Raw genomic sequence first — 72,089 nt, 5'->3', positions numbered from 1 at the left:
TTGTCGCCAAATCCGGTACTTGCCAGCCTCTCTGTTGACTGTCTTTGTCATATTCGTGCTCAGCCTGATAGGTTACAACAGAATATGTCCAAAGGCTCCAAGAAATCTCGGTGAAAGGCTCCAATTTGACGAAATAATCACAGAATTGACATTACAAGCAAATTCTAAGCATTTCTGTGCATTTGTCGCAAAATTCGGTACTTACCACTGAATTGCTTGATGCCCTTGGGCATTTTTTTGCTCAGCCTGACAGGATACAACAAAATAGGGCCAAGGGATCCAAGAGGAGTCGGTGAAAGACTCGAATTTGGCCACATTTGGCCCAAATTTCGACGTTTTGTATGGAAATTGAGCCAAAAACGGGGTTTTGTCGCCAAATCCGGTACTTGCCAGCCTCTCTGTTGACTGTCTTTGTCATATTCGTGCTCAGCCTGACAGGATACAACAAAATAGGGCCAAGGGATCCAAGAGGAGTCGGTGAAAGCCTCGAATTTGGCCACATTTGGCCCAAATTTCGACGTTTTGTATGGAAATTGAGCCAAAAACGGGGTTTTGTCGCCAAATCCGGTACTTGCCAGCCTCTCTGTTGACTGTCTTTGTCATATTCGTGCTCAGCCTGATAGGTTACAACAGAATATGTCCAAAGGCTCCAAGAAATCTCGGTGAAAGGCTCCAATTTGACGAAATAATCACAGAATTGACATTACAAGCAAATTCTAAGCATTTCTGTGCATTTGTCGCAAAATTCGGTACTTACCACTGAATTGCTTGATGCCCTTGGGCATTTTTTTGCTCAGCCTGACAGGATACAACAAAATATGGCCAAGGGATCCAAGAGGAGTCGGTGAAAGACTCGAATTTGGCCACATTTGGCCCAAATTTCGACGTTTTGTATGGAAATTGAGCCAAAAACGGGGTTTTGTCGCCAAATCCGGTACTTGCCAGCCTCTCTGTTGACTGTCTTTGTCATATTCGTGCTCAGCCTGACAGGATACAACAAAATAGGGCCAAGGGATCCAAGAGGAGTCGGTGAAAGCCTCGAATTTGGCCACATTTGGCCCAAATTTCGACGTTTTGTATGGAAATTGAGCCAAAAACGGGGTTTTGTCGCCAAATCCGGTACTTGCCAGCCTCTCTGTTGACTGTCTTTGTCATATTCGTGCTCAGCCTGATAGGTTACAACAGAATATGTCCAAAGGCTCCAAGAAATCTCGGTGAAAGGCTCCAATTTGACGAAATAATCACAGAATTGACATTACAAGCAAATTCTAAGCATTTCTGTGCATTTGTCGCAAAATTCGGTACTTACCACTGAATTGCTTGATGCCCTTGGGCATTTTTTTGCTCAGCCTGACAGGATACAACAAAATATGGCCAAGGGATCCAAGAGGAGTCGGTGAAAGACTCGAATTTGGCCACATTTGGCCCAAATTTCGACGTTTTGTATGGAAATTGAGCCAAAAACGGGGTTTTGTCGCCAAATCCGGTACTTGCCAGCCTCTCTGTTGACTGTCTTTGTCATATTCGTGCTCAGCCTGACAGGATACAACAAAATAGGGCCAAGGGATCCAAGAGGAGTCGGTGAAAGCCTCGAATTTGGCCACATTTGGCCCAAATTTCGACGTTTTGTATGGAAATTGAGCCAAAAACGGGGTTTTGTCGCCAAATCCGGTACTTGCCAGCCTCTCTGTTGACTGTCTTTGTCATATTCGTGCTCAGCCTGATAGGTTACAACAGAATATGTCCAAAGGCTCCAAGAAATCTCGGTGAAAGGCTCCAATTTGACGAAATAATCACAGAATTGACATTACAAGCAAATTCTAAGCATTTCTGTGCATTTGTCGCAAAATTCGGTACTTACCACTGAATTGCTTGATGCCCTTGGGCATTTTTTTGCTCAGCCTGACAGGATACAACAAAATATGGCCAAGGGATCCAAGAGGAGTCGGTGAAAGACTCGAATTTGGCCACATTTGGCCCAAATTTCGACGTTTTGTATGGAAATTGAGCCAAAAACGGGGTTTTGTCGCCAAATCCGGTACTTGCCAGCCTCTCTGTTGACTGTCTTTGTCATATTCGTGCTCAGCCTGACAGGATACAACAAAATAGGGCCAAGGGATCCAAGAGGAGTCGGTGAAAGCCTCGAATTTGGCCACATTTGGCCCAAATTTCGACGTTTTGTATGGAAATTGAGCCAAAAACGGGGTTTTGTCGCCAAATCCGGTACTTGCCAGCCTCTCTGTTGACTGTCTTTGTCATATTCGTGCTCAGCCTGATAGGTTACAACAGAATATGTCCAAAGGCTCCAAGAAATCTCGGTGAAAGGCTCCAATTTGACGAAATAATCACAGAATTGACATTACAAGCAAATTCTAAGCATTTCTGTGCATTTGTCGCAAAATTCGGTACTTACCACTGAATTGCTTGATGCCCTTGGGCATTTTTTTGCTCAGCCTGACAGGATACAACAAAATATGGCCAAGGGATCCAAGAGGAGTCGGTGAAAGACTCGAATTTGGCCACATTTGGCCCAAATTTCGACGTTTTGTATGGAAATTGAGCCAAAAACGGGGTTTTGTCGCCAAATCCGGTACTTGCCAGCCTCTCTGTTGACTGTCTTTGTCATATTCGTGCTCAGCCTGACAGGATACAACAAAATAGGGCCAAGGGATCCAAGAGGAGTCGGTGAAAGCCTCGAATTTGGCCACATTTGGCCCAAATTTCGACGTTTTGTATGGAAATTGAGCCAAAAACGGGGTTTTGTCGCCAAATCCGGTACTTGCCAGCCTCTCTGTTGACTGTCTTTGTCATATTCGTGCTCAGCCTGATAGGTTACAACAGAATATGTCCAAAGGCTCCAAGAAATCTCGGTGAAAGGCTCCAATTTGACGAAATAATCACAGAATTGACATTACAAGCAAATTCTAAGCATTTCTGTGCATTTGTCGCAAAATTCGGTACTTACCACTGAATTGCTTGATGCCCTTGGGCATTTTTTTGCTCAGCCTGACAGGATACAACAAAATATGGCCAAGGGATCCAAGAGGAGTCGGTGAAAGACTCGAATTTGGCCACATTTGGCCCAAATTTCGACGTTTTGTATGGAAATTGAGCCAAAAACGGGGTTTTGTCGCCAAATCCGGTACTTGCCAGCCTCTCTGTTGACTGTCTTTGTCATATTCGTGCTCAGCCTGACAGGATACAACAAAATAGGGCCAAGGGATCCAAGAGGAGTCGGTGAAAGCCTCGAATTTGGCCACATTTGGCCCAAATTTCGACGTTTTGTATGGAAATTGAGCCAAAAACGGGGTTTTGTCGCCAAATCCGGTACTTGCCAGCCTCTCTGTTGACTGTCTTTGTCATATTCGTGCTCAGCCTGATAGGTTACAACAGAATATGTCCAAAGGCTCCAAGAAATCTCGGTGAAAGGCTCCAATTTGACGAAATAATCACAGAATTGACATTACAAGCAAATTCTAAGCATTTCTGTGCATTTGTCGCAAAATTCGGTACTTACCACTGAATTGCTTGATGCCCTTGGGCATTTTTTTGCTCAGCCTGACAGGATACAACAAAATATGGCCAAGGGATCCAAGAGGAGTCGGTGAAAGACTCGAATTTGGCCACATTTGGCCCAAATTTCGACGTTTTGTATGGAAATTGAGCCAAAAACGGGGTTTTGTCGCCAAATCCGGTACTTGCCAGCCTCTCTGTTGACTGTCTTTGTCATATTCGTGCTCAGCCTGACAGGATACAACAAAATAGGGCCAAGGGATCCAAGAGGAGTCGGTGAAAGCCTCGAATTTGGCCACATTTGGCCCAAATTTCGACGTTTTGTATGGAAATTGAGCCAAAAACGGGGTTTTGTCGCCAAATCCGGTACTTGCCAGCCTCTCTGTTGACTGTCTTTGTCATATTCGTGCTCAGCCTGATAGGTTACAACAGAATATGTCCAAAGGCTCCAAGAAATCTCGGTGAAAGGCTCCAATTTGACGAAATAATCACAGAATTGACATTACAAGCAAATTCTAAGCATTTCTGTGCATTTGTCGCAAAATTCGGTACTTACCACTGAATTGCTTGATGCCCTTGGGCATTTTTTTGCTCAGCCTGACAGGATACAACAAAATATGGCCAAGGGATCCAAGAGGAGTCGGTGAAAGACTCGAATTTGGCCACATTTGGCCCAAATTTCGACGTTTTGTATGGAAATTGAGCCAAAAACGGGGTTTTGTCGCCAAATCCGGTACTTGCCAGCCTCTCTGTTGACTGTCTTTGTCATATTCGTGCTCAGCCTGACAGGATACAACAAAATAGGGCCAAGGGATCCAAGAGGAGTCGGTGAAAGCCTCGAATTTGGCCACATTTGGCCCAAATTTCGACGTTTTGTATGGAAATTGAGCCAAAAACGGGGTTTTGTCGCCAAATCCGGTACTTGCCAGCCTCTCTGTTGACTGTCTTTGTCATATTCGTGCTCAGCCTGATAGGTTACAACAGAATATGTCCAAAGGCTCCAAGAAATCTCGGTGAAAGGCTCCAATTTGACGAAATAATCACAGAATTGACATTACAAGCAAATTCTAAGCATTTCTGTGCATTTGTCGCAAAATTCGGTACTTACCACTGAATTGCTTGATGCCCTTGGGCATTTTTTTGCTCAGCCTGACAGGATACAACAAAATATGGCCAAGGGATCCAAGAGGAGTCGGTGAAAGACTCGAATTTGGCCACATTTGGCCCAAATTTCGACGTTTTGTATGGAAATTGAGCCAAAAACGGGGTTTTGTCGCCAAATCCGGTACTTGCCAGCCTCTCTGTTGACTGTCTTTGTCATATTCGTGCTCAGCCTGACAGGATACAACAAAATAGGGCCAAGGGATCCAAGAGGAGTCGGTGAAAGCCTCGAATTTGGCCACATTTGGCCCAAATTTCGACGTTTTGTATGGAAATTGAGCCAAAAACGGGGTTTTGTCGCCAAATCCGGTACTTGCCAGCCTCTCTGTTGACTGTCTTTGTCATATTCGTGCTCAGCCTGATAGGTTACAACAGAATATGTCCAAAGGCTCCAAGAAATCTCGGTGAAAGGCTCCAATTTGACGAAATAATCACAGAATTGACATTACAAGCAAATTCTAAGCATTTCTGTGCATTTGTCGCAAAATTCGGTACTTACCACTGAATTGCTTGATGCCCTTGGGCATTTTTTTGCTCAGCCTGACAGGATACAACAAAATATGGCCAAGGGATCCAAGAGGAGTCGGTGAAAGACTCGAATTTGGCCACATTTGGCCCAAATTTCGACGTTTTGTATGGAAATTGAGCCAAAAACGGGGTTTTGTCGCCAAATCCGGTACTTGCCAGCCTCTCTGTTGACTGTCTTTGTCATATTCGTGCTCAGCCTGACAGGATACAACAAAATAGGGCCAAGGGATCCAAGAGGAGTCGGTGAAAGCCTCGAACTTGGCCACATTTGGCCCAAATTTCGACGTTTTGTATGGAAATTGAGCCAAAAACGGGGTTTTGTCGCCAAATCCGGTACTTGCCAGCCTCTCTGTTGACTGTCTTTGTCATATTCGTGCTCAGCCTGATAGGTTACAACAGAATATGTCCAAAGGCTCCAAGAAATCTCGGTGAAAGGCTCCAATTTGACGAAATAATCACAGAATTGACATTACAAGCAAATTCTAAGCATTTCTGTGCATTTGTCGCAAAATTCGGTACTTACCACTGAATTGCTTGATGCCCTTGGGCATTTTTTTGCTCAGCCTGACAGGATACAACAAAATATGGCCAAGGGATCCAAGAGGAGTCGGTGAAAGACTCGAATTTGGCCACATTTGGCCCAAATTTCGACGTTTTGTATGGAAATTGAGCCAAAAACGGGGTTTTGTCGCCAAATCCGGTACTTGCCAGCCTCTCTGTTGACTGTCTTTGTCATATTCGTGCTCAGCCTGACAGGATACAACAAAATAGGGCCAAGGGATCCAAGAGGAGTCGGTGAAAGCCTCGAATTTGGCCACATTTGGCCCAAATTTCGACGTTTTGTATGGAAATTGAGCCAAAAACGGGGTTTTGTCGCCAAATCCGGTACTTGCCAGCCTCTCTGTTGACTGTCTTTGTCATATTCGTGCTCAGCCTGATAGGTTACAACAGAATATGTCCAAAGGCTCCAAGAAATCTCGGTGAAAGGCTCCAATTTGACGAAATAATCACAGAATTGACATTACAAGCAAATTCTAAGCATTTCTGTGCATTTGTCGCAAAATTCGGTACTTACCACTGAATTGCTTGATGCCCTTGGGCATTTTTTTGCTCAGCCTGACAGGATACAACAAAATATGGCCAAGGGATCCAAGAGGAGTCGGTGAAAGACTCGAATTTGGCCACATTTGGCCCAAATTTCGACGTTTTGTATGGAAATTGAGCCAAAAACGGGGTTTTGTCGCCAAATCCGGTACTTGCCAGCCTCTCTGTTGACTGTCTTTGTCATATTCGTGCTCAGCCTGACAGGATACAACAAAATAGGGCCAAGGGATCCAAGAGGAGTCGGTGAAAGCCTCGAATTTGGCCACATTTGGCCCAAATTTCGACGTTTTGTATGGAAATTGAGCCAAAAACGGGGTTTTGTCGCCAAATCCGGTACTTGCCAGCCTCTCTGTTGACTGTCTTTGTCATATTCGTGCTCAGCCTGATAGGTTACAACAGAATATGTCCAAAGGCTCCAAGAAATCTCGGTGAAAGGCTCCAATTTGACGAAATAATCACAGAATTGACATTACAAGCAAATTCTAAGCATTTCTGTGCATTTGTCGCAAAATTCGGTACTTACCACTGAATTGCTTGATGCCCTTGGGCATTTTTTTGCTCAGCCTGACAGGATACAACAAAATATGGCCAAGGGATCCAAGAGGAGTCGGTGAAAGACTCGAATTTGGCCACATTTGGCCCAAATTTCGACGTTTTGTATGGAAATTGAGCCAAAAACGGGGTTTTGTCGCCAAATCCGGTACTTGCCAGCCTCTCTGTTGACTGTCTTTGTCATATTCGTGCTCAGCCTGACAGGATACAACAAAATAGGGCCAAGGGATCCAAGAGGAGTCGGTGAAAGCCTCGAATTTGGCCACATTTGGCCCAAATTTCGACGTTTTGTATGGAAATTGAGCCAAAAACGGGGTTTTGTCGCCAAATCCGGTACTTGCCAGCCTCTCTGTTGACTGTCTTTGTCATATTCGTGCTCAGCCTGACAGGATACAACAAAATAGGGCCAAGGGATCCAAGAGGAGTCGGTGAAAGCCTCGAATTTGGCCACATTTGGCCCAAATTTCGACGTTTTGTATGGAAATTGAGCCAAAAACGGGGTTATGTCGCCAAATCCGGTACTTGCCAGCCTCTCTGTTGACTGTCTTTGTCATATTCGTGCTCAGCCTGATAGGTTACAACAGAATATGTCCAAAGGCTCCAAGAAATCTCGGTGAAAGGCTCCAATTTGACGAAATAATCACAGAATTGACATTACAAGCAAATTCTAAGCATTTCTGTGCATTTGTCGCAAAATTCGGTACTTACCACTGAATTGCTTGATGCCCTTGGGCATTTTTTTGCTCAGCCTGACAGGATACAACAAAATATGGCCAAGGGATCCAAGAGGAGTCGGTGAAAGACTCGAATTTGGCCACATTTGGCCCAAATTTCGACGTTTTGTATGGAAATTGAGCCAAAAACGGGGTTTTGTCGCCAAATCCGGTACTTGCCAGCCTCTCTGTTGACTGTCTTTGTCATATTCGTGCTCAGCCTGACAGGATACAACAAAATAGGGCCAAGGGATCCAAGAGGAGTCGGTGAAAGCCTCGAATTTGGCCACATTTGGCCCAAATTTCGACGTTTTGTATGGAAATTGAGCCAAAAACGGGGTTTTGTCGCCAAATCCGGTACTTGCCAGCCTCTCTGTTGACTGTCTTTGTCATATTCGTGCTCAGCCTGATAGGTTACAACAGAATATGTCCAAAGGCTCCAAGAAATCTCGGTGAAAGGCTCCAATTTGACGAAATAATCACAGAATTGACATTACAAGCAAATTCTAAGCATTTCTGTGCATTTGTCGCAAAATTCGGTACTTACCACTGAATTGCTTGATGCCCTTGGGCATTTTTTTGCTCAGCCTGACAGGATACAACAAAATAGGGCCAAGGGATCCAAGAGGAGTCGGTGAAAGACTCGAATTTGGCCACATTTGGCCCAAATTTCGACGTTTTGTATGGAAATTGAGCCAAAAACGGGGTTTTGTCGCCAAATCCGGTACTTGCCAGCCTCTCTGTTGACTGTCTTTGTCATATTCGTGCTCAGCCTGATAGGTTACAACAGAATATGTCCAAAGGCTCCAAGAAATCTCGGTGAAAGGCTCCAATTTGACGAAATAATCACAGAATTGACATTACAAGCAAATTCTAAGCATTTCTGTGCATTTGTCGCAAAATTCGGTACTTACCACTGAATTGCTTGATGCCCTTGGGCATTTTTTTGCTCAGCCTGACAGGATACAACAAAATATGGCCAAGGGATCCAAGAGGAGTCGGTGAAAGACTCGAATTTGGCCACATTTGGCCCAAATTTCGACGTTTTGTATGGAAATTGAGCCAAAAACGGGGTTTTGTCGCCAAATCCGGTACTTGCCAGCCTCTCTGTTGACTGTCTTTGTCATATTCGTGCTCAGCCTGACAGGATACAACAAAATAGGGCCAAGGGATCCAAGAGGAGTCGGTGAAAGCCTCGAATTTGGCCACATTTGGCCCAAATTTCGACGTTTTGTATGGAAATTGAGCCAAAAACGGGGTTTTGTCGCCAAATCCGGTACTTGCCAGCCTCTCTGTTGACTGTCTTTGTCATATTCGTGCTCAGCCTGATAGGTTACAACAGAATATGTCCAAAGGCTCCAAGAAATCTCGGTGAAAGGCTCCAATTTGACGAAATAATCACAGAATTGACATTACAAGCAAATTCTAAGCATTTCTGTGCATTTGTCGCAAAATTCGGTACTTACCACTGAATTGCTTGATGCCCTTGGGCATTTTTTTGCTCAGCCTGACAGGATACAACAAAATATGGCCAAGGGATCCAAGAGGAGTCGGTGAAAGACTCGAATTTGGCCACATTTGGCCCAAATTTCGACGTTTTGTATGGAAATTGAGCCAAAAACGGGGTTTTGTCGCCAAATCCGGTACTTGCCAGCCTCTCTGTTGACTGTCTTTGTCATATTCGTGCTCAGCCTGACAGGATACAACAAAATAGGGCCAAGGGATCCAAGAGGAGTCGGTGAAAGCCTCGAATTTGGCCACATTTGGCCCAAATTTCGACGTTTTGTATGGAAATTGAGCCAAAAACGGGGTTTTGTCGCCAAATCCGGTACTTGCCAGCCTCTCTGTTGACTGTCTTTGTCATATTCGTGCTCAGCCTGATAGGTTACAACAGAATATGTCCAAAGGCTCCAAGAAATCTCGGTGAAAGGCTCCAATTTGACGAAATAATCACAGAATTGACATTACAAGCAAATTCTAAGCATTTCTGTGCATTTGTCGCAAAATTCGGTACTTACCACTGAATTGCTTGATGCCCTTGGGCATTTTTTTGCTCAGCCTGACAGGATACAACAAAATATGGCCAAGGGATCCAAGAGGAGTCGGTGAAAGACTCGAATTTGGCCACATTTGGCCCAAATTTCGACGTTTTGTATGGAAATTGAGCCAAAAACGGGGTTTTGTCGCCAAATCCGGTACTTGCCAGCCTCTCTGTTGACTGTCTTTGTCATATTCGTGCTCAGCCTGACAGGATACAACAAAATAGGGCCAAGGGATCCAAGAGGAGTTGGTGAAAGCCTCGAATTTGGCCACATTTGGCCCAAATTTCGACGTTTTGTATGGAAATTGAGCCAAAAACGGGGTTTTGTCGCCAAATCCGGTACTTGCCAGCCTCTCTGTTGACTGTCTTTGTCATATTCGTGCTCAGCCTGACAAGATACAACAAAATATGGCCAAGGGATCCAAGAGGAGTCGGTGAAAGCCTCGAATTTGGCCACATTTGGCCCAAATTTCGACGTTTTGTATGGAAATTGAGCCAAAAACGGGGTTTTGTCGCCAAATCCGGTACTTGCCAGCCTCTCTGTTGACTGTCTTTGTCATATTCGTGCTCAGCCTGACAGGATACAACAAAATAGGGCCAAGGGATCCAAGAGGAGTCGGTGAAAGCCTCGAATTTGGCCACATTTGGCCCAAATTTCGACGTTTTGTATGGAAATTGAGCCAAAAACGGGGTTTTGTCGCCAAATCCGGTACTTGCCAGCCTCTCTGTTGACTGTCTTTGTCATATTCGTGCTCAGCCTGATAGGTTACAACAGAATATGTCCAAAGGCTCCAAGAAATCTCGGTGAAAGGCTCCAATTTGACGAAATAATCACAGAATTGACATTACAAGCAAATTCTAAGCATTTCTGTGCATTTGTCGCAAAATTCGGTACTTACCACTGAATTGCTTGATGCCCTTGGGCATTTTTTTGCTCAGCCTGACAGGATACAACAAAATATGGCCAAGGGATCCAAGAGGAGTCGGTGAAAGACTCGAATTTGGCCACATTTGGCCCAAATTTCGACGTTTTGTATGGAAATTGAGCCAAAAACGGGGTTTTGTCGCCAAATCCGGTACTTGCCAGCCTCTCTGTTGACTGTCTTTGTCATATTCGTGCTCAGCCTGACAGGATACAACAAAATAGGGCCAAGGGATCCAAGAGGAGTCGGTGAAAGCCTCGAATTTGGCCACATTTGGCCCAAATTTCGACGTTTTGTATGGAAATTGAGCCAAAAACGGGGTTTTGTCGCCAAATCCGGTACTTGCCAGCCTCTCTGTTGACTGTCTTTGTCATATTCGTGCTCAGCCTGATAGGTTACAACAGAATATGTCCAAAGGCTCCAAGAAATCTCGGTGAAAGGCTCCAATTTGACGAAATAATCACAGAATTGACATTACAAGCAAATTCTAAGCATTTCTGTGCATTTGTCGCAAAATTCGGTACTTACCACTGAATTGCTTGATGCCCTTGGGCATTTTTTTGCTCAGCCTGACAGGATACAACAAAATATGGCCAAGGGATCCAAGAGGAGTCGGTGAAAGACTCGAATTTGGCCACATTTGGCCCAAATTTCGACGTTTTGTATGGAAATTGAGCCAAAAACGGGGTTTTGTCGCCAAATCCGGTACTTGCCAGCCTCTCTGTTGACTGTCTTTGTCATATTCGTGCTCAGCCTGACAGGATACAACAAAATAGGGCCAAGGGATCCAAGAGGAGTCGGTGAAAGCCTCGAATTTGGCCACATTTGGCCCAAATTTCGACGTTTTGTATGGAAATTGAGCCAAAAACGGGGTTTTGTCGCCAAATCCGGTACTTGCCAGCCTCTCTGTTGACTGTCTTTGTCATATTCGTGCTCAGCCTGATAGGTTACAACAGAATATGTCCAAAGGCTCCAAGAAATCTCGGTGAAAGGCTCCAATTTGACGAAATAATCACAGAATTGACATTACAAGCAAATTCTAAGCATTTCTGTGCATTTGTCGCAAAATTCGGTACTTACCACTGAATTGCTTGATGCCCTTGGGCATTTTTTTGCTCAGCCTGACAGGATACAACAAAATATGGCCAAGGGATCCAAGAGGAGTCGGTGAAAGACTCGAATTTGGCCACATTTGGCCCAAATTTCGACGTTTTGTATGGAAATTGAGCCAAAAACGGGGTTTTGTCGCCAAATCCGGTACTTGCCAGCCTCTCTGTTGACTGTCTTTGTCATATTCGTGCTCAGCCTGACAGGATACAACAAAATAGGGCCAAGGGATCCAAGAGGAGTCGGTGAAAGCCTCGAATTTGGCCACATTTGGCCCAAATTTCGACGTTTTGTATGGAAATTGAGCCAAAAACGGGGTTTTGTCGCCAAATCCGGTACTTGCCAGCCTCTCTGTTGACTGTCTTTGTCATATTCGTGCTCAGCCTGATAGGTTACAACAGAATATGTCCAAAGGCTCCAAGAAATCTCGGTGAAAGGCTCCAATTTGACGAAATAATCACAGAATTGACATTACAAGCAAATTCTAAGCATTTCTGTGCATTTGTCGCAAAATTCGGTACTTACCACTGAATTGCTTGATGCCCTTGGGCATTTTTTTGCTCAGCCTGACAGGATACAACAAAATATGGCCAAGGGATCCAAGAGGAGTCGGTGAAAGACTCGAATTTGGCCACATTTGGCCCAAATTTCGACGTTTTGTATGGAAATTGAGCCAAAAACGGGGTTTTGTCGCCAAATCCGGTACTTGCCAGCCTCTCTGTTGACTGTCTTTGTCATATTCGTGCTCAGCCTGACAGGATACAACAAAATAGGGCCAAGGGATCCAAGAGGAGTCGGTGAAAGCCTCGAATTTGGCCACATTTGGCCCAAATTTCGACGTTTTGTATGGAAATTGAGCCAAAAACGGGGTTTTGTCGCCAAATCCGGTACTTGCCAGCCTCTCTGTTGACTGTCTTTGTCATATTCGTGCTCAGCCTGATAGGTTACAACAGAATATGTCCAAAGGCTCCAAGAAATCTCGGTGAAAGGCTCCAATTTGACGAAATAATCACAGAATTGACATTACAAGCAAATTCTAAGCATTTCTGTGCATTTGTCGCAAAATTCGGTACTTACCACTGAATTGCTTGATGCCCTTGGGCATTTTTTTGCTCAGCCTGACAGGATACAACAAAATATGGCCAAGGGATCCAAGAGGAGTCGGTGAAAGACTCGAATTTGGCCACATTTGGCCCAAATTTCGACGTTTTGTATGGAAATTGAGCCAAAAACGGGGTTTTGTCGCCAAATCCGGTACTTGCCAGCCTCTCTGTTGACTGTCTTTGTCATATTCGTGCTCAGCCTGACAGGATACAACAAAATAGGGCCAAGGGATCCAAGAGGAGTCGGTGAAAGCCTCGAATTTGGCCACATTTGGCCCAAATTTCGACGTTTTGTATGGAAATTGAGCCAAAAACGGGGTTTTGTCGCCAAATCCGGTACTTGCCAGCCTCTCTGTTGACTGTCTTTGTCATATTCGTGCTCAGCCTGATAGGTTACAACAGAATATGTCCAAAGGCTCCAAGAAATCTCGGTGAAAGGCTCCAATTTGACGAAATAATCACAGAATTGACATTACAAGCAAATTCTAAGCATTTCTGTGCATTTGTCGCAAAATTCGGTACTTACCACTGAATTGCTTGATGCCCTTGGGCATTTTTTTGCTCAGCCTGACAGGATACAACAAAATATGGCCAAGGGATCCAAGAGGAGTCGGTGAAAGACTCGAATTTGGCCACATTTGGCCCAAATTTCGACGTTTTGTATGGAAATTGAGCCAAAAACGGGGTTTTGTCGCCAAATCCGGTACTTGCCAGCCTCTCTGTTGACTGTCTTTGTCATATTCGTGCTCAGCCTGACAGGATACAACAAAATAGGGCCAAGGGATCCAAGAGGAGTCGGTGAAAGCCTCGAATTTGGCCACATTTGGCCCAAATTTCGACGTTTTGTATGGAAATTGAGCCAAAAACGGGGTTTTGTCGCCAAATCCGGTACTTGCCAGCCTCTCTGTTGACTGTCTTTGTCATATTCGTGCTCAGCCTGATAGGTTACAACAGAATATGTCCAAAGGCTCCAAGAAATCTCGGTGAAAGGCTCCAATTTGACGAAATAATCACAGAATTGACATTACAAGCAAATTCTAAGCATTTCTGTGCATTTGTCGCAAAATTCGGTACTTACCACTGAATTGCTTGATGCCCTTGGGCATTTTTTTGCTCAGCCTGACAGGATACAACAAAATATGGCCAAGGGATCCAAGAGGAGTCGGTGAAAGACTCGAATTTGGCCACATTTGGCCCAAATTTCGACGTTTTGTATGGAAATTGAGCCAAAAACGGGGTTTTGTCGCCAAATCCGGTACTTGCCAGCCTCTCTGTTGACTGTCTTTGTCATATTCGTGCTCAGCCTGACAGGATACAACAAAATAGGGCCAAGGGATCCAAGAGGAGTCGGTGAAAGCCTCGAATTTGGCCACATTTGGCCCAAATTTCGACGTTTTGTATGGAAATTGAGCCAAAAACGGGGTTTTGTCGCCAAATCCGGTACTTGCCAGCCTCTCTGTTGACTGTCTTTGTCATATTCGTGCTCAGCCTGATAGGTTACAACAGAATATGTCCAAAGGCTCCAAGAAATCTCGGTGAAAGGCTCCAATTTGACGAAATAATCACAGAATTGACATTACAAGCAAATTCTAAGCATTTCTGTGCATTTGTCGCAAAATTCGGTACTTACCACTGAATTGCTTGATGCCCTTGGGCATTTTTTTGCTCAGCCTGACAGGATACAACAAAATATGGCCAAGGGATCCAAGAGGAGTCGGTGAAAGACTCGAATTTGGCCACATTTGGCCCAAATTTCGACGTTTTGTATGGAAATTGAGCCAAAAACGGGGTTTTGTCGCCAAATCCGGTACTTGCCAGCCTCTCTGTTGACTGTCTTTGTCATATTCTTTCTCAGCCTGACAGGATACAACAAAATAGGGCCAAGGGATCCAAGAGGAGTCGGTGAAAGCCTCGAATTTGGCCACATTTGGCCCAAATTTCGACGTTTTGTATGGAAATTGAGCCAAAAACGGGGTTTTGTCGCCAAATCCGGTACTTGCCAGCCTCTCTGTTGACTGTCTTTGTCATATTCGTGCTCAGCCTGATAGGTTACAACAGAATATGTCCAAAGGCTCCAAGAAATCTCGGTGAAAGGCTCCAATTTGACGAAATAATCACAGAATTGACATTACAAGCAAATTCTAAGCATTTCTGTGCATTTGTCGCAAAATTCGGTACTTACCACTGAATTGCTTGATGCCCTTGGGCATTTTTTTGCTCAGCCTGACAGGATACAACAAAATATGGCCAAGGGATCCAAGAGGAGTCGGTGAAAGCCTCGAATTTGGCCACATTTGGCCCAAATTTCGACGTTTTGTATGGAAATTGAGCCAAAAACGGGGTTTTGTCGCCAAATCCGGTACTTGCCAGCCTCTCTGTTGACTGTCTTTGTCATATTCGTGCTCAGCCTGACAGGATACAACAAAATAGGGCCAAGGGATCCAAGAGGAGTCGGTGAAAGCCTCGAATTTGGCCACATTTGGCCCAAATTTCGACGTTTTGTATGGAAATTGAGCCAAAAACGGGGTTTTGTCGCCAAATCCGGTACTTGCCAGCCTCTCTGTTGACTGTCTTTGTCATATTCGTGCTCAGCCTGATAGGTTACAACAGAATATGTCCAAAGGCTCCAAGAAATCTCGGTGAAAGGCTCCAATTTGACGAAATAATCACAGAATTGACATTACAAGCAAATTCTAAGCATTTCTGTGCATTTGTCGCAAAATTCGGTACTTACCACTGAATTGCTTGATGCCCTTGGGCATTTTTTTGCTCAGCCTGACAGGATACAACAAAATATGGCCAAGGGATCCAAGAGGAGTCGGTGAAAGACTCGAATTTGGCCACATTTGGCCCAAATTTCGACGTTTTGTATGGAAATTGAGCCAAAAACGGGGTTTTGTCGCCAAATCCGGTACTTGCCAGCCTCTCTGTTGACTGTCTTTGTCATATTCGTGCTCAGCCTGACAGGATACAACAAAATAGGGCCAAGGGATCCAAGAGGAGTCGGTGAAAGCCTCGAATTTGGCCACATTTGGCCCAAATTTCGACGTTTTGTATGGAAATTGAGCCAAAAACGGGGTTTTGTCGCCAAATCCGGTACTTGCCAGCCTCTCTGTTGACTGTCTTTGTCATATTCGTGCTCAGCCTGATAGGTTACAACAGAATATGTCCAAAGGCTCCAAGAAATCTCGGTGAAAGGCTCCAATTTGACGAAATAATCACAGAATTGACATTACAAGCAAATTCTAAGCATTTCTGTGCATTTGTCGCAAAATTCGGTACTTACCACTGAATTGCTTGATGCCCTTGGGCATTTTTTTGCTCAGCCTGACAGGATACAACAAAATATGGCCAAGGGATCCAAGAGGAGTCGGTGAAAGACTCGAATTTGGCCACATTTGGCCCAAATTTCGACGTTTTGTATGGAAATTGAGCCAAAAACGGGGTTTTGTCGCCAAATCCGGTACTTGCCAGCCTCTCTGTTGACTGTCTTTGTCATATTCGTGCTCAGCCTGACAGGATACAACAAAATAGGGCCAAGGGATCCAAGAGGAGTCGGTGAAAGCCTCGAATTTGGCCACATTTGGCCCAAATTTCGACGTTTTGTATGGAAATTGAGCCAAAAACGGGGTTTTGTCGCCAAATCCGGTACTTGCCAGCCTCTCTGTTGACTGTCTTTGTCATATTCGTGCTCAGCCTGATAGGTTACAACAGAATATGTCCAAAGGCTCCAAGAAATCTCGGTGAAAGGCTCCAATTTGACGAAATAATCACAGAATTGACATTACAAGCAAATTCTAAGCATTTCTGTGCATTTGTCGCAAAATTCGGTACTTACCACTGAATTGCTTGATGCCCTTGGGCATTTTTTTGCTCAGCCTGACAGGATACAACAAAATATGGCCAAGGGATCCAAGAGGAGTCGGTGAAAGACTCGAATTTGGCCACATTTGGCCCAAATTTCGACGTTTTGTATGGAAATTGAGCCAAAAACGGGGTTTTGTCGCCAAATCCGGTACTTGCCAGCCTCTCTGTTGACTGTCTTTGTCATATTCGTGCTCAGCCTGACAGGATACAACAAAATAGGGCCAAGGGATCCAAGAGGAGTCGGTGAAAGCCTCGAATTTGGCCACATTTGGCCCAAATTTCGACGTTTTGTATGGAAATTGAGCCAAAAACGGGGTTTTGTCGCCAAATCCGGTACTTGCCAGCCTCTCTGTTGACTGTCTTTGTCATATTCGTGCTCAGCCTGACAGGATACAACAAAATAGGGCCAAGGGATCCAAGAGGAGTCGGTGAAAGCCTCGAATTTGGCCACATTTGGCCCAAATTTCGACGTTTTGTATGGAAATTGAGCCAAAAACGGGGTTTTGTCGCCAAATCCGGTACTTGCCAGCCTCTCTGTTGACTGTCTTTGTCATATTCGTGCTCAGCCTGATAGGTTACAACAGAATATGTCCAAAGGCTCCAAGAAATCTCGGTGAAAGGCTCCAATTTGACGAAATAATCACAGAATTGACATTACAAGCAAATTCTAAGCATTTCTGTGCATTTGTCGCAAAATTCGGTACTTACCACTGAATTGCTTGATGCCCTTGGGCATTTTTTTGCTCAGCCTGACAGGATACAACAAAATATGGCCAAGGGATCCAAGAGGAGTCGGTGAAAGACTCGAATTTGGCCACATTTGGCCCAAATTTCGACGTTTTGTATGGAAATTGAGCCAAAAACGGGGTTTTGTCGCCAAATCCGGTACTTGCCAGCCTCTCTGTTGACTGTCTTTGTCATATTCGTGCTCAGCCTGACAGGATACAACAAAATAGGGCCAAGGGATCCAAGAGGAGTCGGTGAAAGCCTCGAATTTGGCCACATTTGGCCCAAATTTCGACGTTTTGTATGGAAATTGAGCCAAAAACGGGGTTTTGTCGCCAAATCCGGTACTTGCCAGCCTCTCTGTTGACTGTCTTTGTCATATTCGTGCTCAGCCTGATAGGTTACAACAGAATATGTCCAAAGGCTCCAAGAAATCTCGGTGAAAGGCTCCAATTTGACGAAATAATCACAGAATTGACATTACAAGCAAATTCTAAGCATTTCTGTGCATTTGTCGCAAAATTCGGTACTTACCACTGAATTGCTTGATGCCCTTGGGCATTTTTTTGCTCAGCCTGACAGGATACAACAAAATATGGCCAAGGGATCCAAGAGGAGTCGGTGAAAGACTCGAATTTGGCCACATTTGGCCCAAATTTCGACGTTTTGTATGGAAATTGAGCCAAAAACGGGGTTTTGTCGCCAAATCCGGTACTTGCCAGCCTCTCTGTTGACTGTCTTTGTCATATTCGTGCTCAGCCTGACAGGATACAACAAAATAGGGCCAAGGGATTCAAGAGGAGTCGGTGAAAGCCTCGAATTTGGCCACATTTGGCCCAAATTTCGACGTTTTGTATGGAAATTGAGCCAAAAACGGGGTTTTGTCGCCAAATCCGGTACTTGCCAGCCTCTCTGTTGACTGTCTTTGTCATATTCGTGCTCAGCCTGATAGGTTACAACAGAATATGTCCAAAGGCTCCAAGAAATCTCGGTGAAAGGCTCCAATTTGACGAAATAATCACAGAATTGACATTACAAGCAAATTGTAAGCATTTCTGTGCATTTGTCGCAAAATTCGGTACTTACCACTGAATTGCTTGATGCCCTTGGGCATTTTTTTGCTCAGCCTGACAGGATACAACAAAATATGGCCAAGGGATCCAAGAGGAGTCGGTGAAAGACTCGAATTTGGCCACATTTGGCCCAAATTTCGACGTTTTGTATGGAAATTGAGCCAAAAACGGGGTTTTGTCGCCAAATCCGGTACTTGCCAGCCTCTCTGTTGACTGTCTTTGTCATATTCGTGCTCAGCCTGACAGGATACAACAAAATAGGGCCAAGGGATCCAAGAGGAGTCGGTGAAAGCCTCGAATTTGGCCACATTTGGCCCAAATTTCGACGTTTTGTATGGAAATTGAGCCAAAAACGGGGTTTTGTCGCCAAATCCGGTACTTGCCAGCCTCTCTGTTGACTGTCTTTGTCATATTCGTGCTCAGCCTGATAGGTTACAACAGAATATGTCCAAAGGCTCCAAGAAATCTCGGTGAAAGGCTCCAATTTGACGAAATAATCACAGAATTGACATTACAAGCAAATTGTAAGCATTTCTGTGCATTTGTCGCAAAATTCGGTACTTACCACTGAATTGCTTGATGCCCTTGGGCATTTTTTTGCTCAGCCTGACAGGATACAACAAAATATGGCCAAGGGATCCAAGAGGAGTCGGTGAAAGACTCGAATTTGGCCACATTTGGCCCAAATTTCGACGTTTTGTATGGAAATTGAGCCAAAAACGGGGTTTTGTCGCCAAATCCGGTACTTGCCAGCCTCTCTGTTGACTGTCTTTGTCATATTCGTGCTCAGCCTGACAGGATACAACAAAATAGGGCCAAGGGATCCAAGAGGAGTCGGTGAAAGCCTCGAATTTGGCCACATTTGGCCCAAATTTCGACGTTTTGTATGGAAATTGAGCCAAAAACGGGGTTTTGTCGCCAAATCCGGTACTTGCCAGCCTCTCTGTTGACTGTCTTTGTCATATTCGTGCTCAGCCTGATAGGTTACAACAGAATATGTCCAAAGGCTCCAAGAAATCTCGGTGAAAGGCTCCAATTTGACGAAATAATCACAGAATTGACATTACAAGCAAATTCTAAGCATTTCTGTGCATTTGTCGCAAAATTCGGTACTTACCACTGAATTGCTTGATGCCCTTGGGCATTTTTTTGCTCAGCCTGACAGGATACAACAAAATATGGCCAAGGGATCCAAGAGGAGTCGGTGAAAGACTCGAATTTGGCCACATTTGGCCCAAATTTCGACGTTTTGTATGGAAATTGAGCCAAAAACGGGGTTTTGTCGCCAAATCCGGTACTTGCCAGCCTCTCTGTTGACTGTCTTTGTCATATTCGTGCTCAGCCTGACAGGATACAACAAAATAGGGCCAAGGGATCCAAGAGGAGTCGGTGAAAGCCTCGAATTTGGCCACATTTGGCCCAAATTTCGACGTTTTGTATGGAAATTGAGCCAAAAACGGGGTTTTGTCGCCAAATCCGGTACTTGCCAGCCTCTCTGTTGACTGTCTTTGTCATATTCGTGCTCAGCCTGATAGGTTACAACAGAATATGTCCAAAGGCTCCAAGAAATCTCGGTGAAAGGCTCCAATTTGACGAAATAATCACAGAATTGACATTACAAGCAAATTCTAAGCATTTCTGTGCATTTGTCGCAAAATTCGGTACTTACCACTGAATTGCTTGATGCCCTTGGGCATTTTTTTGCTCAGCCTGACAGGATACAACAAAATATGGCCAAGGGATCCAAGAGGAGTCGGTGAAAGACTCGAATTTGGCCACATTTGGCCCAAATTTCGACGTTTTGTATGGAAATTGAGCCAAAAACGGGGTTTTGTCGCCAAATCCGGTACTTGCCAGCCTCTCTGTTGACTGTCTTTGTCATATTCGTGCTCAGCCTGATAGGTTACAACAGAATATGTCCAAAGGCTCCAAGAAATCTCGGTGAAAGGGTCCAATTTGACGAAATAATCACAGAATTGACATTACAAGCAAATTCTAAGCATTTCTGTGCATTTGTCGCAAAATTCGGTACTTACCACTGAATTGCTTGATGCCCTTGGGCATTTTTTTGCTCAGCCTGACAGGATACAACAAAATATGGCCAAGGGATCCAAGAGGAGTCGGTGAAAGACTCGAATTTGGCCACATTTGGCCCAAATTTCGACGTTTTGTATGGAAATTGAGCCAAAAACGGGGTTTTGTCGCCAAATCCGGTACTTGCCAGCCTCTCTGTTGACTGTCTTTGTCATATTCGTGCTCAGCCTGACAGGATACAACAAAATAGGGCCAAGGGATCCAAGAGGAGTCGGTGAAAGCCTCGAATTTGGCCACATTTGGCCCAAATTTCGACGTTTTGTATGGAAATTGAGCCAAAAACGGGGTTTTGTCGCCAAATCCGGTACTTGCCAGCCTCTCTGTTGACTGTCTTTGTCATATTCGTGCTCAGCCTGATAGGTTACAACAGAATATGTCCAAAGGCTCCAAGAAATCTCGGTGAAAGGCTCCAATTTGACGAAATAATCACAGAATTGACATTACAAGCAAATTCTAAGCATTTCTGTGCATTTGTCGCAAAATTCGGTACTTACCACTGAATTGCTTGATGCCCTTGGGCATTTTTTTGCTCAGCCTGACAGGATACAACAAAATATGGCCAAGGGATCCAAGAGGAGTCGGTGAAAGACTCGAATTTGGCCACATTTGGCCCAAATTTCGACGTTTTGTATGGAAATTGAGCCAAAAACGGGGTTTTGTCGCCAAATCCGGTACTTGCCAGCCTCTCTGTTGACTGTCTTTGTCATATTCGTGCTCAGCCTGACAGGATACAACAAAATAGGGCCAAGGGATCCAAGAGGAGTCGGTGAAAGCCTCGAATTTGGCCACATTTGGCCCAAATTTCGACGTTTTGTATGGAAATTGAGCCAAAAACGGGGTTTTGTCGCCAAATCCGGTACTTGCCAGCCTCTCTGTTGACTGTCTTTGTCATATTCGTGCTCAGCCTGATAGGTTACAACAGAATATGTCCAAAGGCTCCAAGAAATCTCGGTGAAAGGCTCCAATTTGACGAAATAATCACAGAATTGACATTACAAGCAAATTCTAAGCATTTCTGTGCATTTGTCGCAAAATTCGGTACTTACCACTGAATTGCTTGATGCCCTTGGGCATTTTTTTGCTCAGCCTGACAGGATACAACAAAATATGGCCAAGGGATCCAAGAGGAGTCGGTGAAAGACTCGAATTTGGCCACATTTGGCCCAAATTTCGACGTTTTGTATGGAAATTGAGCCAAAAACGGGGTTTTGTCGCCAAATCCGGTACTTGCCAGCCTCTCTGTTGACTGTCTTTGTCATATTCGTGCTCAGCCTTATCAAATACTCACTACTTAAACCTAAAAAAAAATTAAAGTAAAAATATATAAGAAAGATAAAAAACTGTTAAGATCTTCACAACTATTTTGCTTAATTTCAATAATTAATTACAGTATGGTTACCATTTTGGATCATTCTTTGGTTAGATCAGCTCCAGCTGCCTAAAAAAAGTTAGGTTTAGAAACATTTAGTTATTAAAGCATAATAGTCACTTCAGTTGCAGAAATTCAAAGCCTAAAATTATGTAAGAAGAATATTAATTTCTGTAGTGGAATACAGTTTTCATAGTTTAACAATTGGTGGTGCTAAAGACTATATCTCATTACTAAAGTTCACATATTCAGTAGTATTATCCTAGTAATAATGCAGGCATAAAACAACAAAAGGCATTTAAATTCTGTACCAAAATTACTACCTTCTGGGTAGAGATTACTTGCAAAGGAGTATTACAACATTAATATCAAATTTGACACAATATTTCATAATGTATACTGAAAAAGATAAAGTTCATTCAAGTTATTTTTTAAATGTTATCTAAAATTTTTTACAACTTTCTCATGGCAAAATTAACTTTACATAATTCTACAGATTCAAAAAAAAAAAAAAAAGTTACAGTATTTTATGACACTTAAAAAGCACTTTTAAGTGTGTCATGCTTTCTAGATTATCTTCATAATTTGTAAGAAAAAATATTATGAAAACTTTACTAAAAAATCATTTTAAATGATAAGACCATGAGTTTGAGTTTCAAAAACAGTGCATTATTCAATATTGTTAAGAACTTTTTTAATGTTTAAAAAAAACTCTTTACCATTATCTTTTTTGGAATAATATTGAATACTTCAGAAATTGCATCAATTCTTGTTATTTATAACTTATTGCTTTCAAACAGCCATGGGAAAAGTACTTTACACAAGATACATCAGATAAATTTTCTTTTACATATCTAATTTTATATTCTTAAATTTTTTAAAAAAACCCTGTGTTGTGATCAACATTTTCTGAAAAGTAACAAAAAGATTTTTGTTTTCTCTATAAAGTAAAGTGCAAGTGAAAAAATGTGATAAATAACTTTTGCTCCAGTGATAACTTTTAACCTCATCCTGGACTACATATAATGATAATTTTCAGCAAAATCTTCAAAAATTATTCATTTCTTTTGATTAAGATTTTCTTAGCAGTTCTTTTTTAAGTAATTACTTTGTGTTTTTCAATGCTAATGCAAAAGAAGTCATTAAAATTATTGAGTGGCAGTATTTGCAACACTAGTGTTGTATAGTCAGTGGTCTGCCATTGCTTGAATACTTTGAATAATTTTTCTTAGCTAATTGCCTATAAACTCTTGTACTAAACACCTGGGATTGGTCAAATTGGTGCAGCATACAGCATTTCTAACACAACAAACAATTACAGAAATAGAATCCTTATAACTTTTATTCCAAATAATTGCATCCATGAGAAGTATTGGATTTTGAAGATTTTTTGTATGCACTTATATTAAGACTAACTGAGACATTAGCTGAAATGCACCACTTTGGGTTTCAGATTGCAAAGTTTGACAAACTGACATTGACATTAGGATAGTCTTTTTTAGATGTGTTTTGTAAATGTGCAACATGTAATTCTTTAAGATTGAGGTAGAAATAACATTTTTTGAATGTGTTGGGTTTTTTTAATACTAAGTCTTTTTTTCCCTGGCATCCTTCTTAGAAACTTATTTCTTTGATAAAAAATTATCACTAATTTGACTGTTTCTGGTATAATATGGTTTTTTAGATTTTTTCCTGGTAATGATAAAATCCTCTGCTCATGTTTATCTTTTTTAACTTTAGAAAAAGACAATCAGACAGTTCAAAGTAACTTGATACCTTTTTATACGCCCAAGATTTTGTTGCAAGTGTTAACATTTGCACCTTATAGTGTTAGGAGTCAATCAATTAATTTTTTTTGGAATTCATACATTAAACTGTCTAGATCTTTATCTTTATGTTACTGTTTGAAATGGTGCTGTTTATTTGTGATGTTAAAGAAACATCTCCAATATTATATGCTAACAAAATCTTTTCAGCAACTCTGTCTGATAATATCCTCACAATTTTGTTTTGCTGGTGAAATCCAAAGTAATTCATATAAAAGTATTAAACTTTAACATTTCTTACTTTGTGACTCCCACTCTTCCTGTCAAGTAAAATCCTCATCAGCTTCTATTGCTCTTTTGTAATGTTTGCTGCATGTTTTCAAACCCGGGGTTATATTTAAATTCTTTTCTTATAAAAGCAAAAGTCAAGGGAATTCTTTAAGTTCCCTAAAAAAAAAAAGCAAGTTTAGATAAGTTTTAAAAGTAACTGAAATCTTAACAACTATTATAAATCTTCACAAAACATTTTCCATTTTATTCCCATAAGAGATATGCTGTAACTATAATAAATGTTAGATTAAATTTTAAAGAAGTCTTTTTACTTTTCCTTTTGCATTTCAAAAGGATTGCAACACTTTTTAATTTTTCTCTCAAAATATTTGCAATAGAGCTGCTAATGATAACCACATGAAATTCTTATTGAATATATTTTTCTTTCATATTTGCTTACCACATTATTTTCTTAACAGATTTTAATGTTATATTTTACAATTTCATTTCTAAAATTGTTAACTCAAATATATATTTCTTTAGAGAAAATAGAAATACAAAAAATTAACAATATGCTTTTTCATAATACACTCCTTCATTTGCTTAAACTTTAAACAAGGGTATCAACAGGACCAATTTCAGAGGAAGGGTGGGGGACAATTTTAAAAAGCTTAACTTAAACTGTCTAAAACACATTAGTGGCTTTTTTGAAATTTATCTAAGCATTTAATGACTTGGAATATTAAAAATGCATTCAAGAGCAACAAAACTATTTAAAACTTGAAACTTTATAGAAAAAATTTGAAAACTAAAATGTAAATTTAATTCACTCATTTTATAAAATGTATTTCAGATATATTTTGATAATTCAACTTAAATAAAACATATAATATTGATAAAACAAAAAAACAAAAATAATAACATTCACAATAACAAAAAAAAGATTAACAATATAAATAAAAACAACCAAAATAATAAATCTTATGCGAAAAAAAAAACAATGAAAAGAACTAATAATAAAAAGTGTAATAAAAAAATTAGTAACAAAATAAATGGTAGTAAGAACAAATATAACAATAATAAAAAGAATAATAATAATTATAAAAATAATGACCAAAGCAAAAAACAAAAAGAATTTTAAAACAAAACAAGTAAAAATAAAAAAAACAAGTAAAAATTAAAAAAAAAAGTAAAAAAAGACGAAGAAACATGTAACAAAAATAAAGCAAATAACACAAAAACATAAATTAAAACAATAAGAATAATCAAAGTAAAGAAAATAATATCAACAAAAAAAAAGAAAAACACAATTATAATAATATTAGCAAGAACAATAAATAAATTAAAAAAACAATATAACTATTAAAAATAGCAAAAAAAATAATAAAAACAAAAATATGAATATTAATAAGAATAAAAAAAGTAAAAATGATAATAGTAACAATAAAAAACAAAAAAAACAAAAAAAATTAACAATAATAAAAGGAATAACAAAAAAAAAAAAAAAAAAAAAAAAAAAAAGTTAAAAAACAATAATAATTATAATAAAACTTAAAATAATAATAATAAAAACTCTTAAAAAAATAATAATAATATAAGCAATATTTATAACACTGATGATGATAATATGAATAAAAGAAACAAAAAAAATAATAGAAAAAATAATAACAACAATAAATAAAATAATAAAAAGAAATTTAATATAGTAATAATAATAATAGTAATTAAAATGATGATAATAACATTAACATAATAAATAATATTATTATTAATAAAAACATTAATAACAATAAACAAAAAAATAATAATAATAGAACTAATGATAACAGTAACTATCTAAAAGAAAAATTATAATTATACTATAAGAATTATTAACAAAAACAAAAATAACGATAATAATAAAAACAATAAAAACAATAATAACACTAATGTTAAAAGAAATCATAAGAAAAGTAATAATGATAACAATTAGAAAAATGTAAATATTTATAATAATAGAAATAGTTTTAATAATTAAAATAATAATAATAGTACTACTAATAATAACAATGACAAAAGTAACAGTAATAATAACAGTAATAATAACAGTAATAATAACAGTAATAGTAATAATAATAATGGTAATAATAAAAATAAAATAACAATAATATAAAAAATAATAATAATGATAATAATAACAATAATAATAACAATAATAATAACAATAATATTAATAATAATAGTAATAATAACAATAGTAATAACAATAACAATAAAAACTAGCAAAAAGCAACCCGTAATACTGGTTATGGTCAGTCTGTTACTTAATTTATAGTGGCAGTTTTCCACAATTTAAAGTTGCGAAACCTTAACTAACACCCTTTTAGAAAAACGCTTTCATTTTGAAAAAATTTAACCATCTGTAAAATTAAAATAAAAAGTATGCGGAGGTATAACAATTTATCAATTATTTAACATTATTTGAGTAATTTACAACTGACATAGGTCATATAAGTGAAAGGCAAAACTATTTTCCTCGACATTACTATGTTCAAAACAATATGTTTTTAGTTACTGACACAAAATAATAACACTTCATCATGCATTAAATTGACGAAAAAGTTAAGCTAAATTCTTGTTATGTTTTTTATAACATGAACTTTAACTAATAAGATTAATATGAAGCGAACGTAAGTTGTACATGAGTTATTCATTTTTTGGTATCCCCTTGATACATGTTTCTTTAAAAAAGGAAATTGTCTTTAAAACGTTAAATGCACACAACTAAATAAATTTATTAAAAATAACTGAACATTTGACCATTACTATATATGGCACTAATCTGACAATATTTATATATGGCCTCTTTGTTTCAATAGTTTTTAGTAAACAGTAATTTGCTACTATTTACTAAAAATTCCTTTTGTTACTCGAAATTTAATTCTCTTAAATATTTTGACACTAATATAGGACCTCCCTTCTCCATTTTTGCCTTAATGGTGGTCAGGAGAATAGAGTTATTTTTATTAAGAGTAATCAAGTTTTTGATGAAGACCTTTTACCAGAATGATAAAATATAAAACAATGATTTACATGTATAATAATTTTTTCTTTTTAATATATATAAGAATTTAACATATATAAGAATTTTTTCTTTCCTGAAAAGTGTTGCAAATGCAAAGTAAGCTAATTAATTAGTTAAACACCTTATAAAATTTAAGTAACTCGATATTTGACAAATGCGCAAAACTACAATATTCACCACCCTCGTTAAAAAAGATTTAAAAAGAACTGACAAAAATTTACAGTGAAAGGTAATCAGGTTTCTTTTTAAAAATCGTATAAATGCGTCATGCATAACTCTTAAAGAAAAAAAAACCGGAATTATGATACCATAATTACAACAACAACAACAACAACAAAAAACACCACATAAACACTGAAAATTGATTTACCTATTTATGGTAACCTATTTTGACATGGCAGTTAATATAAATATTTATCGAAAATGTAACTATAAAATCTATTTCGAAGTACAAAAGGATTAACAATACTAAAAAGAAAAAAGAAAAAAAAAACAAAAAAAAACAAAACAAATTCAGATATAAATTACATTTCTAGCATAATGTTATCTTGGCTTTTAGTAAATAGAAAAAGCAGTGAGTTCCAATAAAGAAACTACCTATTATTCATTTTTAACAATAGTCACCGATGTGAAGGTGTCTATTGTTAAAAACGAATATCAACACAAGACATCACAACAATAACACATAACAATAGAATATTTACACCCTTGATCCTAAAATCCAGCGAAAATAACAAACCAAATTAAAATATGAATTAGAAAACCAATTTAAAGTTAACTATGATTATCTCTTTACTAAACATATAAATACATAAAAGTATATTTGCTTTTATGTTCAATATTAGTTATTCAATTACTTTAAATTTAGGACATTAAAACACCCTAGATTTAAAGATCAAGGTTGCATACTCTCATACACATTACGCTAAACATTAACAGACATTATTATGTGTTTCCAGAATAGTTAAAAAAGGCTAGACAACACAACCTAGCTCTAAAGCAGTAACACCGCCTGGCACTAAATGCTGCCAAGTCACACCTCTACTATAAGTACATCGCTTGGCTGGCAAGGTTATCAATCTTGCTCAACATAATGCCAAGTCACACCACTTTGAAAACATGGAAACAACATAATTTAAACAAATATACAACTATAAACAAATATGGTTTTATATAACACATATAAACACAATTTATAACAATATTAAATGACAGATATATTTATCAAAAACTATGAAAAAAAATATTAAAATAATAAATAAAGTTATACATACAAAATGTGCTCACAACCTACAAACAGTAAGTTTTCGAAATGAAAACCTAAAGACTATAAATTAAGAACATTAGAAAATGTAACATTATTTAAGTAACACTTTTCACCTACCATACCTTGAATGAGATGTTTATCAATTTTAAAAAACAAACTATTAAATGCTCTAGTTCTTGAACATGCAACATATAGTTGACCATGAGAGAAACACAGTTTTTTGAGATATAACCCAACTCTATCAAATGTTTGACCTTGACTTTTATTAATTGTCATTGAATAAGCCAATCTGACAGGAAACTGACAAAAGGTTTCAGAACAAAAGGTAAATTAGAATCTGATGGAGCCATCTGAATTCGAGAAACAAAAACCTCTTTACCACCAGAAACACCTGTCAAAACCTCTGTATCAATATAACTACTTTGAAGAGCACAAACTTTCATTCAAGTACTATTGCATAACCAAGCTTTGAGATCTAAATTTCTAAGTAGCATAAATACAGAACCAATTTTCAATTTCAAACAACGAGGTGGCATACCTCAAGGAGTTAAGCTGTTCAAAAACTCAACAGGAAAGTTATTTCTTTCATTAAGGTCATCAGTATCAACTTGATCAGCACTTAAATAAATTTTGACCTCACCTGGCAGACATTCAAGCACTTCTTCATTGATTGATAATGAATCAACATTAGTTGGTGTTAAAATCACGCGTTTAATCATTTTGATCAGCATCTCCAAAAATCTTTTCAACAATCGATTCATGTTCTATAAGAATGCACTGATTTGTTATTTCAATTCATCCTTTAAAAGGATCCTCCTCTTTGACAGGTATTGTTTCATTCTCAAGTTTTAGTAGCCATTGGGAAAATTCACCTTCCCCATCTTGTACTCCCACATTTTTAGTTAATGTAAACTTCTGCACCCATTGCCAATGCAAAAAATATTTTATACACAATTCTACTATTTCAGCTGGTTGTCCTCTTTTCACAACAGGAAGAATTTGCCTAAAGTCACCACCAAAAAGAATGATTTTTCCTCTGAACAGAAAGTTGTTGTTGCAAAAAATGCCCGTGTATAGAGTTAGGAGTTACATTTCATGTGCTATTATCCAATATTGGAACAGGAATTTTAATAAGCCATGCAATGTAGATCCATTTGTAAGAAGAGTTGCTGCTATGCCAGTCCATGCAGCTGTAGCAGATTTAAAGCCTCTACTTATGGTTTCAGCAATCAAATAATTATAAGTAAAGGTTTTTCCACTACCAGCTCTCCATCCATGAAAAAAAATCTAGAATGTTGATTTTCTACACTTTGTTGCTCATTCAGTGCAGCAAGGATAGCATTACATACATTTAACTGATTGACATTAAGCAGCAGTCTCATGCAATTGGCTTTGTCGATAGATTGTTGAACATTTTCATCAAAATTTTCTAGATTAAGCCTATAAACTCATCAATAACAGGCAGATTGTAATCAGCCAGCGTTTTACCACTTTGATTGATAATCTTTTCAATTTGATGAAGAGTAGCTTGTTCAGCTATTAGAAGAGGGACTGAGCAGTGAATGAAATCTTCCATCATAAAAGCTTTGTATGCATTCCAGAGATGTAAAGGATTGTCAGATTCACAAAAGGTCAAAATAATTGAAAACAACTGTCTAATTTGCTTTGGCATGCGTGTTAAAACCGCCTCAGAAAGAGTATTCTGCCATTCAGTGTCATCTTGCAACCAACCTTTCAAAACACATGCTTCATAAAACGTTTCAAGTACTATACTATTAACAGTACGCACGTCCTCTCAAGATGTTGCTTCCTTTGCTTGCAAAACTAACAGTCTAAGAAAAAACAATTCTCCAGTTGGATCAACTTTATACATTCTTACTATCACCTTATTACCACCCCTTTGTCTAACTTTCCATTTACAATGTTTATCATTAAATATAAAGTGATAAGGAATGTCTACATACGAATAGCAATGTGCTCTTTCATTTTCAGTGTTTAACCTAAATCATGCCGCTAGGTGCGTATCACGTTGAGCTGCATGATCTAAAGCCATTCTGCTCCTTCTCTAAAATACACTAATTGATTTTCAGGTAGATGTTTACCAAATCACAGCACTTTGAAAACATGGAAACAATATAATATAAACATATGTACCAACCATAAGCACAATAAATGTGTTTAAATATGTATCTAAGGTTAAATATATACCTTATATACATATTTAAACACATTTTTAAAACAACTATGTAACACATATTGACACATACACAAACAATAAAAAAACACTTTACATTATTATAAAAACACATTGATAAAACAACTATAAAGCACTTATTACCACATACACATACATATCAAAAAAGCATATATGCAAACGATAAACGTGTGCAAACAAAAATTTTAAAAATGATGCAAGAAAATGTAAAAAGATACAAAGTATACATTTACAAACAATACTCTTTACCTTTTTTTCATAAGAACTTTAATCCTCATAACAAAATTTAACCTTTACATACAATAACATGTGACATGCCATGTCAGTGTTGGCACAAAATTTCAGGCCTCCCACTCCTAAAATAGGGTAAAATTTTATGATTTTGGGACAAATCGTAAGAGTTTTTTATGACTTTTTAGGACAATTAGTGTGAAATTTAGGACGTTTTAGGACAGTCTAAAGTAAGGAATGAGTTTCAAGATATAATTTTTAAAATTTAATTTAGGAAATTAATATGTTTTCTTTAAATTCAATTATTATTAATATATTATTTACCCTTTAATACCCTTGGAAATCATTTACAAATATTTAGAGTAGATAACAAACAAAATACAGTTTAAACAAAAAAATCTTGAGCTTAATAATGACAACAAATGTAAAATGTCAGCAGACAATAGTTTAAAATACTAAAAAAAGGTCCAAAGTTAAATACACAGTAGGATCCCGGTAACTCGGACCCTGGATAACTCAGACTATTGCTAAGTCGGATAGTTGGACAGTGACAATTCCCCTTGCACTTATTAATCAACTATAAAACCATCCCCTAATTAAATCGCACCATTTGCTAACTCTTAATGTAGTCCTAATGATAATATTGTTGATACCTACAACGTACTTATCTCGATAAGTACATTTTCAAAAAATTTAACATACCAAGAGCTTTGCTTAACTTAACATTCACTAAGCCAGACTATATATCAGTTCCCATAAAAAGTCTGACTTAACAGGATTCTACTTTTTTTTTTTTATTTATTTGATAGATTTGTAAAGGAGTAATAAAAACAAAGTAATAAATATTAACAATTTTTTTTATTTTATAAAGTAATCCTACTGATATTTTATTAGAAAACAAAATAAGTTATTTTGTTATAACAGAAGAGAGTTAAAATAGAGTTTCAATATAAATCAATATAACTCAATAATTGACTAAACTGACAGTTCTTTACTCCGTTTTTCTAAAACATCTTGCTCATTAACAAGCTCCTGCCTTCTTTTCATCCCTGTTTCAATTTTACACTGGGCTCGCTGCAAATCATTTCTTGTGCTGTTTTTTTTGAAGCAAACACTTCTTCAAATCACTATTTCCTTCAAAAACTAAATCATCAGCAACTGATAGACCATCTTTTATCTGCAAAAGAAACAAACTTTTACTTCATGCAGTAATTAAACAAATTAAAATTGAAAATATTCACATCAGCAAAACAATTTTTATGAAGTGTTACTTACTTGTTGAATGGATGCAAGAATAGCTTGTTTTTCATTTTTCAAAATTTGTTTTTTTGCCTCCTCAGACTCTTTAATTTTTTTATGCTTTTCTTCTTCCTCTTTCAACCTGCGTTTAGTTTCCAGGTCAGCTTTGTAACTTGAGTGAGCTAATTTAACAGATTGTATAAATGACTTAGTTATAGGAATATCGAGTATGGATCCAAAGCTCAATATGGTATCTTTTACAAACCTCAAAGCCTCAATTGTCTCCGGATCAAGTGAAGTACCATGTAACTGAATAATGTGTTTGTTAATTGAAAATCCATTCTCTGGGGCACTATTTCCATGCAAAAGTGAAGAAACAACTTTGAAAAGGGATGTAATATTGGGAAACTTAGGTAAACCACTATCATTCAAAATTTTAGTCTCAAAGGAATTGATTAGTGTATCAATATCGAAACTACATAAATATTTTGGAACTGCAGGAAGACCGGCAAGCTGGAAAGCATTTTCCCAGTAAGAAGTTTGATATCTCCCAAATGAAACTAGTTCTTCAGAACATTTATAACAGCACTCTGAAAGCAATTCCATTTGGTAAACTCGCCATTCGTTTCGTATATTATCACAAGACTCCTTCGAATGATTTACATACTTCTATAGTGAGATTTGAAACAGCTGCTAGAGACTCATTACTTCCTTTTTTTAAAGGATCAAGAAAGATTGCATTTTTCAAAATACCTGATTCCCAAGGTAATTTCAATTTTAAATAACTTGTAAATGCTTGATAAGACTCAAGACAATTTTGTCAAAATTTCTTCTCGCCACATGAGATTTCTAGAGCTTCTGAAAAATAAGATTTGGCTTTTGTGCCAATATCAATTAACTTTAATGGCTTAAAATTTTTTGAGTCAATCACGTCAATCATCAGCAACTCATTAATAGATTTTATGGATTTGCTGCCATTATTATTAACATATAGAAGCTTAGTTTTAATAAACTTGGACATTAGTGAAACAAGAAGCTTTGACATTTCAGAGTATATCAGGTGAATTCTTGGTTTAATTGATTGAAATGTTTTTAAAAATATTTCAAAGTTATTTGCTATGAAAGCAATAAATGAAATATAAGGCATTGACATTTCATTTTGCAAAACATCTGTAATTCTCTTATATCTTTCTGTATCTCCAACAGTTGATTTAAAAGATGTAGTTGTTGGAAGGAATTTTAAAAAATATTCACAAAAATTCTTGTGTTGTTCTAAAATCTGAGAACATATTCTTCTGAGTGTCACCCATCTTGTTGAAGAATGTCTTTGAATAAAGAATGAAATAACTTCTGTTAGATCTTCTATTTGTCGTCTTGCAGCAGAATGTTTAAAGAAAAATTTAACATCAATTGCAAATGAGTCAATGTTGAAATTTAAAACATTAACTCCTGCTCTAAATGCATTATGAACTATATGCAGGGGGCATGTGCCTATTGATATAATGTTTTTATTCAAACTTTTCATTTTCTCAGACAAATTTAATCTCTCAAACTTAATATTTACATTAGGACCATCCATATTAGTATGGAGCATAAACTTTATGTTAAGCTTAACTTTCTCTACAAACTCTAGGAAGTGTTCTAACAACTTTTCAGCAGTACAATGGTATACCATGACAGTTCCACAGTATGCAATTTTAATGCATTTGTGTTTTTTAGACCAACATTGTACATAACCATCATACTGTGTATTAACTTGCTGATTAGTAGATTCATCAAATTTAAATGTAAAAACAGTTTCATGTAAGTCCTCCAATAACAATGTTTTAAAATATGGAAAAATACCATACTGAATGGTGTATTTAGACTTTGTTTCGCTTTGTCTGTATCCTTTGGCAATTTTTGAATCTGGGAACATTGCTTCAAACATTTTACCATCTCCATTGGTTGAGGCAAAAGAATAGTTAGACTCAACACACTTTAAACTATGAACAATTTCAGCTTTTAAAATCTCTTCCTCGACAGTGTAACAAATCTTTGAAGCTTTTAATTCAAGAACTTTATCTTTATTTTTACTAAATTCTGATTGTCCTTCTCTTTCTTTAAACTTTAATGTGTGAAGTTTGCTAATTGCATGGCTTCTTACTTGTCCAACTCCGCTCCCACTGACTGAAAAGGTTTTCTGGCATAACTTGCAATTTGCAGAATAGTGATCACCAGGACAAACTTGGATCCAGTTGAACTCAGACTCCCACCATTTATTATATTTTGTTTTTCTCTTAGACATCTTATAAATATAAATAAACAGATAATCTATAATTTAACAAAGTAATCTAATTGCCTTTTACAACTTTTTCTATTTTATAAATCTAAAAACAACAATAAATTTGAAAATTTATGATAATGAAATATTGATAATTATTAATAATTACATATTCAATAGATATAGAGAATATTTACTAGTTAACAATTACTTTCTATTACATAAATAAATTATTTTTATGTACATAACTTTACTATAAACATACCAGTGTATAAAAACGTTTATTTTAAAAAATCTTTTAAAATTTTAGGACAAGTTGGGACATAACCCTATAATTTAAGACATTTTATGACAAAAAAGTAAAATTTTGAAAATTTGGGACATTTTGGGATTTTGGGACAGACTGGGAGGTCTGAAATTTTAATTTATTTTTCTAAATTTTCTAAAAAAGAACAAATAGTTAATAGCATCACAGAAATTTTAAAGTAGTAAGAACCATTTTATGGAAATAGCATAAGTATAACTTTAAATAACATCTATACCCCTATTTTCCTTCTAAAAAATAATATAACAAAAATAAAACTGCTAAAAGAAAAACTAAAACAAACAAAATATAAATGATTTAAAAATTAAAATCCTTTCTACTTTAAATCCTTTCTACTTTTTCTAATAAAAATTTAAATCCTTTCTACTTTATCTAATAGAAATATTTTATGAGTAAACTACTTGCATACTAAATCATAATGAAACAGACTTATAATGGACTATGAAAAAAAAAAAAAAAAAAATAGTCATCAAAAATCACCTGAAATTAGGAATTAGATGATAAACTAGCTGTTACCAAAAACAACAATAAAAATATACAAAATGTAAATGTAAACAACAACAAAAATAAAAGGAGTAGTAAGGATAACAAGAATTATAAAAATAATGATAATAATAAAACAAACAACAAATATAAAAAAATTAATAACAAAAAGAGTAAAAAAAATGATAACAAGGATAGTAACAATAAGAATAATAATGATAATGAAAAATAGAAAATAATGAAATGAATATTAACAAAAATAATGATGAAAATATAAATAGTAATTGTAATAATGAAAGTAAGAAAAACAAAAATAACAGGAATAATGATAACGCAAATAATGATGATATATAAAATAACAACTATAACAATAATTATTATAACCATAAAAAAAAAAATAACAATTAAAAAATATACAACAAAAAAAAGAGGAACAAAAATAACAATAAGTATATTAACAATAAGAGGAATATAAACAAAAGGACAAATAAAAAGAATAACAGTAAGAACATATTTAATAAAAACAAAATAAAATTAAAAATAATTGTAACAAAAAAGAAACATAATCATAACAATAATAATCATAATAACAACAAAAAGAAAATATAACAGTTTCAAAATATGACAAAAAAAAATGAGGAAGAATAATAATAAGTATAATAACAATAATGAGAATTATAAGAAGAAGAACAATAAAAAAGAATAACAATATGAAGAGCAAATTTAGTTAAAAAAAAAAATGATATGAAGAAAAAAAAAAGCAACAATAAAAGTGATAATTATAAGTGCAATAATAACAAAAACAAAAAGAAAATTTAGCTATAATTACAATTTTAAAAAAATGAAGAATAAAGACAATATAAAATCACAATTAATAAAAATAACAATAATAATAAAAGGAATAGTATTACAAATAACAATACAATAACAAAAATAATAAAAATTACAACTGTAAAAACATGAATATTAACAAAAATGATAAGAAGAAAAATATTAATAATAATAGGAATAGTTTAAATGAAAATATAAATATAAGTAATAAAATAAAATAAAAGAAAATTAATTATAACAACGAATAATGAGAAAAATTTTAAAAATAGAAAAACAGAATAATACTAACAATAAGAATAGAAATAACAATAAGAACAAGTATAACATTAACAAAAATAAGAATAAGAACAAAAATAAGAATAATAAGAATAACAAAAAACAATAATAATAAAAATATACATCATGTATAAAAAAGTAACAATAATAATAAAAAAAGAGTAACAATTATAACAAAAGTTATAAAAATAACAATAATATACAAGGAAATACAAAAACATTACAACAATAAAAATAAGAAAAATAATTGTCAGCATACTGTGTTTTTACAACAAACTTTAAATGTTAGAGTTTTTATTTATTTCTCAAACTTTTAATTATCTTGCTTTTGTGAGCAATAGCCTCATTGAGATGTTTAAATCTTGCCCTTAGTTTAACATTTTCCCTTAACACCTTCACATCCTCTCTATGCTTTCATATTTTGGTAGTAATATCATTTGCCAAACTACTAAACTGTCATTTTACGACTTTTGTTCTAGGAGACAGCTGGTCAGCTCTTAGTCTGAATAGTGGTCTTGAATCAGATAAAGATAAAACACTTATATGTTTAGGAGATGCATTAACTGACAAAGATGAAATAGTGTTACTTGAATTTGTGGTTGACTGAAATGAATGCGTTGCTGACAATACTGTTATTTGACACAAGAAAGGCTCATTGTAAAAGTCAATAAAATGTTTAGAACCTCTTAAAAAATTGCAAGCCCATATTTTGATTTTCTAACAAGAAGTTTAATATGACTTTTATAAATCTTGAAGCCATAAAGCTTATTGAGTTGTGTGATTCATCATTGCTAATTAACATAAACAGTATATGTCCATTTCTATAGTCTATGTATATTTGTGAAGGCAATGTAAAGTTTGATGCTAGATATTTTTTTACTGCACCACAAAACACACAGATATTCTTTTGGGCCCCATGATACCTCAAAACGCTAAATGCAATTATTTTTAAAATGAATTTAAAAATTTATAAGAGAATGTTGTTTACTTTAATTTCCTTTTTTAAAAAAATAATTCACTTACTTATTTCCGCTTCAAACATATACACATGAATTGCTTGATAAGATGAAAAAAGTGCACACAAATATTATTTGATAATAATTATAAGCAACTTTGTCATAACATAAATATTATTTACATGCTAAACTTTTCTTTTTTAAAAAAAAAAAAAATGACCACATGATGCATCATATAATTTGTACCATCTGATACCTCATTCACTCATAACAATTATAAAAATTTTTCATAATAAATTATCAATAAACTAAAAAATAAAACTAAACTGTTAAATGATAGCATACTATTATTAAAATAATACAATATTATTTTAGAATGTTAAGCAATAGCAATAAAGTAGATTTTATTATGATAGTTATAATTATGATGAAAAACACTCGAACTTGAATAAAAAAATTTACAAAAAAAATGCAAGCTCAATTTAAAAATGTTAACAAAGTAACTTTAAAATGTCTATTGGCAAGAAATATCTGTTGGAATTTTTAATCCACCACAATCCAAACAAAAAAAACAAAACAACAACAACTATATTTCAAGATAATTAATAATTACAACATTGAATAACAAAAAAAGATTCTAAAGCACAATAAAAAAAAACAAATAACAGTAACACTAATACAAAGAATTTTAAAAGTTTACAAAAGCAATAAACAAGAAATGTAATAATAAATTACAAAAATGATAAGTGATAAGAGGAATTTAATAACATAACTGCATCAGCTTAAAAGTATAACAAAGATAATAAACAACAACAATAATTAAAAATATTACGAAGTAAAATAGAAACCTTAACTAACACCAACAGCAACAAAAGCCCTGTAACAACAACAAAAAAAAAAAGCATAGCAACTGTATATATGAAAAAAAAAAAAAAAAAAAAAAAAAAAAAAATTTTAACAACTGAAACAGAAGAAAAAAATAATACAGAAGAACAAGTAAAAATAACAAAAAAAAAAAATTAGAGCTTGATAAAACTATTAACAACAGTAAGTGATAAATAATAAAATTAAAATAAACTTTAAGACATAAAAATAATGACAATATTAAAAAAATGTCAGAATGTTGTGGATCTTGCGTCCATAGAATGAAATTAAATTTATCCTTCTGGCCTTATATCTCCTGATGATAAAAAATATGCAAAATGAGCATATAACTATGTTTGATGTATAAATTTTATCTCCAATTATTTTATTGTCCCATAAATGAAATATGTTGCAAAATTGCTTCTTTTTTATTGTCCATTTTCAAGGAACTTAAAAGTCAAGTATCTTATCAAACTTAGACCAGGTGTCAACAGTTATCAATAGATTGACTGTTAAAATAGAAACATTACGCTTAATTCCATTATGAAATGTTTCTAAGCTAAGATTTTTATAAACTCATCATATAATGTATTTCTAATGCCACTTAAAGACATTATGGTAGTTCTTTGAGTTGGAACAGCAGTTGGAATTTGAGACAAGGGTACTCCCAGCCAAACAGATGGAGCAATTTTTTGATCGACATTTTCCTCCACGTACTGTAAATGTTTCAAAACATGGAGGCCAGTGTACTCACAGATAACAGTATTATTGGTAACAACTAAATTAGAGATTGGAATGGCTTTTATCCATCTTTCACGCTCAACATTATCACTTGGAAATTGATGCACTGATACTTTACTAGCTTCACTTGATATATATATATATATATATATATATATATATATATATATATATATATATATATATATATATATATATATATATATATTTCAAGTTGAATTATTTTCAAATACAATATCTCCTGTTCGTATAAGAGTGCTCAATATTTTGTATAAATAGAGCAATATATATATATATATAAAACGAAGAAACAACAACTATCTATCGATAGATTTTTTGATTTGTATTTCATGGCTGATGATTGCCGCTAGGCATGAAACTTTAAGTACCATACATAGTTGTTGTTTCTTCATTTTATATATATATATATATATTATCAAAATGAATATATATATATATATATATATATATATATATATATATATATATATATATATATATATATATATATATATATATATATATATATTCATTTTGATAATTATTGTGACAAGCATACCCACAACATTTTTTTGGCACGGTATAAAAACTTTATCTAAAATTAAAAAATATCTATTATTTGCTTTAAATGAATTCTAAAACTCCACGCTTAAATTATGCAAGTTTCTTTTCATAACATCATGTAAGAATAATTCACAATATATCATAAACAACATTGGATTTTCTTTTAAAAACAAATCTAAACAAATAATTCTCTACAACCGTAAAAAAATAGGCCTGCACAAAAAATTCCGGTTGCATGACGAATAGACCTGTAGTAAGAGGGGTGAGAGGGAGCGAGAGGTGTAGAGAGAGGTGGTTAAATTATTCCATGATAAAACCCCCTCCCCTTTGGTCACGTGAATGTCAAAAATTCCTAGGTTTGTGCGGATCCAGCGTCTATAGAATGAAATTCGTACATTCACATGGGCCGTTTCCTAGTGTATTATTGGTTAAGGCAAACAATAAGCTTAGAAGTTCGCCTCTGCCACAAATGCCTATTCTCCAACAATAGTTCTGCCCTAATGAGCTACTTATGGGAAATACACCTACGTTAGCAGGTGTATTTCTCATAAGTTTGAAAATACACATAAAAAGGGCTTCTGTGATACAAGTTTCAAAATCTGCAAATACCAGGAGTAAACTGAGTAAGTTTTGTTTTTGATTCTTTGAGTTTTTGTTTGGCTGTTTTACAGAGTTGCTTTAGCTAGCTTGAATGACCGGGGTACAAAATCGGTCTTAGACGTGCTAGTATTTCTTTACAAAGTTTATGTTGTTTATGGTTTATCGATTTTCTCACGGTGCTTGTGTTTACTTTATGAAAATGATTCGGTAATGCTGTGCAGCCTGTTTAATAAAAGAGAATTTTTAAAAGTAATAGTTAAGGATGCCTTCTGCAAGTCTAGAGCTTTCACCATCTTCTTCCCCGGCATTTAGACATAATAGTTTTTTTTAAGTTTTTTTTCTTTTTTTTTTTTTTTTGTTATGTTTTCTGTGTTTCTATGTTGTCTTTCTATTCTGTTTTTCAGGCAGGGTTTTTGTTGTTGTTGCTAATGTTAGTTATGATTTGTAATATATTTTGCAATATTTGTAATTATTGTTGTTGTTTATTATCTTTGTTATACTTTAAAGTTAATGTGGTTGTATCATTAAATTCCTTTGATGACATTTCATTTTTGTAATTGATTATTATATTTATTGTTACACTTTCCTTACACTTTTTAAATTCTTTGTATTAAAGTTGTTGTTATTAGTTGTTTTTATTGTGTTTTAGAATACTTTTATGTTATTCAATGTTGTAATCATTGATTATCTTTAAACAGTTGTTGTTCCTTTTTTGTTTTTCTTATTATACGTTTGAATTTTTCTTACTTACTAAAAGTGCTCATGTATTTTTCCAGATGCTGTAAAGATTTCCATGATCAAAAGAATTTTTTTATTGCATTTCGAGCATTAGTTCAGCTAAAGAATACACGACTTCAAAAAGAATGTGTGAATATGAACTGTATTTGAATGCATGACGTTGAGGAGTTTAATACGAATGTGGTTTGAATTAGTAGACACTTCTAACATTTTAGCCATATATACAGACAGTTCCAGGTCAAACCTATTATCTACAAATAATGAGTAGTTATAATAGTAAATTTCTCTTTCAAAAATATATGTATTGTTGGTGTAAACTATTTCTATTTATATATATATATATATATATATATATATATATATATATATATATATATATATATATATATATATATATATATATATATATATATATATGAAACAAATAAATGTGTGTTTTACTATTATCACCCAAATATATGACAATATAGCTACATATTTTAATCTTATAAAAATCAAAACAAACAGTTCGTATAATATAATCCAATGAAAACACTATAATTAGCTTGATAGTATTGAAGGACAGTTAATAAATAAATTTTTTATTAAATTTCTTTCTCTAAAATTGAGCTGGTCATAGTTATAAAAGAAGATCATAAATAAAATCGGTTAATTTATAAAGTAACAGAGAAGCACAAAGGAAGAATAAAACAGACATCCATAACATATCTTAAAAAAACCAACCAACAGTCTCAAGTTTTAAAGGACAACAAAGAGGGCTTTATAGCATAAATAGAGTCAATCATATAAATCTAACACAAATAACAGCGGCCGCATAAATAAAATACGACAAAAATAAAAAAATAAAAAATTATATCCTCAAGACAACACCAAAGGAAAAATAAATCGAAAAATAAAATAACATAAAAAACGTCAAAATTTGGGCCAAATGTGGCCAAATTCGAGGCTTTCACCGACTCCTCTTGGATCCCTTGGCCATATTTTGTTGTATCCTGTCAGGCTGAGCAAAAAAATGCCCAAGGGCATCAAGCAATTCAGTGGTAAGTACCGAATTTTGCGACAAATGCACAGAAATGCTTAGAATTTGCTTGTAATGTCAATTCTGTGATTATTTCGTCAAATTGGAGCCTTTCACCGAGATTTCTTGGAGCCTTTGGACATATTCTGTTGTAACCTATCAGGCTGAGCACGAATATGACAAAGACAGTCAACAGAGAGGCTGGCAAGTACCGGATTTGGCGACAAAACCCCGTTTTTGGCTCAATTTCCATACAAAACGTCGAAATTTGGGCCAAATGTGGCCAAATTCGAGGCTTTCACCGACTCCTCTTGGATCCCTTGGCCCTATTTTGTTGTATCCTGTCAGGCTGAGCACGAATATGACAAAGACAGTCAACAGAGAGGCTGGCAAGTACCGGATTTGGCGACAAAACCCCGTTTTTGGCTCAATTTCCATACAAAACGTCGAAATTTGGGCCAAATGTGGCCAAATTCGAGTCTTTCACCGACTCCTCTTGGATCCCTTGGCCATATTTTGTTGTATCCTGTCAGGCTGAGCAAAAAAATGCCCAAGGGCATCAAGCAATTCAGTGGTAAGTACCGAATTTTGCGACAAATGCACAGAAATGCTTAGAATTTGCTTGTAATGTCAATTCTGTGATTATTTCGTCAAATTGGAGCCTTTCACCGAGATTTCTTGGAGCCTTTGGACATATTCTGTTGTAACCTATCAGGCTGAGCACGAATATGACAAAGACAGTCAACAGAGAGGCTGGCAAGTACCGGATTTGGCGACAAAACCCCGTTTTTGGCTCAATTTCCATACAAAACGTCGAAATTTGGGCCAAATGTGGCCAAATTCGAGGCTTTCACCGACTCCTCTTGGATCCCTTGGCCCTATTTTGTTGTATCCTGTCAGGCTGAGCACGAATATGACAAAGACAGTCAACAGAGAGGCTGGCAAGTACCGGATTTGGCGACAAAACCCCGTTTTTGGCTCAATTTCCATACAAAACGTCGAAATTTGGGCCAAATGTGGCCAAATTCGAGTCTTTCACCGACTCCTCTTGGATCCCTTGGCCATATTTTGTTGTATCCTGTCAGGCTGAGCAAAAAAATGCCCAAGGGCATCAAGCAATTCAGTGGTAAGTACCGAATTTTGCGACAAATGCACAGAAATGCTTAGAATTTGCTTGTAATGTCAATTCTGTGATTATTTCGTCAAATTGGAGCCTTTCACCGAGATTTCTTGGAGCCTTTGGACATATTCTGTTGTAACCTATCAGGCTGAGCACGAATATGACAAAGACAGTCAACAGAGAGGCTGGCAAGTACCGGATTTGGCGACAAAACCCCGTTTTTGGCTCAATTTCCATACAAAACGTCGAAATTTGGGCCAAATGTGGCCAAATTCGAGGCTTTCACCGACTCCTCTTGGATCCCTTGGCCCTATTTTGTTGTATCCTGTCAGGCTGAGCACGAATATGACAAAGACAGTCAACAGAGAGGCTGGCAAGTACCGGATTTGGCGACAAAACCCCGTTTTTGGCTCAATTTCCATACAAAACGTCGAAATTTGGGCCAAATGTGGCCAAATTCGAGTCTTTCACCGACTCCTCTTGGATCCCTTGGCCATATTTTGTTGTATCCTGTCAGGCTGAGCAAAAAAATGCCCAAGGGCATCAAGCAATTCAGTGGTAAGTACCGAATTTTGCGACAAATGCACAGAAATGCTTAGAATTTGCTTGTAATGTCAATTCTGTGATTATTTCGTCAAATTGGAGCCTTTCACCGAGATTTCTTGGAGCCTTTGGACATATTCTGTTGTAACCTATCAGGCTGAGCACGAATATGACAAAGACAGTCAACAGAGAGGCTGGCAAGTACCGGATTTGGCGACAAAACCCCGTTTTTGGCTCAATTTCCATACAAAACGTCGAAATTTGGGCCAAATGTGGCCAAATTCGAGGCTTTCACCGACTCCTCTTGGATCCCTTGGCCCTATTTTGTTGTATCCTGTCAGGCTGAGCACGAATATGACAAAGACAGTCAACAGAGAGGCTGGCAAGTACCGGATTTGGCGACAAAACCCCGTTTTTGGCTCAATTTCCATACAAAACGTCGAAATTTGGGCCAAATGTGGCCAAATTCGAGTCTTTCACCGACTCCTCTTGGATCCCTTGGCCATATTTTGTTGTATCCTGTCAGGCTGAGCAAAAAAATGCCCAAGGGCATCAAGCAATTCAGTGGTAAGTACCGAATTTTGCGACAAATGCACAGAAATGCTTAGAATTTGCTTGTAATGTCAATTCTGTGATTATTTCGTCAAATTGGAGCCTTTCACCGAGATTTCTTGGAGCCTTTGGACATATTCTGTTGTAACCTATCAGGCTGAGCACGAATATGACAAAGACAGTCAACAGAGAGGCTGGCAAGTACCGGACTTGGCGACAAAACCCCGTTTTTGGCTCAATTTCCATACAAAACGTCGAAATTTGGGCCAAATGTGGCCAAATTCGAGGCTTTCACCGACTCCTCTTGGATCCCTTGGCCCTATTTTGTTGTATCCTGTCAGGCTGAGCACGAATATGACAAAGACAGTCAACAGAGAGGCTGGCAAGTACCGGATTTGGCGACAAAACCCCGTTTTTGGCTCAATTTCCATACAAAACGTCGAAATTTGGGCCAAATGTGGCCAAATTCGAGTCTTTCACCGACTCCTCTTGGATCCCTTGGCCATATTTTGTTGTATCCTGTCAGGCTGAGCAAAAAAATGCCCAAGGGCATCAAGCAATTCAGTGGTAAGTACCGAATTTTGCGACAAATGCACAGAAATGCTTAGAATTTGCTTGTAATGTCAATTCTGTGATTATTTCGTCAAATTGGAGCCTTTCACCGAGATTTCTTGGAGCCTTTGGACATATTCTGTTGTAACCTATCAGGCTGAGCACGAATATGACAAAGACAGTCAACAGAGAGGCTGGCAAGTACCGGACTTGGCGACAAAACCCCGTTTTTGGCTCAATTTCCATACAAAACGTCGAAATTTGGGCCAAATGTGGCCAAATTCGAGGCTTTCACCGACTCCTCTTGGATCCCTTGGCCCTATTTTGTTGTATCCTGTCAGGCTGAGCACGAATATGACAAAGACAGTCAACAGAGAGGCTGGCAAGTACCGGATTTGGCGACAAAACCCCGTTTTTGGCTCAATTTCCATACAAAACGTCGAAATTTGGGCCAAATGTGGCCAAATTCGAGTCTTTCACCGACTCCTCTTGGATCCCTTGGCCATATTTTGTTGTATCCTGTCAGGCTGAGCAAAAAAATGCCCAAGGGCATCAAGCAATTCAGTGGTAAGTACCGAATTTTGCGACAAATGCACAGAAATGCTTAGAATTTGCTTGTAATGTCAATTCTGTGATTATTTCGTCAAATTGGAGCCTTTCACCGAGATTTCTTGGAGCCTTTGGACATATTCTGTTGTAACCTATCAGGCTGAGCACGAATATGACAAAGACAGTCAACAGAGAGGCTGGCAAGTACCGGATTTGGCGACAAAACCCCGTTTTTGGCTCAATTTCCATACAAAACGTCGAAATTTGGGCCAAATGTGGCCAAATTCGAGGCTTTCACCGACTCCTCTTGGATCCCTTGGCCCTATTTTGTTGTATCCTGTCAGGCTGAGCACGAATATGACAAAGACAGTCAACAGAGAGGCTGGCAAGTACCGGATTTGGCGACAAAACCCCGTTTTTGGCTCAATTTCCATACAAAACGTCGAAATTTGGGCCAAATGTGGCCAAATTCGAGTCTTTCACCGACTCCTCTTGGATCCCTTGGCCATATTTTGTTGTATCCTGTCAGGCTGAGCAAAAAAATGCCCAAGGGCATCAAGCAATTCAGTGGTAAGTACCGAATTTTGCGACAAATGCACAGAAATGCTTAGAATTTGCTTGTAATGTCAATTCTGTGATTATTTCGTCAAATTGGAGCCTTTCACCGAGATTTCTTGGAGCCTTTGGACATATTCTGTTGTAACCTATCAGGCTGAGCACGAATATGACAAAGACAGTCAACAGAGAGGCTGGCAAGTACCGGATTTGGCGACAAAACCCCGTTTTTGGCTCAATTTCCATACAAAACGTCGAAATTTGGGCCAAATGTGGCCAAATTCGAGGCTTTCACCGACTCCTCTTGGATCCCTTGGCCCTATTTTGTTGTATCCTGTCAGGCTGAGCACGAATATGACAAAGACAGTCAACAGAGAGGCTGGCAAGTACCGGATTTGGCGACAAAACCCCGTTTTTGGCTCAATTTCCATACAAAACGTCGAAATTTGGGCCAAATGTGGCCAAATTCGAGTCTTTCACCGACTCCTCTTGGATCCCTTGGCCATATTTTGTTGTATCCTGTCAGGCTGAGCAAAAAAATGCCCAAGGGCATCAAGCAATTCAGTGGTAAGTACCGAATTTTGCGACAAATGCACAGAAATGCTTAGAATTTGCTTGTAATGTCAATTCTGTGATTATTTCGTCAAATTGGAGCCTTTCACCGAGATTTCTTGGAGCCTTTGGACATATTCTGTTGTAACCTATCAGGCTGAGCACGAATATGACAAAGACAGTCAACAGAGAGGCTGGCAAGTACCGGATTTGGCGACAAAACCCCGTTTTTGGCTCAATTTCCATACAAAACGTCGAAATTTGGGCCAAATGTGGCCAAATTCGAGGCTTTCACCGACTCCTCTTGGATCCCTTGGCCCTATTTTGTTGTATCCTGTCAGGCTGAGCACGAATATGACAAAGACAGTCAACAGAGAGGCTGGCAAGTACCGGATTTGGCGACAAAACCCCGTTTTTGGCTCAATTTCCATACAAAACGTCGAAATTTGGGCCAAATGTGGCCAAATTCGAGTCTTTCACCGACTCCTCTTGGATCCCTTGGCCATATTTTGTTGTATCCTGTCAGGCTGAGCAAAAAAATGCCCAAGGGCATCAAGCAATTCAGTGGTAAGTACCGAATTTTGCGACAAATGCACAGAAATGCTTAGAATTTGCTTGTAATGTCAATTCTGTGATTATTTCGTCAAATTGGAGCCTTTCACCGAGATTTCTTGGAGCCTTTGGACATATTCTGTTGTAACCTATCAGGCTGAGCACGAATATGACAAAGACAGTCAACAGAGAGGCTGGCAAGTACCGGATTTGGCGACAAAACCCCGTTTTTGGCTCAATTTCCATACAAAACGTCGAAATTTGGGCCAAATGTGGCCAAATTCGAGGCTTTCACCGACTCCTCTTGGATCCCTTGGCCCTATTTTGTTGTATCCTGTCAGGCTGAGCACGAATATGACAAAGACAGTCAACAGAGAGGCTGGCAAGTACCGGATTTGGCGACAAAACCCCGTTTTTGGCTCAATTTCCATACAAAACGTCGAAATTTGGGCCAAATGTGGCCAAATTCGAGTCTTTCACCGACTCCTCTTGGATCCCTTGGCCATATTTTGTTGTATCCTGTCAGGCTGAGCAAAAAAATGCCCAAGGGCATCAAGCAATTCAGTGGTAAGTACCGAATTTTGCGACAAATGCACAGAAATGCTTAGAATTTGCTTGTAATGTCAATTCTGTGATTATTTCGTCAAATTGGAGCCTTTCACCGAGATTTCTTGGAGCCTTTGGACATATTCTGTTGTAACCTATCAGGCTGAGCACGAATATGACAAAGACAGTCAACAGAGAGGCTGGCAAGTACCGGATTTGGCGACAAAACCCCGTTTTTGGCTCAATTTCCATACAAAACGTCGAAATTTGGGCCAAATGTGGCCAAATTCGAGGCTTTCACCGACTCCTCTTGGATCCCTTGGCCCTATTTTGTTGTATCCTGTCAGGCTGAGCACGAATATGACAAAGACAGTCAACAGAGAGGCTGGCAAGTACCGGATTTGGCGACAAAACCCCGTTTTTGGCTCAATTTCCATACAAAACGTCGAAATTTGGGCCAAATGTGGCCAAATTCGAGTCTTTCACCGACTCCTCTTGGATCCCTTGGCCATATTTTGTTGTATCCTGTCAGGCTGAGCAAAAAAATGCCCAAGGGCATCAAGCAATTCAGTGGTAAGTACCGAATTTTGCGACAAATGCACAGAAATGCTTAGAATTTGCTTGTAATGTCAATTCTGTGATTATTTCGTCAAATTGGAGCCTTTCACCGAGATTTCTTGGAGCCTTTGGACATATTCTGTTGTAACCTATCAGGCTGAGCACGAATATGACAAAGACAGTCAACAGAGAGGCTGGCAAGTACCGGATTTGGCGACAAAACCCCGTTTTTGGCTCAATTTCCATACAAAACGTCGAAATTTGGGCCAAATGTGGCCAAATTCGAGGCTTTCACCGACTCCTCTTGGATCCCTTGGCCCTATTTTGTTGTATCCTGTCAGGCTGAGCACGAATATGACAAAGACAGTCAACAGAGAGGCTGGCAAGTACCGGATTTGGCGACAAAACCCCGTTTTTGGCTCAATTTCCATACAAAACGTCGAAATTTGGGCCAAATGTGGCCAAATTCGAGTCTTTCACCGACTCCTCTTGGATCCCTTGGCCATATTTTGTTGTATCCTGTCAGGCTGAGCAAAAAAATGCCCAAGGGCATCAAGCAATTCAGTGGTAAGTACCGAATTTTGCGACAAATGCACAGAAATGCTTAGAATTTGCTTGTAATGTCAATTCTGTGATTATTTCGTCAAATTGGAGCCTTTCACCGAGATTTCTTGGAGCCTTTGGACATATTCTGTTGTAACCTATCAGGCTGAGCACGAATATGACAAAGACAGTCAACAGAGAGGCTGGCAAGTACCGGATTTGGCGACAAAACCCCGTTTTTGGCTCAATTTCCATACAAAACGTCGAAATTTGGGCCAAATGTGGCCAAATTCGAGGCTTTCACCGACTCCTCTTGGATCCCTTGGCCCTATTTTGTTGTATCCTGTCAGGCTGAGCACGAATATGACAAAGACAGTCAACAGAGAGGCTGGCAAGTACCGGATTTGGCGACAAAACCCCGTTTTTGGCTCAATTTCCATACAAAACGTCGAAATTTGGGCCAAATGTGGCCAAATTCGAGTCTTTCACCGACTCCTCTTGGATCCCTTGGCCATATTTTGTTGTATCCTGTCAGGCTGAGCAAAAAAATGCCCAAGGGCATCAAGCAATTCAGTGGTAAGTACCGAATTTTGCGACAAATGCACAGAAATGCTTAGAATTTGCTTGTAATGTCAATTCTGTGATTATTTCGTCAAATTGGAGCCTTTCACCGAGATTTCTTGGAGCCTTTGGACATATTCTGTTGTAACCTATCAGGCTGAGCACGAATATGACAAAGACAGTCAACAGAGAGGCTGGCAAGTACCGGATTTGGCGACAAAACCCCGTTTTTGGCTCAATTTCCATACAAAACGTCGAAATTTGGGCCAAATGTGGCCAAATTCGAGGCTTTCACCGACTCCTCTTGGATCCCTTGGCCCTATTTTGTTGTATCCTGTCAGGCTGAGCACGAATATGACAAAGACAGTCAACAGAGAGGCTGGCAAGTACCGGATTTGGCGACAAAACCCCGTTTTTGGCTCAATTTCCATACAAAACGTCGAAATTTGGGCCAAATGTGGCCAAATTCGAGTCTTTCACCGACTCCTCTTGGATCCCTTGGCCATATTTTGTTGTATCCTGTCAGGCTGAGCAAAAAAATGCCCAAGGGCATCAAGCAATTCAGTGGTAAGTACCGAATTTTGCGACAAATGCACAGAAATGCTTAGAATTTGCTTGTAATGTCAATTCTGTGATTATTTCGTCAAATTGGAGCCTTTCACCGAGATTTCTTGGAGCCTTTGGACATATTCTGTTGTAACCTATCAGGCTGAGCACGAATATGACAAAGACAGTCAACAGAGAGGCTGGCAAGTACCGGATTTGGCGACAAAACCCCGTTTTTGGCTCAATTTCCATACAAAACGTCGAAATTTGGGCCAAATGTGGCCAAATTCGAGGCTTTCACCGACTCCTCTTGGATCCCTTGGCCCTATTTTGTTGTATCCTGTCAGGCTGAGCACGAATATGACAAAGACAGTCAACAGAGAGGCTGGCAAGTACCGGATTTGGCGACAAAACCCCGTTTTTGGCTCAATTTCCATACAAAACGTCGAAATTTGGGCCAAATGTGGCCAAATTCGAGTCTTTCACCGACTCCTCTTGGATCCCTTGGCCATATTTTGTTGTATCCTGTCAGGCTGAGCAAAAAAATGCCCAAGGGCATCAAGCAATTCAGTGGTAAGTACCGAATTTTGCGACAAATGCACAGAAATGCTTAGAATTTGCTTGTAATGTCAATTCTGTGATTATTTCGTCAAATTGGAGCCTTTCACCGAGATTTCTTGGAGCCTTTGGACATATTCTGTTGTAACCTATCAGGCTGAGCACGAATATGACAAAGACAGTCAACAGAGAGGCTGGCAAGTACCGGACTTGGCGACAAAACCCCGTTTTTGGCTCAATTTCCATACAAAACGTCGAAATTTGGGCCAAATGTGGCCAAATTCGAGGCTTTCACCGACTCCTCTTGGATCCCTTGGCCCTATTTTGTTGTATCCTGTCAGGCTGAGCACGAATATGACAAAGACAGTCAACAGAGAGGCTGGCAAGTACCGGATTTGGCGACAAAACCCCGTTTTTGGCTCAATTTCCATACAAAACGTCGAAATTTGGGCCAAATGTGGCCAAATTCGAGTCTTTCACCGACTCCTCTTGGATCCCTTGGCCATATTTTGTTGTATCCTGTCAGGCTGAGCAAAAAAATGCCCAAGGGCATCAAGCAATTCAGTGGTAAGTACCGAATTTTGCGACAAATGCACAGAAATGCTTAGAATTTGCTTGTAATGTCAATTCTGTGATTATTTCGTCAAATTGGAGCCTTTCACCGAGATTTCTTGGAGCCTTTGGACATATTCTGTTGTAACCTATCAGGCTGAGCACGAATATGACAAAGACAGTCAACAGAGAGGCTGGCAAGTACCGGACTTGGCGACAAAACCCCGTTTTTGGCTCAATTTCCATACAAAACGTCGAAATTTGGGCCAAATGTGGCCAAATTCGAGGCTTTCACCGACTCCTCTTGGATCCCTTGGCCCTATTTTGTTGTATCCTGTCAGGCTGAGCACGAATATGACAAAGACAGTCAACAGAGAGGCTGGCAAGTACCGGATTTGGCGACAAAACCCCGTTTTTGGCTCAATTTCCATACAAAACGTCGAAATTTGGGCCAAATGTGGCCAAATTCGAGTCTTTCACCGACTCCTCTTGGATCCCTTGGCCATATTTTGTTGTATCCTGTCAGGCTGAGCAAAAAAATGCCCAAGGGCATCAAGCAATTCAGTGGTAAGTACCGAATTTTGCGACAAATGCACAGAAATGCTTAGAATTTGCTTGTAATGTCAATTCTGTGATTATTTCGTCAAATTGGAGCCTTTCACCGAGATTTCTTGGAGCCTTTGGACATATTCTGTTGTAACCTATCAGGCTGAGCACGAATATGACAAAGACAGTCAACAGAGAGGCTGGCAAGTACCGGATTTGGCGACAAAACCCCGTTTTTGGCTCAATTTCCATACAAAACGTCGAAATTTGGGCCAAATGTGGCCAAATTCGAGGCTTTCACCGACTCCTCTTGGATCCCTTGGCCCTATTTTGTTGTATCCTGTCAGGCTGAGCACGAATATGACAAAGACAGTCAACAGAGAGGCTGGCAAGTACCGGATTTGGCGACAAAACCCCGTTTTTGGCTCAATTTCCATACAAAACGTCGAAATTTGGGCCAAATGTGGCCAAATTCGAGTCTTTCACCGACTCCTCTTGGATCCCTTGGCCATATTTTGTTGTATCCTGTCAGGCTGAGCAAAAAAATGCCCAAGGGCATCAAGCAATTCAGTGGTAAGTACCGAATTTTGCGACAAATGCACAGAAATGCTTAGAATTTGCTTGTAATGTCAATTCTGTGATTATTTCGTCAAATTGGAGCCTTTCACCGAGATTTCTTGGAGCCTTTGGACATATTCTGTTGTAACCTATCAGGCTGAGCACGAATATGACAAAGACAGTCAACAGAGAGGCTGGCAAGTACCGGATTTGGCGACAAAACCCCGTTTTTGGCTCAATTTCCATACAAAACGTCGAAATTTGGGCCAAATGTGGCCAAATTCGAGGCTTTCACCGACTCCTCTTGGATCCCTTGGCCCTATTTTGTTGTATCCTGTCAGGCTGAGCACGAATATGACAAAGACAGTCAACAGAGAGGCTGGCAAGTACCGGATTTGGCGACAAAACCCCGTTTTTGGCTCAATTTCCATACAAAACGTCGAAATTTGGGCCAAATGTGGCCAAATTCGAGTCTTTCACCGACTCCTCTTGGATCCCTTGGCCATATTTTGTTGTATCCTGTCAGGCTGAGCAAAAAAATGCCCAAGGGCATCAAGCAATTCAGTGGTAAGTACCGAATTTTGCGACAAATGCACAGAAATGCTTAGAATTTGCTTGTAATGTCAATTCTGTGATTATTTCGTCAAATTGGAGCCTTTCACCGAGATTTCTTGGAGCCTTTGGACATATTCTGTTGTAACCTATCAGGCTGAGCACGAATATGACAAAGACAGTCAACAGAGAGGCTGGCAAGTACCGGATTTGGCGACAAAACCCCGTTTTTGGCTCAATTTCCATACAAAACGTCGAAATTTGGGCCAAATGTGGCCAAATTCGAGGCTTTCACCGACTCCTCTTGGATCCCTTGGCCCTATTTTGTTGTATCCTGTCAGGCTGAGCACGAATATGACAAAGACAGTCAACAGAGAGGCTGGCAAGTACCGGATTTGGCGACAAAACCCCGTTTTTGGCTCAATTTCCATACAAAACGTCGAAATTTGGGCCAAATGTGGCCAAATTCGAGTCTTTCACCGACTCCTCTTGGATCCCTTGGCCATATTTTGTTGTATCCTGTCAGGCTGAGCAAAAAAATGCCCAAGGGCATCAAGCAATTCAGTGGTAAGTACCGAATTTTGCGACAAATGCACAGAAATGCTTAGAATTTGCTTGTAATGTCAATTCTGTGATTATTTCGTCAAATTGGAGCCTTTCACCGAGATTTCTTGGAGCCTTTGGACATATTCTGTTGTAACCTATCAGGCTGAGCACGAATATGACAAAGACAGTCAACAGAGAGGCTGGCAAGTACCGGATTTGGCGACAAAACCCCGTTTTTGGCTCAATTTCCATACAAAACGTCGAAATTTGGGCCAAATGTGGCCAAATTCGAGGCTTTCACCGACTCCTCTTGGATCCCTTGGCCCTATTTTGTTGTATCCTGTCAGGCTGAGCACGAATATGACAAAGACAGTCAACAGAGAGGCTGGCAAGTACCGGATTTGGCGACAAAACCCCGTTTTTGGCTCAATTTCCATACAAAACGTCGAAATTTGGGCCAAATGTGGCCAAATTCGAGTCTTTCACCGACTCCTCTTGGATCCCTTGGCCATATTTTGTTGTATCCTGTCAGGCTGAGCAAAAAAATGCCCAAGGGCATCAAGCAATTCAGTGGTAAGTACCGAATTTTGCGACAAATGCACAGAAATGCTTAGAATTTGCTTGTAATGTCAATTCTGTGATTATTTCGTCAAATTGGAGCCTTTCACCGAGATTTCTTGGAGCCTTTGGACATATTCTGTTGTAACCTATCAGGCTGAGCACGAATATGACAAAGACAGTCAACAGAGAGGCTGGCAAGTACCGGATTTGGCGACAAAACCCCGTTTTTGGCTCAATTTCCATACAAAACGTCGAAATTTGGGCCAAATGTGGCCAAATTCGAGGCTTTCACCGACTCCTCTTGGATCCCTTGGCCCTATTTTGTTGTATCCTGTCAGGCTGAGCACGAATATGACAAAGACAGTCAACAGAGAGGCTGGCAAGTACCGGATTTGGCGACAAAACCCCGTTTTTGGCTCAATTTCCATACAAAACGTCGAAATTTGGGCCAAATGTGGCCAAATTCGAGTCTTTCACCGACTCCTCTTGGATCCCTTGGCCATATTTTGTTGTATCCTGTCAGGCTGAGCAAAAAAATGCCCAAGGGCATCAAGCAATTCAGTGGTAAGTACCGAATTTTGCGACAAATGCACAGAAATGCTTAGAATTTGCTTGTAATGTCAATTCTGTGATTATTTCGTCAAATTGGAGCCTTTCACCGAGATTTCTTGGAGCCTTTGGACATATTCTGTTGTAACCTATCAGGCTGAGCACGAATATGACAAAGACAGTCAACAGAGAGGCTGGCAAGTACCGGATTTGGCGACAAAACCCCGTTTTTGGCTCAATTTCCATACAAAACGTCGAAATTTGGGCCAAATGTGGCCAAATTCGAGGCTTTCACCGACTCCTCTTGGATCCCTTGGCCCTATTTTGTTGTATCCTGTCAGGCTGAGCACGAATATGACAAAGACAGTCAACAGAGAGGCTGGCAAGTACCGGATTTGGCGACAAAACCCCGTTTTTGGCTCAATTTCCATACAAAACGTCGAAATTTGGGCCAAATGTGGCCAAATTCGAGTCTTTCACCGACTCCTCTTGGATCCCTTGGCCATATTTTGTTGTATCCTGTCAGGCTGAGCAAAAAAATGCCCAAGGGCATCAAGCAATTCAGTGGTAAGTACCGAATTTTGCGACAAATGCACAGAAATGCTTAGAATTTGCTTGTAATGTCAATTCTGTGATTATTTCGTCAAATTGGAGCCTTTCACCGAGATTTCTTGGAGCCTTTGGACATATTCTGTTGTAACCTATCAGGCTGAGCACGAATATGACAAAGACAGTCAACAGAGAGGCTGGCAAGTACCGGATTTGGCGACAAAACCCCGTTTTTGGCTCAATTTCCATACAAAACGTCGAAATTTGGGCCAAATGTGGCCAAATTCGAGGCTTTCACCGACTCCTCTTGGATCCCTTGGCCCTATTTTGTTGTATCCTGTCAGGCTGAGCACGAATATGACAAAGACAGTCAACAGAGAGGCTGGCAAGTACCGGATTTGGCGACAAAACCCCGTTTTTGGCTCAATTTCCATACAAAACGTCGAAATTTGGGCCAAATGTGGCCAAATTCGAGTCTTTCACCGACTCCTCTTGGATCCCTTGGCCATATTTTGTTGTATCCTGTCAGGCTGAGCAAAAAAATGCCCAAGGGCATCAAGCAATTCAGTGGTAAGTACCGAATTTTGCGACAAATGCACAGAAATGCTTAGAATTTGCTTGTAATGTCAATTCTGTGATTATTTCGTCAAATTGGAGCCTTTCACCGAGATTTCTTGGAGCCTTTGGACATATTCTGTTGTAACCTATCAGGCTGAGCACGAATATGACAAAGACAGTCAACAGAGAGGCTGGCAAGTACCGGATTTGGCGACAAAACCCCGTTTTTGGCTCAATTTCCATACAAAACGTCGAAATTTGGGCCAAATGTGGCCAAATTCGAGGCTTTCACCGACTCCTCTTGGATCCCTTGGCCCTATTTTGTTGTATCCTGTCAGGCTGAGCACGAATATGACAAAGACAGTCAACAGAGAGGCTGGCAAGTACCGGATTTGGCGACAAAACCCCGTTTTTGGCTCAATTTCTATACAAAACGTCGAAATTTGGGCCAAATGTGGCCAAATTCGAGTCTTTCACCGACTCCTCTTGGATCCCTTGGCCATATTTTGTTGTATCCTGTCAGGCTGAGCAAAAAAATGCCCAAGGGCATCAAGCAATTCAGTGGTAAGTACCGAATTTTGCGACAAATGCACAGAAATGCTTAGAATTTGCTTGTAATGTCAATTCTGTGATTATTTCGTCAAATTGGAGCCTTTCACCGAGATTTCTTGGAGCCTTTGGACATATTCTGTTGTAACCTATCAGGCTGAGCACGAATATGACAAAGACAGTCAACAGAGAGGCTGGCAAGTACCGGATTTGGCGACAAAACCCCGTTTTTGGCTCAATTTCCATACAAAACGTCGAAATTTGGGCCAAATGTGGCCAAATTCGAGGCTTTCACCGACTCCTCTTGGATCCCTTGGCCCTATTTTGTTGTATCCTGTCAGGCTGAGCACGAATATGACAAAGACAGTCAACAGAGAGGCTGGCAAGTACCGGATTTGGCGACAAAACCCCGTTTTTGGCTCAATTTCCATACAAAACGTCGAAATTTGGGCCAAATGTGGCCAAATTCGAGTCTTTCACCGACTCCTCTTGGATCCCTTGGCCATATTTTGTTGTATCCTGTCAGGCTGAGCAAAAAAATGCCCAAGGGCATCAAGCAATTCAGTGGTAAGTACCGAATTTTGCGACAAATGCACAGAAATGCTTAGAATTTGCTTGTAATGTCAATTCTGTGATTATTTCGTCAAATTGGAGCCTTTCACCGAGATTTCTTGGAGCCTTTGGACATATTCTGTTGTAACCTATCAGGCTGAGCACGAATATGACAAAGACAGTCAACAGAGAGGCTGGCAAGTACCGGATTTGGCGACAAAACCCCGTTTTTGGCTCAATTTCCATACAAAACGTCGAAATTTGGGCCAAATGTGGCCAAATTCGAGGCTTTCACCGACTCCTCTTGGATCCCTTGGCCCTATTTTGTTGTATCCTGTCAGGCTGAGCACGAATATGACAAAGACAGTCAACAGAGAGGCTGGCAAGTACCGGATTTGGCGACAAAACCCCGTTTTTGGCTCAATTTCCATACAAAACGTCGAAATTTGGGCCAAATGTGGCCAAATTCGAGTCTTTCACCGACTCCTCTTGGATCCCTTGGCCATATTTTGTTGTATCCTGTCAGGCTGAGCAAAAAAATGCCCAAGGGCATCAAGCAATTCAGTGGTAAGTACCGAATTTTGCGACAAATGCACAGAAATGCTTAGAATTTGCTTGTAATGTCAATTCTGTGATTATTTCGTCAAATTGGAGCCTTTCACCGAGATTTCTTGGAGCCTTTGGACATATTCTGTTGTAACCTATCAGGCTGAGCACGAATATGACAAAGACAGTCAACAGAGAGGCTGGCAAGTACCGGATTTGGCGACAAAACCCCGTTTTTGGCTCAATTTCCATACAAAACGTCGAAATTTGGGCCAAATGTGGCCAAATTCGAGGCTTTCACCGACTCCTCTTGGATCCCTTGGCCCTATTTTGTTGTATCCTGTCAGGCTGAGCACGAATATGACAAAGACAGTCAACAGAGAGGCTGGCAAGTACCGGATTTGGCGACAAAACCCCGTTTTTGGCTCAATTTCCATACAAAACGTCGAAATTTGGGCCAAATGTGGCCAAATTCGAGTCTTTCACCGACTCCTCTTGGATCCCTTGGCCATATTTTGTTGTATCCTGTCAGGCTGAGCAAAAAAATGCCCAAGGGCATCAAGCAATTCAGTGGTAAGTACCGAATTTTGCGACAAATGCACAGAAATGCTTAGAATTTGCTTGTAATGTCAATTCTGTGATTATTTCGTCAAATTGGAGCCTTTCACCGAGATTTCTTGGAGCCTTTGGACATATTCTGTTGTAACCTATCAGGCTGAGCACGAATATGACAAAGACAGTCAACAGAGAGGCTGGCAAGTACCGGATTTGGCGACAAAACCCCGTTTTTGGCTCAATTTCCATACAAAACGTCGAAATTTGGGCCAAATGTGGCCAAATTCGAGGCTTTCACCGACTCCTCTTGGATCCCTTGGCCCTATTTTGTTGTATCCTGTCAGGCTGAGCACGAATATGACAAAGACAGTCAACAGAGAGGCTGGCAAGTACCGGATTTGGCGACAAAACCCCGTTTTTGGCTCAATTTCCATACAAAACGTCGAAATTTGGGCCAAATGTGGCCAAATTCGAGTCTTTCACCGACTCCTCTTGGATCCCTTGGCCATATTTTGTTGTATCCTGTCAGGCTGAGCAAAAAAATGCCCAAGGGCATCAAGCAATTCAGTGGTAAGTACCGAATTTTGCGACAAATGCACAGAAATGCTTAGAATTTGCTTGTAATGTCAATTCTGTGATTATTTCGTCAAATTGGAGCCTTTCACCGAGATTTCTTGGAGCCTTTGGACATATTCTGTTGTAACCTATCAGGCTGAGCACGAATATGACAAAGACAGTCAACAGAGAGGCTGGCAAGTACCGGCTTTGGCGACAAAACCCCGTTTTTGGCTCAATTTCCATACAAAACGTCGAAATTTGGGCCAAATGTGGCCAAATTCGAGGCTTTCACCGACTCCTCTTGGATCCCTTGGCCCTATTTTGTTGTATCCTGTCAGGCTGAGCACGAATATGACAAAGACAGTCAACAGAGAGGCTGGCAAGTACCGGATTTGGCGACAAAACCCCGTTTTTGGCTCAATTTCCATACAAAACGTCGAAATTTGGGCCAAATGTGGCCAAATTCGAGTCTTTCACCGACTCCTCTTGGATCCCTTGGCCATATTTTGTTGTATCCTGTCAGGCTGAGCAAAAAAATGCCCAAGGGCATCAAGCAATTCAGTGGTAAGTACCGAATTTTGCGACAAATGCACAGAAATGCTTAGAATTTGCTTGTAATGTCAATTCTGTGATTATTTCGTCAAATTGGAGCCTTTCACCGAGATTTCTTGGAGCCTTTGGACATATTCTGTTGTAACCTATCAGGCTGAGCACGAATATGACAAAGACAGTCAACAGAGAGGCTGGCAAGTACCGGATTTGGCGACAAAACCCCGTTTTTGGCTCAATTTCCATACAAAACGTCGAAATTTGGGCCAAATGTGGCCAAATTCGAGGCTTTCACCGACTCCTCTTGGATCCCTTGGCCCTATTTTGTTGTATCCTGTCAGGCTGAGCACGAATATGACAAAGACAGTCAACAGAGAGGCTGGCAAGTACCGGATTTGGCGACAAAACCCCGTTTTTGGCTCAATTTCCATACAAAACGTCGAAATTTGGGCCAAATGTGGCCAAATTCGAGTCTTTCACCGACTCCTCTTGGATCCCTTGGCCATATTTTGTTGTATCCTGTCAGGCTGAGCAAAAAAATGCCCAAGGGCATCAAGCAATTCAGTGGTAAGTACCGAATTTTGCGACAAATGCACAGAAATGCTTAGAATTTGCTTGTAATGTCAATTCTGTGATTATTTCGTCAAATTGGAGCCTTTCACCGAGATTTCTTGGAGCCTTTGGACATATTCTGTTGTAACCTATCAGGCTGAGCACGAATATGACAAAGACAGTCAACAGAGAGGCTGGCAAGTACCGGATTTGGCGACAAAACCCCGTTTTTGGCTCAATTTCCATACAAAACGTCGAAATTTGGGCCAAATGTGGCCAAATTCGAGGCTTTCACCGACTCCTCTTGGATCCCTTGGCCCTATTTTGTTGTATCCTGTCAGGCTGAGCACGAATATGACAAAGACAGTCAACAGAGAGGCTGGCAAGTACCGGATTTGGCGACAAAACCCCGTTTTTGGCTCAATTTCCATACAAAACGTCGAAATTTGGGCCAAATGTGGCCAAATTCGAGTCTTTCACCGACTCCTCTTGGATCCCTTGGCCATATTTTGTTGTATCCTGTCAGGCTGAGCAAAAAAATGCCCAAGGGCATCAAGCAATTCAGTGGTAAGTACCGAATTTTGCGACAAATGCACAGAAATGCTTAGAATTTGCTTGTAATGTCAATTCTGTGATTATTTCGTCAAATTGGAGCCTTTCACCGAGATTTCTTGGAGCCTTTGGACATATTCTGTTGTAACCTATCAGGCTGAGCACGAATATGACAAAGACAGTCAACAGAGAGGCTGGCAAGTACCGGATTTGGCGACAAAACCCCGTTTTTGGCTCAATTTCCATACAAAACGTCGAAATTTGGGCCAAATGTGGCCAAATTCGAGGCTTTCACCGACTCCTCTTGGATCCCTTGGCCCTATTTTGTTGTATCCTGTCAGGCTGAGAAAGAATATGACAAAGACAGTCAACAGAGAGGCTGGCAAGTACCGGATTTGGCGACAAAACCCCGTTTTTGGCTCAATTTCCATACAAAACGTCGAAATTTGGGCCAAATGTGGCCAAATTCGAGTCTTTCACCGACTCCTCTTGGATCCCTTGGCCATATTTTGTTGTATCCTGTCAGGCTGAGCAAAAAAATGCCCAAGGGCATCAAGCAATTCAGTGGTAAGTACCGAATTTTGCGACAAATGCACAGAAATGCTTAGAATTTGCTTGTAATGTCAATTCTGTGATTATTTCGTCAAATTGGAGCCTTTCACCGAGATTTCTTGGAGCCTTTGGACATATTCTGTTGTAACCTATCAGGCTGAGCACGAATATGACAAAGACAGTCAACAGAGAGGCTGGCAAGTACCGGATTTGGCGACAAAACCCCGTTTTTGGCTCAATTTCCATACAAAACGTCGAAATTTGGGCCAAATGTGGCCAAATTCGAGGCTTTCACCGACTCCTCTTGGATCCCTTGGCCCTATTTTGTTGTATCCTGTCAGGCTGAGCACGAATATGACAAAGACAGTCAACAGAGAGGCTGGCAAGTACCGGATTTGGCGACAAAACCCCGTTTTTGGCTCAATTTCCATACAAAACGTCGAAATTTGGGCCAAATGTGGCCAAATTCGAGTCTTTCACCGACTCCTCTTGGATCCCTTGGCCATATTTTGTTGTATCCTGTCAGGCTGAGCAAAAAAATGCCCAAGGGCATCAAGCAATTCAGTGGTAAGTACCGAATTTTGCGACAAATGCACAGAAATGCTTAGAATTTGCTTGTAATGTCAATTCTGTGATTATTTCGTCAAATTGGAGCCTTTCACCGAGATTTCTTGGAGCCTTTGGACATATTCTGTTGTAACCTATCAGGCTGAGCACGAATATGACAAAGACAGTCAACAGAGAGGCTGGCAAGTACCGGATTTGGCGACAAAACCCCGTTTTTGGCTCAATTTCCATACAAAACGTCGAAATTTGGGCCAAATGTGGCCAAATTCGAGGCTTTCACCGACTCCTCTTGGATCCCTTGGCCCTATTTTGTTGTATCCTGTCAGGCTGAGCACGAATATGACAAAGACAGTCAACAGAGAGGCTGGCAAGTACCGGATTTGGCGACAAAACCCCGTTTTTGGCTCAATTTCCATACAAAACGTCGAAATTTGGGCCAAATGTGGCCAAATTCGAGTCTTTCACCGACTCCTCTTGGATCCCTTGGCCATATTTTGTTGTATCCTGTCAGGCTGAGCAAAAAAATGCCCAAGGGCATCAAGCAATTCAGTGGTAAGTACCGAATTTTGCGACAAATGCACAGAAATGCTTAGAATTTGCTTGTAATGTCAATTCTGTGATTATTTCGTCAAATTGGAGCCTTTCACCGAGATTTCTTGGAGCCTTTGGACATATTCTGTTGTAACCTATCAGGCTGAGCACGAATATGACAAAGACAGTCAACAGAGAGGCTGGCAAGTACCGGATTTGGCGACAAAACCCCGTTTTTGGCTCAATTTCCATACAAAACGTCGAAATTTGGGCCAAATGTGGCCAAATTCGAGGCTTTCACCGACTCCTCTTGGATCCCTTGGCCCTATTTTGTTGTATCCTGTCAGGCTGAGCACGAATATGACAAAGACAGTCAACAGAGAGGCTGGCAAGTACCGGATTTGGCGACAAAACCCCGTTTTTGGCTCAATTTCCATACAAAACGTCGAAATTTGGGCCAAATGTGGCCAAATTCGAGTCTTTCACCGACTCCTCTTGGATCCCTTGGCCATATTTTGTTGTATCCTGTCAGGCTGAGCAAAAAAATGCCCAAGGGCATCAAGCAATTCAGTGGTAAGTACCGAATTTTGCGACAAATGCACAGAAATGCTTAGAATTTGCTTGTAATGTCAATTCTGTGATTATTTCGTCAAATTGGAGCCTTTCACCGAGATTTCTTGGAGCCTTTGGACATATTCTGTTGTAACCTATCAGGCTGAGCACGAATATGACAAAGACAGTCAACAGAGAGGCTGGCAAGTACCGGATTTGGCGACAAAACCCCGTTTTTGGCTCAATTTCCATACAAAACGTCGAAATTTGGGCCAAATGTGGCCAAATTCGAGGCTTTCACCGACTCCTCTTGGATCCCTTGGCCCTATTTTGTTGTATCCTGTCAGGCTGAGCACGAATATGACAAAGACAGTCAACAGAGAGGCTGGCAAGTACCGGATTTGGCGACAAAACCCCGTTTTTGGCTCAATTTCCATACAAAACGTCGAAATTTGGGCCAAATGTGGCCAAATTCGAGTCTTTCACCGACTCCTCTTGGATCCCTTGGCCATATTTTGTTGTATCCTGTCAGGCTGAGCAAAAAAATGCCCAAGGGCATCAAGCAATTCAGTGGTAAGTACCGAATTTTGCGACAAATGCACAGAAATGCTTAGAATTTGCTTGTAATGTCAATTCTGTGATTATTTCGTCAAATTGGAGCCTTTCACCGAGATTTCTTGGAGCCTTTGGACATATTCTGTTGTAACCTATCAGGCTGAGCACGAATATGACAAAGACAGTCAACAGAGAGGCTGGCAAGTACCGGATTTGGCGACAAAACCCCGTTTTTGGCTCAATTTCCATACAAAACGTCGAAATTTGGGCCAAATGTGGCCAAATTCGAGGCTTTCACCGACTCCTCTTGGATCCCTTGGCCCTATTTTGTTGTATCCTGTCAGGCTGAGCACGAATATGACAAAGACAGTCAACAGAGAGGCTGGCAAGTACCGGATTTGGCGACAAAACCCCGTTTTTGGCTCAATTTCCATACAAAACGTCGAAATTTGGGCCAAATGTGGCCAAATTCGAGTCTTTCACCGACTCCTCTTGGATCCCTTGGCCATATTTTGTTGTATCCTGTCAGGCTGAGCAAAAAAATGCCCAAGGGCATCAAGCAATTCAGTGGTAAGTACCGAATTTTGCGACAAATGCACAGAAATGCTTAGAATTTGCTTGTAATGTCAATTCTGTGATTATTTCGTCAAATTGGAGCCTTTCACCGAGATTTCTTGGAGCCTTTGGACATATTCTGTTGTAACCTATCAGGCTGAGCACGAATATGACAAAGACAGTCAACAGAGAGGCTGGCAAGTACCGGATTTGGCGACAAAACCCCGTTTTTGGCTCAATTTCCATACAAAACGTCGAAATTTGGGCCAAATGTGGCCAAATTCGAGGCTTTCACCGACTCCTCTTGGATCCCTTGGCCCTATTTTGTTGTATCCTGTCAGGCTGAGCACGAATATGACAAAGACAGTCAACAGAGAGGCTGGCAAGTACCGGATTTGGCGACAAAACCCCGTTTTTGGCTCAATTTCCATACAAAACGTCGAAATTTGGGCCAAATGTGGCCAAATTCGAGTCTTTCACCGACTCCTCTTGGATCCCTTGGCCATATTTTGTTGTATCCTGTCAGGCTGAGCAAAAAAATGCCCAAGGGCATCAAGCAATTCAGTGGTAAGTACCGAATTTTGCGACAAATGCACAGAAATGCTTAGAATTTGCTTGTAATGTCAATTCTGTGATTATTTCGTCAAATTGGAGCCTTTCACCGAGATTTCTTGGAGCCTTTGGACATATTCTGTTGTAACCTATCAGGCTGAGCACGAATATGACAAAGACAGTCAACAGAGAGGCTGGCAAGTAGCGGATTTGGCGACAAAACCCCGTTTTTGGCTCAATTTCCATACAAAACGTCGAAATTTGGGCCAAATGTGGCCAAATTCGAGGCTTTCACCGACTCCTCTTGGATCCCTTGGCCCTATTTTGTTGTATCCTGTCAGGCTGAGCACGAATATGACAAAGACAGTCAACAGAGAGGCTGGCAAGTACCGGATTTGGCGACAAAACCCCGTTTTTGGCTCAATTTCCATACAAAACGTCGAAATTTGGGCCAAATGTGGCCAAATTCGAGTCTTTCACCGACTCCTCTTGGATCCCTTGGCCATATTTTGTTGTATCCTGTCAGGCTGAGCAAAAAAATGCCCAAGGGCATCAAGCAATTCAGTGGTAAGTACCGAATTTTGCGACAAATGCACAGAAATGCTTAGAATTTGCTTGTAATGTCAATTCTGTGATTATTTCGTCAAATTGGAGCCTTTCACCGAGATTTCTTGGAGCCTTTGGACATATTCTGTTGTAACCTATCAGGCTGAGCACGAATATGACAAAGACAGTCAACAGAGAGGCTGGCAAGTACCGGATTTGGCGACAAAACCCCGTTTTTGGCTCAATTTCCATACAAAACGTCGAAATTTGGGCCAAATGTGGCCAAATTCGAGGCTTTCACCGACTCCTCTTGGATCCCTTGGCCCTATTTTGTTGTATCCTGTCAGGCTGAGCACGAATATGACAAAGACAGTCAACAGAGAGGCTGGCAAGTACCGGATTTGGCGACAAAACCCCGTTTTTGGCTCAATTTCCATACAAAACGTCGAAATTTGGGCCAAATGTGGCCAAATTCGAGTCTTTCACCGACTCCTCTTGGATCCCTTGGCCATATTTTGTTGTATCCTGTCAGGCTGAGCAAAAAAATGCCCAAGGGCATCAAGCAATTCAGTGGTAAGTACCGAATTTTGCGACAAATGCACAGAAATGCTTAGAATTTGCTTGTAATGTCAATTCTGTGATTATTTCGTCAAATTGGAGCCTTTCACCGAGATTTCTTGGAGCCTTTGGACATATTCTGTTGTAACCTATCAGGCTGAGCACGAATATGACAAAGACAGTCAACAGAGAGGCTGGCAAGTACCGGATTTGGCGACAAAACCCCGTTTTTGGCTCAATTTCCATACAAAACGTCGAAATTTGGGCCAAATGTGGCCAAATTCGAGGCTTTCACCGACTCCTCTTGGATCCCTTGGCCCTATTTTGTTGTATCCTGTCAGGCTGAGCACGAATATGACAAAGACAGTCAACAGAGAGGCTGGCAAGTACCGGATTTGGCGACAAAACCCCGTTTTTGGCTCAATTTCCATACAAAACGTCGAAATTTGGGCCAAATGTGGCCAAATTCGAGTCTTTCACCGACTCCTCTTGGATCCCTTGGCCATATTTTGTTGTATCCTGTCAGGCTGAGCAAAAAAATGCCCAAGGGCATCAAGCAATTCAGTGGTAAGTACCGAATTTTGCGACAAATGCACAGAAATGCTTAGAATTTGCTTGTAATGTCAATTCTGTGATTATTTCGTCAAATTGGAGCCTTTCACCGAGATTTCTTGGAGCCTTTGGACATATTCTGTTGTAACCTATCAGGCTGAGCACGAATATGACAAAGACAGTCAACAGAGAGGCTGGCAAGTACCGGATTTGGCGACAAAACCCCGTTTTTGGCTCAATTTCCATACAAAACGTCGAAATTTGGGCCAAATGTGGCCAAATTCGAGGCTTTCACCGACTCCTCTTGGATCCCTTGGCCCTATTTTGTTGTATCCTGTCAGGCTGAGCACGAATATGACAAAGACAGTCAACAGAGAGGCTGGCAAGTACCGGATTTGGCGACAAAACCCCGTTTTTGGCTCAATTTCCATACAAAACGTCGAAATTTGGGCCAAATGTGGCCAAATTCGAGTCTTTCACCGACTCCTCTTGGATCCCTTGGCCATATTTTGTTGTATCCTGTCAGGCTGAGCAAAAAAATGCCCAAGGGCATCAAGCAATTCAGTGGTAAGTACCGAATTTTGCGACAAATGCACAGAAATGCTTAGAATTTGCTTGTAATGTCAATTCTGTGATTATTTCGTCAAATTGGAGCCTTTCACCGAGATTTCTTGGAGCCTTTGGACATATTCTGTTGTAACCTATCAGGCTGAGCACGAATATGACAAAGACAGTCAACAGAGAGGCTGGCAAGTACCGGATTTGGCGACAAAACCCCGTTTTTGGCTCAATTTCCATACAAAACGTCGAAATTTGGGCCAAATGTGGCCAAATTCGAGGCTTTCACCGACTCCTCTTGGATCCCTTGGCCCTATTTTGTTGTATCCTGTCAGGCTGAGCACGAATATGACAAAGACAGTCAACAGAGAGGCTGGCAAGTACCGGATTTGGCGACAAAACCCCGTTTTTGGCTCAATTTCCATACAAAACGTCGAAATTTGGGCCAAATGTGGCCAAATTCGAGTCTTTCACCGACTCCTCTTGGATCCCTTGGCCATATTTTGTTGTATCCTGTCAGGCTGAGCAAAAAAATGCCCAAGGGCATCAAGCAATTCAGTGGTAAGTACCGAATTTTGCGACAAATGCACAGAAATGCTTAGAATTTGCTTGTAATGTCAATTCTGTGATTATTTCGTCAAATTGGAGCCTTTCACCGAGATTTCTTGGAGCCTTTGGACATATTCTGTTGTAACCTATCAGGCTGAGCACGAATATGACAAAGACAGTCAACAGAGAGGCTGGCAAGTACCGGATTTGGCGACAAAACCCCGTTTTTGGCTCAATTTCCATACAAAACGTCGAAATTTGGGCCAAATGTGGCCAAATTCGAGGCTTTCACCGACTCCTCTTGGATCCCTTGGCCCTATTTTGTTGTATCCTGTCAGGCTGAGCACGAATATGACAAAGACAGTCAACAGAGAGGCTGGCAAGTACCGGATTTGGCGACAAAACCCCGTTTTTGGCTCAATTTCCATACAAAACGTCGAAATTTGGGCCAAATGTGGCCAAATTCGAGTCTTTCACCGACTCCTCTTGGATCCCTTGGCCATATTTTGTTGTATCCTGTCAGGCTGAGCAAAAAAATGCCCAAGGGCATCAAGCAATTCAGTGGTAAGTACCGAATTTTGCGACAAATGCACAGAAATGCTTAGAATTTGCTTGTAATGTCAATTCTGTGATTATTTCGTCAAATTGGAGCCTTTCACCGAGATTTCTTGGAGCCTTTGGACATATTCTGTTGTATCCTGTCAGGCTGAGCACGAATATGACAAAGACAGTCAACAGAGAGGCTGGCAAGTACCGGATTTGGCGACAAAACCCCGTTTTTGGCTCAATTTCCATACAAAACGTCGAAATTTGGGCCAAATGTGGCCAAATTCGAGTCTTTCACCGACTCCTCTTGGATCCCTTGGCCATATTTTGTTGTATCCTGTCAGGCTGAGCAAAAAAATGCCCAAGGGCATCAAGCAATTCAGTGGTAAGTACCGAATTTTGCGACAAATGCACAGAAATGCTTAGAATTTGCTTGTAATGTCAATTCTGTGATTATTTCGTCAAATTGGAGCCTTTCACCGAGATTTCTTGGAGCCTTTGGACATATTCTGTTGTAACCTATCAGGCTGAGCACGAATATGACAAAGACAGTCAACAGAGAGGCTGGCAAGTACCGGATTTGGCGACAAAACCCCGTTTTTGGCTCAATTTCCATACAAAACGTCGAAATTTGGGCCAAATGTGGCCAAATTCGAGGCTTTCACCGACTCCTCTTGGATCCCTTGGCCCTATTTTGTTGTATCCTGTCAGGCTGAGCACGAATATGACAAAGACAGTCAACAGAGAGGCTGGCAAGTACCGGATTTGGCGACAAAACCCCGTTTTTGGCTCAATTTCCATACAAAACGTCGAAATTTGGGCCAAATGTGGCCAAATTCGAGTCTTTCACCGACTCCTCTTGGATCCCTTGGCCATATTTTGTTGTATCCTGTCAGGCTGAGCAAAAAAATGCCCAAGGGCATCAAGCAATTCAGTGGTAAGTACCGAATTTTGCGACAAATGCACAGAAATGCTTAGAATTTGCTTGTAATGTCAATTCTGTGATTATTTCGTCAAATTGGAGCCTTTCACCGAGATTTCTTGGAGCCTTTGGACATATTCTGTTGTAACCTATCAGGCTGAGCACGAATATGACAAAGACAGTCAACAGAGAGGCTGGCAAGTACCGGATTTGGCGACAAAACCCCGTTTTTGGCTCAATTTCCATACAAAACGTCGAAATTTGGGCCAAATGTGGCCAAATTCGAGGCTTTCACCGACTCCTCTTGGATCCCTTGGCCCTATTTTGTTGTATCCTGTCAGGCTGAGCACGAATATGACAAAGACAGTCAACAGAGAGGCTGGCAAGTACCGGATTTGGCGACAAAACCCCGTTTTTGGCTCAATTTCCATACAAAACGTCGAAATTTGGGCCAAATGTGGCCAAATTCGAGTCTTTCACCGACTCCTCTTGGATCCCTTGGCCATATTTTGTTGTATCCTGTCAGGCTGAGCAAAAAAATGCCCAAGGGCATCAAGCAATTCAGTGGTAAGTACCGAATTTTGCGACAAATGCACAGAAATGCTTAGAATTTGCTTGTAATGTCAATTCTGTGATTATTTCGTCAAATTGGAGCCTTTCACCGAGATTTCTTGGAGCCTTTGGACATATTCTGTTGTAACCTATCAGGCTGAGCACGAATATGACAAAGACAGTCAACAGAGAGGCTGGCAAGTACCGGCTTTGGCGACAAAACCCCGTTTTTGGCTCAATTTCCATACAAAACGTCGAAATTTGGGCCAAATGTGGCCAAATTCGAGGCTTTCACCGACTCCTCTTGGATCCCTTGGCCCTATTTTGTTGTATCCTGTCAGGCTGAGCACGAATATGACAAAGACAGTCAACAGAGAGGCTGGCAAGTACCGGATTTGGCGACAAAACCCCGTTTTTGGCTCAATTTCCATACAAAACGTCGAAATTTGGGCCAAATGTGGCCAAATTCGAGTCTTTCACCGACTCCTCTTGGATCCCTTGGCCATATTTTGTTGTATCCTGTCAGGCTGAGCAAAAAAATGCCCAAGGGCATCAAGCAATTCAGTGGTAAGTACCGAATTTTGCGACAAATGCACAGAAATGCTTAGAATTTGCTTGTAATGTCAATTCTGTGATTATTTCGTCAAATTGGAGCCTTTCACCGAGATTTCTTGGAGCCTTTGGACATATTCTGTTGTAACCTATCAGGCTGAGCACGAATATGACAAAGACAGTCAACAGAGAGGCTGGCAAGTACCGGATTTGGCGACAAAACCCCGTTTTTGGCTCAATTTCCATACAAAACGTCGAAATTTGGGCCAAATGTGGCCAAATTCGAGGCTTTCACCGACTCCTCTTGGATCCCTTGGCCCTATTTTGTTGTATCCTGTCAGGCTGAGCACGAATATGACAAAGACAGTCAACAGAGAGGCTGGCAAGTACCGGATTTGGCGACAAAACCCCGTTTTTGGCTCAATTTCCATACAAAACGTCGAAATTTGGGCCAAATGTGGCCAAATTCGAGTCTTTCACCGACTCCTCTTGGATCCCTTGGCCATATTTTGTTGTATCCTGTCAGGCTGAGCAAAAAAATGCCCAAGGGCATCAAGCAATTCAGTGGTAAGTACCGAATTTTGCGACAAATGCACAGAAATGCTTAGAATTTGCTTGTAATGTCAATTCTGTGATTATTTCGTCAAATTGGAGCCTTTCACCGAGATTTCTTGGAGCCTTTGGACATATTCTGTTGTAACCTATCAGGCTGAGCACGAATATGACAAAGACAGTCAACAGAGAGGCTGGCAAGTACCGGAGTTGGCGACAAAACCCCGTTTTTGGCTCAATTTCCATACAAAACGTCGAAATTTGGGCCAAATGTGGCCAAATTCGAGGCTTTCACCGACTCCTCTTGGATCCCTTGGCCCTATTTTGTTGTATCCTGTCAGGCTGAGCACGAATATGACAAAGACAGTCAACAGAGAGGCTGGCAAGTACCGGATTTGGCGACAAAACCCCGTTTTTGGCTCAATTTCCATACAAAACGTCGAAATTTGGGCCAAATGTGGCCAAATTCGAGTCTTTCACCGACTCCTCTTGGATCCCTTGGCCATATTTTGTTGTATCCTGTCAGGCTGAGCAAAAAAATGCCCAAGGGCATCAAGCAATTCAGTGGTAAGTACCGAATTTTGCGACAAATGCACAGAAATGCTTAGAATTTGCTTGTAATGTCAATTCTGTGATTATTTCGTCAAATTGGAGCCTTTCACCGAGATTTCTTGGAGCCTTTGGACATATTCTGTTGTAACCTATCAGGCTGAGCACGAATATGACAAAGACAGTCAACAGAGAGGCTGGCAAGTACCGGATTTGGCGACAAAACCCCGTTTTTGGCTCAATTTCCATACAAAACGTCGAAATTTGGGCCAAATGTGGCCAAATTCGAGGCTTTCACCGACTCCTCTTGGATCCCTTGGCCCTATTTTGTTGTATCCTGTCAGGCTGAGCACGAATATGACAAAGACAGTCAACAGAGAGGCTGGCAAGTAGCGGATTTGGCGACAAAACCCCGTTTTTGGCTCAATTTCCATACAAAACGTCGAAATTTGGGCCAAATGTGGCCAAATTCGAGTCTTTCACCGACTCCTCTTGGATCCCTTGGCCATATTTTGTTGTATCCTGTCAGGCTGAGCAAAAAAATGCCCAAGGGCATCAAGCAATTCAGTGGTAAGTACCGAATTTTGCGACAAATGCACAGAAATGCTTAGAATTTGCTTGTAATGTCAATTCTGTGATTATTTCGTCAAATTGGAGCCTTTCACCGAGATTTCTTGGAGCCTTTGGACATATTCTGTTGTAACCTATCAGGCTGAGCACGAATATGACAAAGACAGTCAACAGAGAGGCTGGCAAGTACCGGATTTGGCGACAAAACCCCGTTTTTGGCTCAATTTCCATACAAAACGTCGAAATTTGGGCCAAATGTGGCCAAATTCGAGGCTTTCACCGACTCCTCTTGGATCCCTTGGCCCTATTTTGTTGTATCCTGTCAGGCTGAGCACGAATATGACAAAGACAGTCAACAGAGAGGCTGGCAAGTACCGGATTTGGCGACAAAACCCCGTTTTTGGCTCAATTTCCATACAAAACGTCGAAATTTGGGCCAAATGTGGCCAAATTCGAGTCTTTCACCGACTCCTCTTGGATCCCTTGGCCATATTTTGTTGTATCCTGTCAGGCTGAGCAAAAAAATGCCCAAGGGCATCAAGCAATTCAGTGGTAAGTACCGAATTTTGCGACAAATGCACAGAAATGCTTAGAATTTGCTTGTAATGTCAATTCTGTGATTATTTCGTCAAATTGGAGCCTTTCACCGAGATTTCTTGGAGCCTTTGGACATATTCTGTTGTAACCTATCAGGCTGAGCACGAATATGACAAAGACAGTCAACAGAGAGGCTGGCAAGTACCGGATTTGGCGACAAAACCCCGTTTTTGGCTCAATTTCCATACAAAACGTCGAAATTTGGGCCAAATGTGGCCAAATTCGAGGCTTTCACCGACTCCTCTTGGATCCCTTGGCCCTATTTTGTTGTATCCTGTCAGGCTGAGCACGAATATGACAAAGACAGTCAACAGAGAGGCTGGCAAGTACCGGATTTGGCGACAAAACCCCGTTTTTGGCTCAATTTCCATACAAAACGTCGAAATTTGGGCCAAATGTGGCCAAATTCGAGTCTTTCACCGACTCCTCTTGGATCCCTTGGCCATATTTTGTTGTATCCTGTCAGGCTGAGCAAAAAAATGCCCAAGGGCATCAAGCAATTCAGTGGTAAGTACCGAATTTTGCGACAAATGCACAGAAATGCTTAGAATTTGCTTGTAATGTCAATTCTGTGATTATTTCGTCAAATTGGAGCCTTTCACCGAGATTTCTTGGAGCCTTTGGACATATTCTGTTGTAACCTATCAGGCTGAGCACGAATATGACAAAGACAGTCAACAGAGAGGCTGGCAAGTACCGGATTTGGCGACAAAACCCCGTTTTTGGCTCAATTTCCATACAAAACGTCGAAATTTGGGCCAAATGTGGCCAAATTCGAGGCTTTCACCGACTCCTCTTGGATCCCTTGGCCCTATTTTGTTGTATCCTGTCAGGCTGAGCACGAATATGACAAAGACAGTCAACAGAGAGGCTGGCAAGTACCGGATTTGGCGACAAAACCCCGTTTTTGGCTCAATTTCCATACAAAACGTCGAAATTTGGGCCAAATGTGGCCAAATTCGAGTCTTTCACCGACTCCTCTTGGATCCCTTGGCCATATTTTGTTGTATCCTGTCAGGCTGAGCAAAAAAATGCCCAAGGGCATCAAGCAATTCAGTGGTAAGTACCGAATTTTGCGACAAATGCACAGAAATGCTTAGAATTTGCTTGTAATGTCAATTCTGTGATTATTTCGTCAAATTGGAGCCTTTCACCGAGATTTCTTGGAGCCTTTGGACATATTCTGTTGTAACCTATCAGGCTGAGCACGAATATGACAAAGACAGTCAACAGAGAGGCTGGCAAGTAGCGGATTTGGCGACAAAACCCCGTTTTTGGCTCAATTTCCATACAAAACGTCGAAATTTGGGCCAAATGTGGCCAAATTCGAGGCTTTCACCGACTCCTCTTGGATCCCTTGGCCCTA

At 39.5% G+C, this 72,089-nt stretch overlaps 2 long non-coding RNA genes and 1 pseudogene across 3 annotated transcripts; 1 reads left to right on the top strand and 2 right to left on the bottom strand.

The window, feature by feature from the left end:
• Nucleotides 1-21,858: 21,858 nt before the first annotated feature.
• LOC145195600 (uncharacterized) lies at nucleotides 21,859-30,519 on the bottom strand. Its single transcript, XR_016446433.1, has 3 exons — nucleotides 27,963-30,519; nucleotides 23,942-24,087; nucleotides 21,859-21,943 (listed from the first exon to the last, which is right to left on the bottom strand). It is a non-coding gene; the product is annotated as an uncharacterized LOC145195600 (long non-coding RNA).
• Nucleotides 30,520-31,027: 508 nt separating this feature from the next.
• On the bottom strand, nucleotides 31,028-34,735 carry LOC149880142 (uncharacterized; annotated as a pseudogene). Its single transcript, XR_016446410.1, has 2 exons — nucleotides 31,963-34,735; nucleotides 31,028-31,864 (listed from the first exon to the last, which is right to left on the bottom strand). The product of XR_016446410.1 is annotated as an uncharacterized LOC149880142 (transcript).
• Nucleotides 34,736-39,640: 4,905 nt separating this feature from the next.
• On the top strand, nucleotides 39,641-40,884 carry LOC149880141 (uncharacterized). The gene is made up of 2 exons (XR_016446328.1): nucleotides 39,641-39,852; nucleotides 40,606-40,884. It is a non-coding gene; the product is annotated as an uncharacterized LOC149880141 (long non-coding RNA).
• Nucleotides 40,885-72,089: the final 31,205 nt, after the last annotated feature.

Source organism: Hydra viridissima, unplaced genomic scaffold (assembly GCF_058129835.1).
Source record: "Hydra viridissima isolate aposymbiotic clone 2 unplaced genomic scaffold, HvirCarnegie_v1 scaffold_13, whole genome shotgun sequence".
NCBI lineage: Eukaryota > Metazoa > Cnidaria > Hydrozoa > Anthoathecata > Hydridae > Hydra > Hydra viridissima.
The sequence above is the reverse complement of the archived record's forward strand: the minus strand, read 5'-3'. Positions and strand labels throughout refer to the sequence as shown.